The sequence below is a fragment of the Oryctolagus cuniculus genome, chromosome 6 (genome assembly GCF_964237555.1).
Source record: "Oryctolagus cuniculus chromosome 6, mOryCun1.1, whole genome shotgun sequence".
NCBI classification, from domain to species: Eukaryota; Metazoa; Chordata; class Mammalia; order Lagomorpha; family Leporidae; genus Oryctolagus; species Oryctolagus cuniculus.
This window is the reverse complement of record NC_091437.1, coordinates 14,312,421-14,384,509: the sequence shown is the minus strand read 5'-3', so window position 1 is coordinate 14,384,509 and position 72,089 is coordinate 14,312,421.

Sequence of the window (72,089 nt, the reverse complement as noted above, 5' to 3'; positions counted from 1 at the left end):
CAGTCTTTTTTTTTTTTTTTTTTTTTTTTGACAGGCAGAGTGGACAGTGAGAGAGAGAGACAGACAGAAAGGTCTTCCTTTTTTCCGTTGGTTCATCGCTCAATGGCCACTGCGGCCGGCGCACCGCGCTGATCCGATGGCAGGAGTCAGGTGCTTCTCCTGGTCTCCCATGGGGTGCAGGGCCCAAGCACTTGGGCCATCCTCCACTGCACTCCCTGGCCACAGCAGAGAGCTGGCCTGGAAGAGGGGCAACCAGGACAGAATCCGGCGCCCCAACTGGGACTAGAACCCGGTGTGCCAGCGCCGCAGGCAGAGGACTAGCCTATTGAGCCACGGCGCCGGCCAAGAAGCAGCCCTAAAAGAGATAGAAAGACTTCCAGCTCCAGGCACAGGCTGACCAGAGCTAGCATTCTGCCTCTGATTCCAACCGTGTGCTCTGCAGAGAAGTGGCAACAGCTCACAGGACTCCGTTTCTTCAACCAGAGGAGCTTGGGCAGGCTTCGGAGGCTTGGGCAACATCTACCCATAGCCCAAATAATCACCTAGCCTTATATACCTCATAGCACAGCCTTTGTTTAACATTCAAGCTTACAGGGCTGGAAGACGTGCACACACACACACACACACACAGAAACTTAAGTAAGCTATGGTGAAGACAGCCTAAAGGTCAAAATTGTAATATTAAATAAATCTTACAAGATTTTATAAACCCTAATTTATTGTCTATGTGCAACTGACATTTTAGCTCTTGGTTTAATACCAGACACTTCAAAGTGTGCTTGTAGAAGAATGGTTGATAACCCTCTTACACAGTATAATTGGAATTCTGCATGTTAGAACATTTGGTTTCTGAAAGATTTTTGTAAATGTTAATAGCTGTCTTTTAAAATGGTGTAAGTGTGAAATGCTATGAAAAGCAAAGGTTTAAATGTCACTCTGTCTATAATTTTCATATTGTAAAAACTAAGTAAGTTTTTAAAAATGGAAAACCTAAAAATCCACCAAGGGTTTGAGGATATCCACTCACTCAGTCTTTCTTTCGGAAATGGATACGACTTTTAACCAAATGAGCCAAATTTGGACCTACAGGTAAGGGTGTTTTTTTCCTACAATTTGCTCCTCCACATGTAGCCTAAACTGAAAAGCAATTGTATTTCCCCCGCTTCTCTGCTCCCTCCCGCGTTGTGTGAGATGCAATCAAGGATGATCTGTCTTCAAAGCAGGCACCTGAGTCGCTCCCATCCCGCTCTTCACTCTTGAGCCCAGGCAGTCCCGCGAGAAGTTCTCCAGCTCTCAGAGACGCTGCAGGGACTGACTGATCCGGTCATAATGGAAATCAAGTACTTTCTTCCCCCTTTACCTCTCTTCTGCTTCCTTTTCCTCTCCAGATGGCTTTCCCTTCTTGTTAAATATTCACGGTGCAGCCCCTTTACCTGGAGCTCTGAATTCTGTATCACCTCTAGCACTTAGCAGCCTGAGCATGTGCGCCAAGATGGAGCAGCCTGCAAACAAAGCAGTTAGTGCATGGGGCTCACCCAGACACTGTCTGGCCTCAGTACTGTTCCGGGCACTCTCGTGGTTCTCAACAGCAGTGCTGGTTATATGGGTGTTATTAGAAATTAGTTACTCTTGGCCGGCGCCGCGGCTCACTAGGCTAATCCTCCGCCTTGCGGCGCCGGCACACCGGGTTCTAGTCCCGGTCGGGGCGCCGGTTCTGTCGCGGTTGCCCCTCTTCCAGGCCAGCTCTCCACTGTGGCCAGGGAGTGCAGTGGAGGATGGCCCAGGTGCTTGGGCCCTGCTCCCGCATGGGAGACCAGGAGAAGTACCTGGCTCCTGCCATCGGATCAGCGTGGTGCGCCGGCTGCAGCGCGCCTGCCGTGGCGGCCATTGGAGGGTGAACCAACGGAAAAAAGGAAGACCTTTCTCTCTGTCTCTCTCTCTCTCACTGTCCACTCTGCCTGTCAAAATAAATAAATAAAATAAAATAAAAAGAAATTACTCTTCATAAAGTACCAGAGGCTGCAGAGGAATCAATTAGGAACATGTATGTGAGATGCCAATTAAAGATAATACATCGGACTCCAAGGTGGCTTTTCAACATGTTTTGCTGACCAGAAGAGAAAGGGAGCCAGTTGCAGCTCAGAGAGTATGGGGTGCCTGTCACTCACACGTCACTCACCTCTGCTCCTGTACGCACATGCATGGCCCAACAGCCACCTTGGGTGTCTCCTGCAGACAAGAGGAGGTCAGCTGAGTGCCGCTGGTTTAATACACATCAAGGCTATTTCTACAGAATCATTTGTAGCCTTTATTGAATCTCCTTTGGCCTTTAAGTCTTTGAGTAGAAACGGGTTTTTAAGCTAAGGCAGTTAATTAGAGGCAGGATCAGGAGGCTCGGTATTGGCCAAGTCCAACATTTTTTACTGGGGCAAATCAAGGATGGACGTAGTCTGCTTTTCTTTCTTCTTCGCTGTATCTGAATAGTCAGCCTCCCCTGGATCCAGAGAAGGGAAAAGCAAGCACCGTTCTCTAGGGAAATAGAATTTCTTTTTGGTCATATCCTGGGGAGTCTTGACAGGTGGTTGGCCAACACTGGGACGACTGCAAGCTTTGCTGGACCCAGACTGTGGAGCCCCATCCCCTGAACACGAGTCAGTGGATCTAGAACAGGCCTAAGAATGCCCATTTCTAGCAAATTCCCAGATGGTGTTCACGCCACCTTTTCCAAAGTTTGAAAACCACAGAAAGAGTGTGTTTTTCCAACATCAAAGGCAATGATTAACTGGTTTATAGCTAACCACCCTAAACAGCAAACTCACTAAATCACCTAGTGGCATATTTTTATACCCTCCTTTTCCTAGCTGGCTGAAAAAACAAATTACACAAAATTAGACATTAACCAGATGATTTACAAAGATCATTTGTAATAACATGGGTCACGTATAGGTAAAACTGCTTAAAATTTTCTCCGAGCTAAATTTTCCTGGACATGCTGTGTTTGGGACCTTTGTGAAATATTCTCTTTTTCCTGTGAAAAGCAGAAAAAAAAATCATAATAATAACTTCTAATTGCTTATTTCCTTTTATAGTATCACTGGCTCCACGTTGCATGGTTCAATGCCATCAAGGACGTGCGTCATCCTTCCTCGGGGACCAATCTGGGGACGTGGCACGGGGAGCTGGAAAGCACGTTGGGAAACAGGGCTTGCGACAATTCTCCAAGTCAACGCTGGGCTAAAGCAGCCTATCCCAGTGGGCTGGCACTCGCCATCGGGTTTCCTTGCACTCCAGTCAGCCGGATGGACAGCCCTACTCAGAGACAGCCCCACAGCCCCTGCTGCTCTCCAGCCAGGATGTCGTCACGGTACGATTCTGACTCCATCAAAACACATCTGATTCCTACTGGAACAAGTTCTCAGACCCAGACGCCGGGTCTGAGGTCACAGACACTCTAAGTCACACATGCAGGCAACACCCGCCTCCAGCAAATACATGGAACCCAGCTTCACTTGCATTTTAAATCTTCCAGCATCTCCATTCTATGTATGTTTCCATAATGAACATGACTGAGAAAATTGCAGGAAACCAGTGATGAATTCTGTCTGCTTACGTCAGCCTGCTTCCGGCAGGACGCTCTCAACAGGAGGTAGGAAAAAGACCAGGACAGAAACCAGTGTCCCTGGACGTGTGTTGCTGGAAAGGGCAAACTATTCCATTTGAACCCTCACTGCGCTCTTAGCAGCTGTGCGCTGTCTTCCTGACTTTGTTCCTGTTCCCAGTAGCAGGTCTTTGACATAGCTGTCACCCTCCTACAGAAACAACATGGGCTGCGCTGGTTCTCTGATTACTTTGTCGGCGAATAGTCAGCCCTGGGTTTTGGATAAGGTGGTAGGAGGGGAAAACATGCTTGACTCTGCACAAGGCTACACATCACAAAGCAAGGAATCATTAGAATCCAAATATGGTTAGGAAAGACGTCTTCCTAAACTAGCAAGTTGTATCTGGTCTCCTCTTCAAGTGTGAGAGAACAGCTTCCGGCACCTTGTAGTTCAACTGTACTTATCTTAGACCGATGGGAATTTTGTTTAAAAAAGGAGACCCTCCCCACAAGTTAGTTATTAATGACAAAGGGGAACACAAGGGATGTAGGAGTGGAGAACTTGGGGCTGGCGCTGAGGTGTAGTGGGTAAAGCTTCCGCCTGCAGTGCCAGCATCCCATATGAGCACCGGTTCAAGTCCCAGCTGCTCCACTTCTGATCCAGCTCTCTGCTGTGGCCTGGGAAAGCGGTGGAAGATGGCCCAAGTCCTTGGGCCCCTGCACCCACGTGGGAAGACCTGGAGGAAGCTCCTGGCTCCTGGCTTTGGATCGGCACAGCTCTGGCCATTGCAGCCAATTGGGGAGTGAACCAGTGGATGGAAGACCTCTCTCTCTCTCTCTCTCTCTCTCTCTCTCTCTTTCTCTCGCTCTGCTTCTCTTCTCTCTGTGTAACTCTTTCAAATAAATAAATAAATCTTTTTTTAAAAAAAGAGTGGAGAACTCTGGCTGGTATCACTTACTCAATTTAGTATCACCAACAGCAAGGTAAATGAGCACCACGTGCTTTCTGTGTGACACAGTGAAAAGGACATAAACACCGCTTACATTGCATCCGTGGAAAAGAAAAAAGGATATCTTGAATCTGATTATGACGAAACGCAGAAAACCCCAAATGAGGGATGTTCTTCAAAATTCATGGCCTACACCCTTCAAAACAACATCACAAAAGACAGAGAAAGGCTACGGTCAAATTCTTCTTTTTAATGTGATTTTTTGGTTAAGATTTATTTATTGATTTCAAAGTCATAGTTACACATAGAGAGAAGGAGAGTCAGAGAGAGAGAGAGGTCTTCCATCCTCTGGTTCACTCCCCAATTGGCCCCAACGGCCGATCTGAAGCCAGGAGCCAGAAGCTTCTTCTGGGTCTCCTACGTGGGTACAGGGGCCCAAGGACTTGGGCCATCTTCTCCTGCTTTCCAGGGCCACAGCAGAGAGCTGGATCAGAAGTGGAGCAGCCAGGACTCAAACCGGCACCCATACGGAATGCCAGCAATGCAGGCGGCGACCTCACCCCCCACACCACAGCATCGGTCCCTAAGGTCTCTCTAGGGAGACTAAAGATTCATAAAAGTTGGGGCTGGCGCTGTGGTGCACTAGGGTAATCCTCAGTCTCCAGTGCCCTATATGGGTGCCGGTTCTAGTCCCGGCTACTCCTCTTCTGATCCAGCTCTCTGCTCTGGCCTGGGAAAGCAGTAGAAGATGGCCCAAGTCCTTGAGCCCCTGCACCTATGTGAGAGACCCAGAAGAAGCTCCTGGCTCCTGGTTTTGGATGGGCGTAGCTCAGGCCATTGCGGCCATCTGCAGAATGAACCAGATAGAAGACCTCTCTCTCTATCTCTTCTTTTCGCTGTCTGTAACTCTACATCTTGAAAAAATAAAATTAAAAAAAAAATTCATAGAAAGTAAACATAGTGCATGATCCTGGACTGACTCTAAACCAGGGAAAATTGCTGTAGAGGAAATGACTGGGACCATTCGCAAGGTCTGGATGAAAGTTGGTGGGCTGGATGGATCACTGGTTGTATTCAATTCAACTCCCTCATTTTGATCACTGGACCATTGTCAGGGGAGTGAGTATCCACGTTCTTAGGAAACACACACTGAACTACTTAGGGGTGGCACTGTGCCTATAGTTTACCCTCAAATAGTTCAGAGGAATGCAATTATGTAATCATGTCCCTCTTGTGGCAACAATCCATGGAATGAATGGATGGGTGGATGGATGGGTGGATGGATCGACAGACAGACAAAGATATTAAAATGAATGAGGCAAAACTGTTAAAAACTGGTGGACCTGGGTGAAGGATATACAGTATTTCTCCTATTATTGCAAATGTTTCTGTCTATTTGAAATTCTCACACAACATAGAGCATTTTTTGAAGGGAGCAGGCACAGAGTTTTCTCCTAAACCAGAGCGGGTGAAACGCTGTGTAGGACGCGGCCCCAGCACACAGCCGCAGAACAAGGTCATCACATAACAGGCACCGTCAGCTGGAAAGCGTGAGGCTCCCTGAAAGCCACTTCCTTTCATGCATGCATTCAGCTGAGTCCTTTAAAAGTTTTTTTTGAAGCACGATAGAGTTTATTATGCACACCACAGAGGTCTCACGTGGTCGAATGTTACGCACGCCATCTTGAAAACAGGCTCAGACCTCAAAGAGCCTTTCCCAGCATCCTCAAAAAAAACATCAGAACCGGCCAGAGCGTGCACGGTACCAGCTGGAGTCATGCATTCTGCTTTCTCTGACAAGGGCAGCACCGAAATAATGTGGGAGGCCCACGTGAACGCGCAGCAAACATGCGCTCTGGTCTCTCCCATGGAGCACGGCAGAAAAGAACAGTCATCGCTTTTCATTCCTGGTGGTGACATTTCTCAATCTGTGGGTTTGGGTGTGTGCGGGTGTGTGTGTGTGTGTGTGTGTGTGTGTACCGCTTTCTTTTTCCTCAAAGAGATCATCCAGCGACCTTGAAATCTACACTGGCATTTTGTTGGCAGGAATGGAAGCTCTCTCTTCTCATTTGCAAAATGAATAACAATTTGATCATCCTTAAACTTCTAAAAGGTTAATTATGCTCTCTCCGTGAGTACTGAATAAAAAACCTGTTTTATCTCTGCCCAAATGAAACCCACAGGGCTCACCCTCCCTCTACCTCTGCCAGGAGACCGAGTCCTTCCGGCTGTCAATTAAGCACTATCAGCTCCTGGATCTGTGCGAGCCACAGTAGATTTTGTCATCCAGAAACTATGCCAGCCTTCATTTGCTGCAGCTGTGTAGTGACTGTAAAAATTTCTCAGCAGGAAAGTGTTATCTGGCTCCAAGCGGAAAGGAAAGAAAGAGAGAAGGAAGAGACTTGAGTTACAAAGAAAGAAAGCGAAAGAGAAAAAGGTGTTGGATCACCGAAACTTCACTTCACTGCAGATTGCCACCCCGAAACAAGCATGAAACAGCAAAACAAAAATGCAAATGCAAGGGCAAAGATAATAGAGATCACCGCCATGCAAACTGGAAGCAAAAGCGAGGTGCCCCAGGTCTACCACACTCAGATGCATGACAGCCAGGCCGACTCCTGGTTCTGCAAGATCTGCACCTGCTCACTCCACAAGGAGATCACATGTGGGTCACCAAAACTTGTCTGGGGAGGCCTGACATCTGCTCTTCCCTTTGTGGCCAAGATGGCCACAGCTGCGGCCAGCACTGTGGTATAGTGGGTTAAGCTGCTGCCTGCAGCACCAGTATCCCATACGGGCACCGGTTCAAGTCCTGGCTGCTCCACTTACTATCCAGCTCCCTGCTGAAGTGCCTGGGAAAGCAGCAGAAGGAGGTCTCCCATGAGGGAGCCCAGGAAGAAGCTTCTCTGACCTGGATTTGGCCTGGCTCAGCCCACACCATTGAGGCCACTTGGGGAATGCACAAATTTCACCCTCTCTCTGTTTCTCCCTCTCTCTGCAACTCTGTCAAGTAAATAAAATACCTTCTCAAAATAAATAAAATAAAATTTCTAATCTGCTACTATTTCTTAGCCATAAACACCCTTGTTAGTCATAGGCCAGAAACTGTATCTTAAAAAACCAAGTCTAAGAGAATGACATTTTATTTTTATTACAAGAAAACCTCATCTTTCAAAGGACAGCAATAGAAGAAAATAGCAGCCCAGGGTTGGGACTTCGGGCAGGGAATCTTGCTTTCTGTCTGATACTCATGGCTCCTTATTTTTACAACTTACACCAATTCACATAAGCCTACCAAACTATAAGTGAAACACAAACAGAAGCTAGAACAAGCAACACGTTTTCCCTAAAGGAAACATGTTAGTATGTGTAGCAGCCTCCATGTTTGAACAGTCACATAATTACCAAGACATTGTGCAGAGCCAGGTCTTTTGACCGCACTCTAGGGTGTTACCCTGGGTGTGTGAGAAAAGGACCCTGGGCGGCTTTATCCTACCCACTGTAACAGCAGAGTAAATACCGGGGGGATGGAACTCAGGTCTCTGTTTCTACAGCAACACTTCTGCAAGAATATCTAGTGCAGAATACAATGTTACAATGATTTCATGAAAAATGAGAAACCCCGAAGCCAAGTTTATGGATTCTGTTGTTCTTCCTGGATATTTTTTGTAACATATATACAAAAGCTCACCACTTTGACTATTTTCAAGTGCACAGTATAGCAGCATTAAGGACATTCACAGTATTGCCTAACTACAGCCACTATTCACTTCCAGAATGTTCTGTCGTCTCAAGTAGAAACTCTGCACACAACAGACACCGACTCCCAGTAGCCCTGATAATCTCTGTATGCCTTCTGCCTGTGAATTTGATGTTCTAGGAACCTCATAAAATGAGAGCATACATTTCATATCTGACGTAATCTCCCTTAACATATTTTTAAGATCCAGGTATGTTGTAGTGTATGTCACAATTGTGTTCATTGCATTTGTTGTTTAACACCAAATAATACTCCATGGTATGTGTCTTTCTCATGTTTTTATTCTCATCTGCAGATACACATTTGGATCGTTTCCACCTGTTGACACTTTTGAGTAATGCCCCCATGTTGGCCCACAAGTATCTGAGCGTCTCCTCTAAGTTTCTGGGTGTGTATACATAGCAGCAGAACTATAAAGTAAATCATTTTTATGTGTCAGAATTGTGTCAGCCAGGCCAACATGCATGTGTTGTTAACATGTGAAGTGAGAAATAGATGAGACATTTTGCTTAGCAAATATGGGACATCACTAGAGTTAGGTTCCAGTCCAAGATCTTTTTTGTGGATGTCATCCAATTATTTGAGTGTTTCAATGATTGCGAAACTTCAGAACATGGGGGAAGAAACTCAATCCACTCTCTTCAGAATTTTCTTCTGGCAAAAACACAGAGTGTAAGAGCAAACCACAGCGTTAACCCAGGCCTGAAGCTACAGGAGGAAAACCAGCTCAGACTCCAGGCTCAGCCTCCCCTTCAACCCTCTTACTACCACGTGACACAGGTGGTAGGATTTCCTTCCAGCTGCCACACAAGCAGCCAGGTCCCAGAGGGGACTGGGTCACATCCCACGGGCTGGGTGCTGTGTCCCCAACACTGTCCCAAGTCTGGGTGCCAGTCACAGCTCCTGGTTGTTCCACTCGTGCTTCTGACCGACAGGGCTATAAATCAGCACACCCACAACCGATCTTCGGATTCAACTGATTTGCTGGGGCAGCTCAGAGGAGCACGCTTACTGGTGGATCGTACGGGATGTCACAAAATTTACAGAGCAGCAGTACACCGGGCACAGTACAGGGGAGCAGTGAGTGCCCTCCAGGAACCTAGGCTCCCCAGCAGCTCCTGGAACCTGGTTCTCCTGGAGTTTTCTGGAGCTATCATTGCAGAGGGAAGAAAGCTCGCAGACTGGTGGCAAAGCCAAGGGAGGCCTCCCTGTTCAGAATCCCAGCATTCCTATCTCCCACACATGCAGCAGGAGCCCTGGCTGCCTTTTCATAGCCTGCCCTGGAGAGAGGATGATGAGCCAGGAACCGGAGACAAAAATTAAAGCGTACGTGTCTCATTTTTTTTTTTTTTTATTTTTTTTTTTTTTTTATTTTTTTTTTTTTGACAGGCAGAGTGGACAGTGAGAGAGAGAGACAGAGAGAAAGGTCTTCCTTTTGCCGTTGGTTCACCCTCCAATGGCTGCCGCGGTCGGCGCGCTGCGGCCGGCGCACCGCGCTGATCCGATGGCAGGAGCCAGGAGCCAGGTGCTTTTTCCTGGTCTCCCATGGGGTGCAGGGCCCAAGCACCTGGGCCATCCTCCACTGCACTCCCTGGCCACAGCAGAGGGCTGGCCTGGAAGAGGGGCAACCGGGACAGAATCCGGCGCCCCTACCGGGACTAGAACCCGGTGTGCCGGCGCCGCTAGGCGGAGGATTAGCCTAGTGAGCCGCGGCGCCGGCCAGCGTACGTGTCTCAGAACCACAGGCATACAGGCCCCAAGGGTTCTCCTGCCTGTCTGCAGTGCCGTTCGGTAAATCACCGCTCCCTCTTCCTTCTGCCCACCTCCAACCCACTGTGCCTCCCTGAGTCAGAGAAGCCCACTCCTGGGCACTCAGCTATGCTGATGTTTCTGGGGTGAGAGACGTAACCCAAGGACGGTGAGTCATAGACTGGCCAGCTCACCAGAGACCTGTCACCCCGGTGTGGGACTGCAAACATGAGCAGAGCTAACTGGATGCCTATCTCAGCAAATAAGAATCAGGAAGCCCAGAATGAAGCATGTGCCTCCAGATGCAAGGGGCGAATATCCGACAAACATGGCTATGACGCGAAGTCTGGAGGAAAAAGAGACATCCTCATCAAAGGGCAACGGGAGCAGACACACAGAGAGAAGTGGACCCATCAGGTGAGAACAAAGGAAGACGCAGAGCTGTGGAAACGGGCTGCCCTTGTTTCTGCGCTGGCCTTTGCCAGGCCTCCACACATGTGCCTTGACAATGGCCTTGGGTTGAGTAACTGGCGTGGGCCCCATTCCTTGAAGCTTATCAGCCCTGATTGAAAGATTCTCTACTGTTACCCATCCTCCTCTATCTCTTCCTTCCAATATCTGTTACTACCCTGCTAAGCCCCTTCTTTTTTTTTTTTCTTTTTCCTCCCACTGAGCTTTTGCCTCTGGTACCCTGCTAGAACTCATCTCTGTAGAAGATTCTTAAACTTCATAAAGACATCATACAATAGGTAGGGTTTTTCAATGGCTTTATTGAGATGTAATGCACATACTTTACAATTTGGTATTTTATAGTACACAATTCAGTGGTTTGTTTTACAGTTGTATAGTTATCACAGGTAGCTTTATTTTTAAAGATTTAATTAGTTGAAAGGCAGAATGACAGAGAGACACACTCAGAACAAGATCTTCCACCCACTGGTTCACCTGCCGAATGTCTACAACAGCCATGGCTGGGCCAGGCTGAAACCAGGAGCCAGGAACTCCACCCAGATTTTCCATGTGGGTGGCAGGGACCCACACACTTGAACCACCATCCTCTGCTTCTCACGCACATGGGCAGGAAGCTGAATTGGAAGTGGGATAGCCGGGACTCAAACCAGTGCTCCAATATGGGATAGCACCATCCTAAGGGGCGACTTAGCCCTATGCAATGCAGTACCTACTCTCTTCAGTTATCCCAGAAAGAAACTGTGTATCCATTTGCAATCATTCTCCACTTCTACTTCCTTTACTTTCTGGAAACTGCTCATCTACTTTGTATCTATGGAGTTGCATATCCTGGGCTACTTTTTATAAACAGGGTCTACAAAGCGCCAGCATCACTGGGGACTAGCTTCTTGCACTGAGCATAATGTCTGCAGGGTTCATTGTGTTGTTTCATGCATGAGTGCTTCACTCCACCTTACTGTTGGGAAATATCCCATTGTATGGATTTACCATACTGTGTTGATCCATTGGTCACTCGGTGGATACCCGGGTTAGTTCAGTTTGGGGTGGTTGTGAACACTTCTGTGCAGGTTCTTGTGTGGATGTGTATTGGCATCTCCTGGGTGTGCGCCCTGTGATGGCCTTGCTGGGTTCCAGCACAGAATGCAATGGATTAAGTTGTCCTTCTTTGCTTTCTCTTCCTGACCCTTGTTAGGACGTCCTGCAGGCTTCCCTGCTCCCAGGCTCTCCTTGTCTTCAGACTTGGTGCACCATTGCTTCACATGACTTTTGCCTTTATCTAATTATTTAAGTTCATGTCTTAAAAATGTCTTCCTTATACGATTTTTCCACGGTATTCCTTTGACAATGCCTGTCTTCCGTCTCCCTATTGCTGCAAACATTCGGCTAGAGCGTGCTTACCCTAGGAGAAGGCAAGGCTCACGCTGGGATATAATCACATGAAGTCACTTTATAGAGTAAAAGAGCTTTAGAAACAGAAGCCACATTCAACAGGGATACACAGATTTTATATAACAGCTTGCATTCCAATGACCACTGTAGTCAGATTTTCACTCTTGTGTTTGCCAAGTGTGGCCACAAAATGTGATGCGAGCTTGCAGTCCTTCCACCCATCCACCCATCCATCCAAACGGCCTGCAAATATAATGTGACTCCTAGGTAATTGCTAGGGCCGCTGCTGTAGGGGATGTCACCATCAGCAGCACTCACCCTTTGCCTCGGGCACCACATGGACAGTGACAGGTGAGTTACCCTGACGAAAGGAGAACTGTGCGGGGAACGAGGGGCCTTTGACTTGTCCCAGCCCCAGCGCTGCCCTGTCGGACTTGCCTCTTCTCATTCCCACTATAAACCCAGGTCTGAGCCGAGCGGCAGCAATGTCGCTCAGGGAGATGATTCCGTATTGTCCAAGTTTTTGACAGCTGACCAATTAAAACCCAGATGACACTGTTAACAAGCTCTAAATAAGCCGAGACTTCAAGCAACAGAGCACCTCCTGTCCACCACACTGCATGGGAGATTGAGAGAAATCTGAAGATAATTACAGCAAGAAGGACAAGACTGAAGCCCTTTGCCATGCCAAACAGAATTGCCATCATTAACTAGAAGACAGCCAAGTTTCTTAGAAATAGCTCCAGTGAGCCTGCTATTTACTCCATTTCAGTGTTTTTTTCTTGTCCTCAAACTCTGAAATTGTACCCAGTGTCAATGACTGCTATAAATCTTGCCCAGGATCCCTGAAGTCTCCATCATCCTCATCACTCAATGTTTGCCACGCTCATGCTGAGCATGGTCATGCATGAGACCAGTGGGGCTGATTTCCCAACTAACTTGAAAAGCACAGATTTGGAGCCAGTGTTGTGGCACAGTGGATAAAGCTTCTGCCTGTGGTGTCGGCATCCCATATGGGCTGCCCTCTTCTGATCCAGCTCTCTGCCAATGGCCTGGGAAGGCAGTGGAGATTGGCTCAAGTGCTTGGGCCCCTGCACCCAAGTGGGAGACCTGGAGGAAGCCCCTGGCTCCTGGCTTCAGATCAGCCCAGCTCCAGCTGTTGCAGCCATTTGGGGAGTGAACCAACAGGTGGAAGACCTCTCTGTCTCTCCCTCTCTGTGACTCTTCCTCTCAAGTAGATAAATAAATAAAATTCTTTAAAAAAGGGAAAAAAAGAAAAGCATAGATTAATGTTTAGTCCAACTGTCTAGTTAATGTATTACCACTAAAACACTTTTTGACATTTTATTCATTTATTTGAAAGGCGGACAGTGAGGGAGAGATGGAGTTTAAGCCAGGAGCCAGTGACTCCATCTGGGTCTCTCACATGTGTGGCAGGAACTCAAATACTTGAATCATTAATTGCTTCTTTCCAGGGTGGGCATAGGAGGAAGCCAGAACTAGTAATGGATCCCAGTCACTCTGACATGGGATGTGCACATCCCAGGTGGTCACTTGACCCACAGAGCCGGAAGGCTAGCCATTATTAAGGCACTTTTCAGCAAACCTTTTGCTAAGCCTGTCAGTTTCTGAACAAGGAAGCTGGGATATGGTTCAAAAAAGAAAGACACACAAGTACATCTTCGTAAAATTCACTAAGGTCGCTGGTTTGAAAATCAGAGATTTTTCAAGAATAAGAGGGACCTAGCCCTAAACTGCTTGGCACTGGCTGTCACACACAATTCTGATCAACATTCAGCGAGACAGGCAATGGGACTTTGGATGCGAACAATAATGAGTTTTGTTTTTAATTCTCTGTTGTCTAGTAGCCAATGCCAAAAAACTCCTTTTCAGATAAACAGCTGGAATCAAGAGCCTTCAGCAATGGTCTGCCGGGGCTGGCCTCTGCCCTCCGTGTGCGAGGCAGGTGTGAGAGACCCTGAGCAGGCACTATGGCACTCTGGAGCAGCATCGGTACAAACAGTGCTCATCAGAGGGGTGACGCCCACTGCAGCCCCACGTGACACCTACAGCTCCACGCCGATCACAGCAGAGCCATCTGCAGTGACGTCACCCATGTGATGATTTTGCCCGCCCTCAGGAAAACACAGCTGTTGGAACAGCAAGGCTGGTGGCACACCCAAGGACCCGGCAATGCACGCAGCAGGTAACAGAAACTCAGGAAGCAGTGGCAGGGGCTCGGAGTCTACTTTCTCAGATTTTCCAGGCAGCCCACAGCAGAAAGATGCAAGAGAAAACCCGAGACATTCGGAAGCAGTGAGGAAAAGGCGGCTTTGTGAGCAGCACTGCATTGTTGCCAGGTGAAGAACTCGCCAGAACAAGAGCTTTCCCAGGATTCATGCTAACAGCAAGATGACCCAGACGTCAGCAACAAAGGGCTACCCCTTCCATTTCCTTTGCCGAAAAATTCGTCCATTAACTCTTCTGCTCTCATTCCCAAGAGCTCGCAGCGTTGAAAAAGGGGAAGCCGCAGGCGTGACACATACCAGAGACCTGGACCAGACAACGTCTACGTCCCGCCAGACACTGGGACATCCCGTTGAGTGCTGACATTTTTACGAAGCTCTAGAAAGCCAGTGAAATTTGTTCTGATTCAATTTGCACTACCATCTGACTTTGGAGCCTCGTGTGAGTTTAATACTCAGTCAATATAGCTGGGGTCTTCAATGCAGGGTGAGATGGTGCCGGTCCATGCTCCAGGGGCCCCGATATCTCCTCATTCTCTTCATACCCCAAATCAGATCCTGCATCGCAATAGTCTTGACACTGCTTCCTGTCATCCACAAATATCTATTCTCTACTTCCTATGTGCTGGTTACTGGCTAGGAGCTGGAGATAAGATGGTTAATGAGGAACCGGCACTGTGGCACAGCAGGTAAAGCTGCCGCCTATACTGCCAGCATCCCATATGGGCGCCGGTTCGAGTCCCCGCTGCTCCATTTCTGATCCAACTCTCTGCTATGGCCTGGGAAAGCAGTAGAAGATGGTTGAAATCCTTAGGCCCCTGCACCTGTGTGAGAGACCAGAAGAAGCTCCTGGCTCCTGGCTTTGGATCAGCACAGCTCCAGACATTGTGGCCATTTGGGGAGTGAACCAGTGGATAGAAGACCTCTCTCTCTTTCTCTCTGCCTCTCTGTAACTCTGCCTTTCAAATACCTACATAAATCTTTTTTAAAAAAATGAATACAGAAGTAAATGTGAACTTATCCCCATGTCGATGCTGACGGGTAAGGGAAGAGTGGCAGACATCAACCCAGTGCTACGTGGAGATATGTTTATGAATAGGAAGCACTAGAATGAGGGCAAAGCAATCGTGGGGCTGTAAGCACTACAGAGACCATGTGCTTGGGCAGGGAAGACCACACTGGGATACATAACCAGATACCAACTGCCTTCTCCGTCTGTTCTGTTGACCACGGAGGCCGTGGCAAGAGGTGGGCTCCCTGATTCACGTCCATGGGACCTTCCTGGCCCGTGGCCAGAGAGCAGAGGAAGTGTCCAGAGAAGACAGAGTGAAGACCCGCGCCTGCCATTGTCTCTCTGCCTGCATCAGCCACACTGCAAGGCAGCCACACTCACCCCCTTGCAGCTCCTCCAAGTGTCAAGGGCGACCCTCACTCAGGGCCTTGCAATTGGCGGCCCCTCCTCCGAAAACCCTTCCTCCACACTTCCTTGCCTAAATGTCACCTTATTAGCTCAACACCCATGCCTGTCTGCATAAGCAAAGAGCCCCCGACCAGCGCACGCCTGTGTCTCTCCACTTTGTTCTTCCCTACAATGTATATTACTTCCTTTTGTTCCAGGTGTGGGGCTGTGCTGACTTATTTTCTGTCCACCCCCCTCCCTGGGCAAGCTCACCATAACTGGGAGCTGAGGAAAGGCTGAGTGGAGGACAAAGCATGAGGAGGGAAATCCTGAGACCAGAGAGTGGTGATCTGAGCCGGGGCGGCCATGCCACCGAGTCAGCGCCACCTGCCACGGAAGCCAAGTCCTACCCAGGGGCGTCTCTAACAGGTCCCAACTCTCACAGGTGTCATGGAGCAAGGGCTGCAGTGCCAGGAGCAAGAAGCCCACTAGAGCATCAAGTGGAGGGGGGATCCTTGGATTGGGTGCTTCAGGAACAGGCCAGGCTGGAGCTGTGATTGCTAAAACCAATGAAAACACAAGAACACCCCCAAATGCAAAACTATACACACCTCAAGCTTTTTAACACCTGCCTGCCACATTTTGGGATATGGAGCAATGCTCATGGAGCTGCACGCTGCTTTCTCTCATAAATCACATCCAAAAACCATCACCAGGATTTTTTTTTTCTGTATGAGTAATGTAAACCCATTCTGAAGCAACCCGAAATACCAAATGCTTCTACATTTTTCTAGAATTCTCTACCCCAATATTCAGCTATCTCCTCTCCTCTCTTAACCAGACGCATTTTCTTTACAGTGACACCAAGGTATCAAGTATAACCAATGTCCTCAACTTACTTCTCAATGAAGTAACAGGTTTCTTGTCAGTCTCGCATTCTCTGGGTTTACATACGTTTTAATTGAATCTTATAATTACAAGAGCAATTACAACTTGCATAAACAGGTTCAGGAACAAGCGCTACCGGCTTCATGGAGCACTTAACTTATCAGGCGGAGAAGAACAAGGGCCACACAGGAAGTAGGATTCAGCCCTAGATTAACAACAGGCTCTGCGGCCATCGCCCAAGTGCCAGGTGCACGGACCCATTCCTACCTAGAGCTGTGAACTATCTAACACCCTCTCATAGCTCAGTCAGCTCGCCCCCTATGAATTTTAAAAATACTTATTTTCATCTACTTGAAAGACACAATGAGAGAGAGAACGAGAGAGAGAGAGAGATTTTCCATTCACTGTCTTGCTCCTCAGGGCTGGGCAAGGTCAGAGCCTGGAGCCTGGCACTCCATCAGGGTCTCCCGCATGGCTGGCAGGACCTCATGTCCTTCAGCCGCCCTGGTAGGCCTCAAAGCATACAGCAGCAGGCAGCTGGATCGGAAGTGGAGAAGCCAGGACTCGCATCAGCACTCCCCTGGGGAATACACGCACCCCAAGCAGCAGTGTAAGCTTCGGCACCACAACCCCCACCCCTCACGTGTTTTACATCTACTACGTGCAAAGGTTTCCTGCAGATTCAACAGGAGGCACTAACAATAACTAGGAGGACAAAAACACATCACTGACCTTAATAGGCCTCTGATGTTATTGCACAAATAATTACCATTGTCCGGTCATTACAAATCACTGTTATTAGCTGACGCTCAGCTGATTCTCTCTTTAGTGCTAAGCATTATGTGAGATACCCTGCATGTGTTAACTCATTTCTACAGCATCTCTTTGAGATAAACCCTGTTTTACAGCCAGCTGCCTCAGGCCATGACAGCCATTTAGTGACTAGCAAAGCCAAAGTTTGACCTGGTGAGAGCTGTGGCCACTTTGCTCCACTGCCCTTCACTGTCACCAGCAACCAACCAGGGGCCCCAGGGAACCCTTCGCAGGGCTGGACTCTCAGACAGCTCAGACCTCATTTCTCAATCTTAACAAAGAATGGTTTTCTGAAACCACTCCCCACGTCTGAATTTACTACTAGAATAAATATGACCTAAAAATGTGTGAAGTATGTCAAGGATACATTGTGCTAGAACCTCAAACAGCGAATCACTCTGAGGTCTGACAGCTCCTGCGGTCTTGACGCACAACTGGGCCACAGCATGGCCCATGGACATTCGCCCCAATGTCACAGTGAGTGCACCCACTCCACACTTAAGAGTGGGACCCAAACATTACGACTTGTGTTACGCTAATCTCTTTTTTGATGGAGAGGGAGAGAGAGACAGACAGAAATGGAGTTCTCTTCCAAAGGCTCACTCCCCACATACCCACAACAATGGCAAAGGCTGTGCCACGGCGGAAGCCAGCATCCAGGAACCCAATTCAGGTCTTCCAGGTGGGTGGCAGGGACCCAAGTACTTGAGCCACCATGAGCTGCCTCCAAGTGTCTGCATTAGCAAGAAGCTGGAGCCAGGAGCCAGAGCCAGCGATCAAACCTGTGGGCATTCCAACTGGCCCCTTAACTGCTAGGTAAAAAGCTCACTCCTGCGCTGGCGCTGGGGCACAGCTGGTTAAAACCATGGCCTGCAGCACCAGCATCCCTTATGGGCACAAGTTCGAGTCCTGGCTACTCTACTTCCAATCCAGCTCTCTGCTGTGGACTGGGAGGGCAGTGGAAGATGGCCCAAGTGCTTGGGCCCCTGTCCCAACATGGGAGAAGCTCCTGGCTTCTGGCTTTGGATCAGCTCAGCTCTGGCTGTTTTGGCCATTTGGGGAGTGAACCAGCAGATGCAAGATCTCTCTCTCTCTCTCTCTCTGTCTAACTCTGTCTTTCAAATAAATAAATCTTAAAAAAATAGCTCACCCCTATTATGCTTATTTTAACAGGACTATTTTCCCAAATTTAAAACAAAAACTAGGTAGGATGATTTTTAAAAAATGAACAAATCAAAAAAAGTTTCCACGACATCATTCATTTAATTACCTAGATTCCTTTAACAACAATAAAAAGGTCATCTGCAGTATTATTAGCTTTATCATAGATAAATAATAAATATTTGATATAAATAAGCCCACTAATACAGAAAAGTAAAGGAGATAAATAAAAGCACTGCAATCACTAAACCCACTCTCAGTGACCACTAGTAGGAGCGAACATACGCTATTCCATGTGCGTAAATGAAATGCTGGTGCCAGGTTAACCGCCTTCGGTGTCAATAACCGGATCCTCAGATTTGCACCATGGTGAGGGAGCACTCACCTTCAAATTGGTTTCAGGGACTCCTCCACACAAACCCACTTAGCCGTAGAGACAAACAGCCTGGCCCTCACATATTAGCTGTGTTATGTGTTATATTTTTCTCCCCTATGCAAAGATGAGGGTACTTTAAAAAATTCAGAGGAGGGGCCAGCACTGTGGCATAAGCTGGTAAAGCCACCCCCTGCAGTGCCGCCATCCCATATGGGCGCCAGTTTGAGATCTGGCTGCTCCACTTCTGATCCAGCTCTCTGCTGTGGCCTGGGGAAGCAGCAGAAGATGGCCCAGGTCCTTGGGCCCCTGCACCCACGTGGGAGACCTGGAGGAAGCTCCTGGCTCCTGGTTTCAGCTCGGCTCAGCTTTGGCAGTTGCGGCCATTTCGGGAAGTGAATCATTGGATGAAAGACATCTCTCTCTTTGTCTCTCTCTCTCTCTCTCTGACTCTCTGTAGCTCTGCCTTTCACATAAAAAATAAATAAGTAAATAAAAAGTTCATGGGAAAGCAGAATGAAAAGACACATTTATTTTGATGCAAAAAATTGATAAGCATAATTTGTTCCTATTATGCATATCCATGAGCTTTAAAAAAGTCCTCTCATATCTGGAATCCCCAAGTGAAAATGGTGTCCTTTTGCACCTTTTCTGTAGAATTGATGTGTTTAATTACATTGAATTTCATTGATTGACTGCAATGGACTGAACCGAGTTGAACTAGAGAGTCATATGGGAACGGTTGGCCAGTTAACTCTCTCTCTCCCCTTGTGATGAGGTGGAACCTTCAGCCTCATGAATCCAACAAAATAAAGACATAATCCTTCAAGATCGCAGACTCTCCTAACATCTCCAGGAAGAACAAGTCCCCAAAATAAACAAATCACACCAGCTACTACCCTCTCATTAGCTGAATGAATCAGAGAAAATGTATTTATTCTGTACTTTCTTAAAAGCTATGTATATTATCTTAGCTCTCAGAATTACTACTTCCCATAACTTCCTCTGCTCCTGAAATCCTACCCCTTTGGAGAACAGAACAATAGCTAATAAACAGTGCAAATACTGCAATCTACTCTTAAGAGAAGCCAGGAAATCTACAACACACCAGCTTTGACTATGACCTTCCAAGGAAAGTCTCTGTGGGTCCCTGGACGTGCAGGAGCTCTGGGATTCTGGCTCCTTGGGAGAAGCAAAAGGAGCCAGTGCTCCTGGTGAAACAAAGCAGCCCCCTGTGACCTGCCACTAATAAGCCCTGTGTGGCGCCACCCGGGTAACCTTAGGAGGTGTGGCAGAACCCTTCCCTGCTTGGATTCGCGTGCATTCTTCATTCCCTCCCCAGAACCTTTCACGTGGTCAAGTGAGTGAAAGACAGCCCACAGAGCAGTCCACACTTACAGATGACCCGATAATCTGCAGCAGCAAGCAGGGGAAGAGAGCTGGATCCTATCTGAAAAGCAATTTCACTGAATGAAGTGGGGCCTGGAAGCAAAAAAGATAAATGGGAGATAAACCCCACAGAGAAAAGCAGAGGTGAAAACAGAGACCCAGGGGCCTGGAGCTGGCCACCATCTGGCTCTCATAAATCCCTTGGAAGCAGACAAGGCATCCCAGGTGCTAAGTGGGACAAGAGTTACAAGAGCCTATGCTCATTTAGTGCAACTCCAAACAGCCACGCCCTCAATCTCAGTTGTGTGCAAAGAGCAGCCGTACAGCAATCGCTCTCCTCGTACTAAATCACAGAATTCTTGACTTTATTTGAGAGCATCAGGGAGCCGGAGTCTCCCGGCCTGCCTTGAAGGTAGATATTGACCTTGTAGAGTTCTACTGTGGATGGAGGATTTATCAAAGGTTGACTTAAAAGGCAGGGAATGAGCCTCTGTTTTCTGACTTACCTTACCCAGTGTTACAGCACACGAAAATGTGGACACCCAGCTTCCCTGGGGAAGGTGGTGTAGAAACCTAGAAGGAAACAAGCCAGGCCTTAACTCAGTGCCTCGAGATTCTACTTTCTTTTAGATTTAGAGTTACAGAGAGAGGGAGAGACAGACAGACACACACACACACACACACACACACAGAGAGAGAGAGAGAGAGAGAGAGAGAGGTCTTCCATATGCTGGTTCACTCCCCAATTGGCCACAACTGCCAGAGCTGAGCCGATCCAAAGCTAGGAGCCAGAAGCTTCTTCTGGGTTTCCCACATGGGTGCAGGGGCCCAAGGACTTGGACCATCCTCCGCTGCTTTCCCAGGCACATCAGCAGGGAGCTGGATCGGAAGTGGAGCAGGCAGGAATTGAACTGATGCCTGTATGGGATGCCGGCACTGCAGGCTGGGACTTTAACCCGCTGCACCACAGTGCCAGCTCCCAGATGCACTTTCCTAACAGAGAAGTAAACTTCGATGGTGTTTAAGCCACTGATGTCTGAGTGATCTGGTGTTCTGGTGATTTGCATAAGTAGAGACCAATTCCTGTAATGCCCAGAGGCACTGCAGGGCTTCAGAACCTGCACAAGTGCGGGAATCAGCCAGAGGCTAAGGAGCAACACACCCAAAGGCCACTAAAACAACCACGGACTCGCCCACCACTAGCCTAACATAGCCTCATAGAACTTCCCAATTCAGCGAAGATTCACCTGCCGCAACCAGGACTTCAGACCCAACATCACCAAGAAAGACCTCCTGCACAAAGATCCCTAGCCACCCAGGTACTTACACAAAGCTCCAATTCCTAGCCCTTGAGATGATGACCCCTCCTAAGGGAGTGGGTCCCCAACTCCGCCCGCTCCAGTGCCTACCAGGAATAATCAGCTCTCTTCAGCTGCTTGGAGCCTGCTGCAGGTACTCATTAAGGGGTTGTGGTCTGTGTGTGTGAAGCAGTTGTCAACATTCTTTTCTGCTTCAAGAAACAGAACAGATGATGTCGGCAGTGGGAGGCACCCACGGGCATGCCCGCAGTGGGAAACAAATCCCAGCCTGCTCGCTGCACCTCCATCATTTGCCACCCCACTCGAATAGCACCCAGGAAACACAGCGAGCCCGACACTGTTATAAACGGTGTAATGATGGGATACCTTTGAATTTGCTTTAATATACAAAGATATCAAGGCATGCCAATTGCTCATCAATAACCAGCCTTACTTAAAGATTATTTGTCAGAAGCCTCGTGAGAACAGCTTCAACATGCTGCCACAGCCCTGAAAATGGCGCTCATTTGTAAAACTTCACTCAATAGTATTCCAAGCCTGAGCGAGTTTCCAGTGTGGGAAAGCACTCACCAGGTAAGCAGTGGAGCTGGCTTCCCCGTGCAAATGAGTTCGGAATAAAAATCTCTCTAATGATAATAATGAGGATGCTGATCAGAGCCAATTATTTCGAGCTTCGTAATTTGGATATCAACTAAACATCCTCGTAATTAAGCCAGTTAGCCCAGGGAGGCGCCATCCGTTTCAGGCTCTCGTGTATTCTGCTACTGCGTGTTCTGCTCTGCAATACTTCTGCGAGTAGGAAGAGGATCTGTCTAGAAGTCACAGGAACCTGACAGATGACACATTTGGGGTATCGTTGTTATTTTCATGCAACCAGAAGCCTGGGGGTGCGCTGATGCCATGGCTCCAAGAGGCTGCTGCAGGTCCAGGCTCTTTGATTTTTCTATGGAGCATCTCCTGAGGATCCCAAGACACTGCTCCCTCCAACTTCGAAACCTCATTTTGAACACGGATAAAGGAAACGGAGGAGTCCCAGTCGAGTCGAATTCCTTTCTAAAGGGCTTGCCTACAAGTGCTACCCAGCCACTTCCATGTAGGCGGGGAGAGAGGAGCCACGGGACTGAAGAGGATGAGGGTGGAAGACGGGGAGATGAGAAACATGTTCAGCAGGGCAAATCTCTTTCTCCAACCAAATCAGGATTCTCTTTGGAAGGAAGATGGTGCAAGTCGACTTCGGGTAAGCAACCAAGACAGGGTCTGACCACCTAGCAAAGCAAGACCTCCATGGGAAGCTTAGAAGCCTCTTGTTAAAACAGATCTGTGTCTAAGTCCTCCAACAGGCGTCCTCAAAGCCATTGGGAGAACAATTCGTAACACAGAGGCACCTGCTCTTATCACTTTGTCACCTTAACCTGGCAGAAATAGCCTGAAAACAAGCTGCCCTCACAGTCTAACCCGGGGCTGGAGGGGTGGTGGATGTTGTTTTTGTCTTTGTCAAAGACAGAAGAAGAGGGAGATGTAAACCTCTCCTTGTTTGTTGTTTGTCCCCCAAAGCCTGCTCCGTTGTATTTGAACTTGTTTCCTCGGATTCCTTTCTATGATTCAAAACACAGTTCTGAAAAGCTGCCATAATCGTGTTCTCCTTGTCTTGTTTTTTCCTGACCCACAGTGTTCTGATCACTCGTGCCTTCCTGGGGCAGCTGCGCTGTGCAGGTTTTGTGTCCGCTGGACACCTGACAATCAGCCGCAGTACTCTGGGCATCACACATCCACTGCGACTGACACCGTCCTGGAATTAGCACTCTGCTGTCAGCTTTGTTAATGGTGTTTGCGGCAAAGAGCAGCACAACCCGACTCCTCTGGGAATACCACCTACACTGACTGCGCAGGCTGACGCTGTACAACGCTGGTTTAATGCCAAATTTGCCTTGCAGATACGCCGTAAGTTCTAAGCATCTAAAAAAGAATGCATGTGGCTTCAACCTGCAGTAGCAAACTGTGAAAAGCTGAAGGCAAATGTTCACTTAATCAGATTTTTTAAAAAACATTAATGCTTAATCATTAGAAAATTTCCATTTCAGGTGAAAGCAACAACAGAAATACTTTTGTCCTTACTTAGTGATTTCTTATCCAAAATAACAAAGACAGTTTGGTAGTATTTACAATAATCCCTGAAATAAGCCTAGACAAAGAGGACTCTTTTTTTTAAAAAAGAAACTCATCTTGTGGCTGAAAATGTCAGCAAAAGTTACAGACTTCCCTCACCTTCTTGGAGAAGGATGAGTCAGCCCATGCTCTGTGGACGACAGGCCACGCTGGGCCACGTCAAGTGGACATCACAGTGGATGACGTTGCTGTTACCAGAGCACAGCTCCCAGAACGGGAACCCAGCCCCAGCCTTCTCCCTGGGATTTCTCACTGCGGCTCGGCTGGTTTTTCTCATAGGTCTTTTTTTAAACAATTGCGGTAAAATACACAAAATCTAAAGCCTGGCATCTTCATCATCACCAAACACGCAGCTCGAGGGTGTCAGGTGTGTTTGACTGCTGTGCCAGCATCACTAAGCACATCTCCAGAACCTTCCTTCTTCGTCAGCTGGAACTCGCCGCTCATTGAGCACCCATTCCCCTTAGGAGCCCCTCCCAGGTCCTGGCAGCCATTCTCCGTTCTGTCTCCAGGTCCCTCCCATAACTGGACGCATCAGCACTTATCCTTCTGAGACTGGCTTGTTTCACCCCACATGACATGCTCAAGGCTCATCCACATTGTGGCACTTGTTAGAATCTTCCTCTTTTTCAGGGCTGAGTAATACTCCACAGTGTATGTATAGTACACCTTGTTTATCCATGTGAACACTTGGATTGCTTCCGTCTTTCGTCGGCATAATGTTTCTTTGAACATGGGTGCACAAGAATCTCTTTCAGTCCTTGTTTTCAATTCTTCTGTTTCCCATGTACTTTAAAAATAAAGATTGATTGATTGATTATTGATTTGACAGAGGGAGAGGAAGAAAGATCTTTCTACTCCCAGTTCATGCCTCAAATGCCAGCAACAGCTAGGGCTAGGCTAGGCCAAAGCCAAGAGCTAGGAACTCCTACATGGGTGGCAGGGTCTCAAGTACTTGGGCCCTAATCTGCTGCCTCCCAGGTACGCCAGCAGGAAGCCAGATTGGAAGCAGAGTAGCTGGGACTGGAAGCACGCACTCTGATGTAGGATACAGGATTCCTGAGCGCTGGCACAAACTGCAGTGCCATACCACCTGCCACAGCCAGGGCTGGGCCTCCCTCGCCTGCTGCACTCTCGCTGGCGTCCACACGCCTCCAAGACCACCTGTCCCCGCCGACCCGACCTTGGCCACCGGGAGCTTTGGTCCTGATGAGCATCCCGCCTCTCATTTCCAGCTTGGCCTGGGGGGGGAGTCCGGCAGTGGCACACGTGGTCTAGATGTCGAAGGCTGTGCCACTGCGTTATCCCGGGAGAGCCAAGACTGCAGGGACCCTGCGCAAGCTGGCCCGATGGAGTGGGCTCCATCTCCTGCCTGAATCACACAGGATGTCAGGAAAGGAGCCAGAAACCAGGGCCAATCTCGGCTTTTTCCCATGGCTGCCTTCTACCCGCTCCATGCTAAGGCCAGGAAAAAAAAAAAAAAAAAAAACACACACACACCCACACAGACATTTCATCAACCTGTCTCCTCTGTCAAACTGCGTTATTCTCAAATTGTGTAAGCCTTATGTAAACAATATCGCTTCGCACACGGGGTTCCACAAGCATATTTGCCATGTGCTTCGCTCACAGCAGGTTTTCTGCCAGGGGTCTCTAAGAAGTGCCAAGGTTTCCAACTGCAGAAAACACTTCCAGGCCGTGGCCCGGCAGCAGCACGGTTAGAATGGGCCTGTGTGGCCGGGCCGTTCCGGGCGGTTCTCCCAGCCAGGCCTCAGCCTTGCACACCTGCTCTGCTATTTGACCACTGGCCCACACCACTGCCTTTTTTTAAAAGATGTACTTATTTATTCAAAATTTGGAATTACAAAGAGAGAGGAAGAGACAGAGACAGAGACAGAGACAGAGAGATCTTCCATTCACCTGTTCACTCCCCAAAGGACTCCAATAGCCAGGGCTGGGCCAGGCTGAAGCTAAGAGCTTCAAACACTTGAGCCATCTTCTGTTGCTTTCTTAAGCGCATTAGCAGGGAACGGGCTCAGACGTGGAGGAGCTGGGACTCGAACCGGAGCCCAAATGGAATGCCCATGTGTCGCAGGCAGCAGCTTTACCCACTACACCACAGCACCAGCCCCATCCTTACTTTTTTTTCTTTCATTTTAAAGATCTATTTTAATTTCTTTAAAAGCCAAAGTTACAGAGAGAAGAAATAGAGACAGAGAAAGATCTTCCACCTGCTGTTCTACTCCCTAAATGACTACAGTGGCAAGCCCGGGCCAGGCCAAAAGCAGGAGCTATGAGCTCCATCCTCATCTCCCATGTGGGTGGGGGTGGCCAAGTACCTGAGCCATCCTCTGCTTTCCCAGGCTCATCAGCAGGGAGCTGGATGGGAAGTGGAACAGCCGGGACTTGAACCGGTGCTCATACGGGGTGCCGAGATTGTAGGCAGCAGCTTGACTTGCTGTGCCACGACGCCGGCCGCACATTATTTCATACCTTCTGGTTCTATTTGCTCTCCCCCTCTTCTGCCCCTCATTCCGCAGAATCACCGTTCTCCGTCCTCTCCCTCCCGCCCCCTCCTTGCTCTGTGTCCACAGCACCGCGAGGACAGACTCTCTTAAAGCTCCCTGCAAACACCCTCATTCATCACATAAAATGCTCTCCTCTCCACCGGATGTGTATTTATAAGCTTGCTGAATTTTTATTGTGTTTTGTGCAAACGGTGGAGTTTCCTCCTACTCGTTACCAGCTCTAAGTCATTAAATTAGCGTTGCCTGTAATAAAACGGAAGCGTTCACTTGATTGTTAAATAATTTAAATCACTAAGGTATACTGCCACGACTTAATATGTCGAAGCATAAGACGAAGCCGCCAAAGCCCTGAGAAAGAACAGCGTTGGAAGCCAGCAGCAGGTGTTATAATTTATATGTATTACACCGATTAAGACATTATGGTAAAAAATAGACTTCCTGCCTCCAATCTCTTGTCTCTCCCATCTATCTAACCCACAGTTGCCACCTTCATCTTCCAGGAGCCTCATTTTCAGAAATCTTCCGTGGCATGCTGTAATTTAGGCCAAGCTTCTCCAGGGAGCATGAGAATCACCGGAGGGCTGATTCCAACACAGCGCTGCACCCCAGCTCAGAGCCTCAGGCTGGGGAGCCTGGGTGGGGCCTAACCCTTTACATAGAGCCCAGGTTCCCAGGTGAGGCTGGAGGTGTAGCTCACAGCCCACACGTTTCCAGTCACTGATAGGAAAATCCACACACTGAGCTTGACTCTCACGGCCTATTTCTTTAAGAAAAAAAAATTATTTATTTTCATTTTAATTGGAAAGGCAGAGAGACAGACAGAGGGATCTTATACACACTGGTTCATTCCTCAAATGTGCGCAACAAACCAGGCTGAGCCAGACCAAAACCAAGAGCCTGGAACTCAATCTGGGTGTCACACATGCATGTGTCACAGCCCAAGCACTTGAAGCCTCATCCGGCTGCCTCCCAGGCACACTAGCAGGAAGCTGGGTTGCAAGCCAAGCAGCCAGAAGTTAAAGCAGGCGCTCCGATATGGCATGCAGCTGTACCAGGCACCAGTTCAACCGGCTAGGCCACAAGGCCTGAGCCTACCTGTTTTTCTTAAAGAGGATCTCCAAAAGTGCATACAGATCAAACTGTACACGACCTGGATCTGGCTCTGGGGACAGTCCACTGACAGATCCAAAATGAACACAGCCACCAACCCTAAAGCCGAATTGGGGCCCCTGAACCAGCTGACCACCCTGCCCCTAGTTCTCTGTTTCTCTCTGAATCCATAAATATCACTACAGAGCTATGCAATCAAATGAAGACACATGTTGTCGTATTTGGTAATTGGCAACCATCTTATTCATTGGTGAAAAAGGACAATACAAATTTGCATTCTCATTGATTTTATGTGATTCATATTACAAATAACAGTATGTGCAATACAGGCAACTACAGTTTTAGCACCAGTTATCTTTTTTTTAATAAGTGAATATTCCCATTTCGTGCTAAGAAAAGGACAGCTGTTATCTTCGTAAATCAATGCAGATTCTGTTTGAGGAAAAGCTCTGTGCTTTATTTTAGCGATCACAATAGAACTCTGAGGATGGCGACACACGGACCACTCTGCATCTTCAAGGGGAGGAGCGAAGAGAGTAGAACCTCCCATTTTTATGGCCAGCTTGAACAACTGCAGAGCTGAAGTCAATCAACAGGATGCTGCGTGTTTGCACAAGGACGTGTGAAGCAGTGACGTCGCACCAGCAATGGTAGCACAGCCCTCGGCTCTGCTGTCGCCAAGAACAGAGGCAGCAACTTTACAAAGACCTGAAAGGCACAATCTAGCAAAGATAAAATCAGGCTTTGAAGTCTGTGGCCAGAGAATTGGATTTACAGATACTGGAAAATGTCTAATACTTACACAAATTTGTTTCAAAAACAAAAAGTAGTGTTTTCTTTCAAGGCAATTCACTGGGAACAATTTGTCATCGCATTGAGCTTCTGGCACGGGACCAGTTCTTTTCAGAGACTTTAAAACAAATGGCCATTAAAATCTTACAGTGTCACAATAGAAAATTCTGAGCATGATTCATTCCTAACGCAAAATTTGCTTCAATAACTGTATTCATTGAGAGAGACTGCCAAACTTCATTTCACAAACAAAGTCATTTTCCTAGGCAGTACATCATAACTCAGATTTCTGCCACTTTCATCAGATGCATTTTGACTTTCGCACGTGGCAGATTCTAATTGTTTGGCTTTAAGCAGAAAGTCATGTCTGAGAACAAAGATTTTCATTTTTTAACCCTTCGTGCCTTGAAGAAATGATGGAAATGAAGTGAAATGTACATCGTCTGCTACATTAAAAATTAGGCTTACGTTTGTAAAGCCAAAGAGACAAAATGTTAAAGCTGGGCACATCCAGCCCACTGTAATTTAAATTAAAGGAGCACTATGAAATATTAAATACCTGAACAGTCCTTGGCACAGAGAATTCACTCTACAAATGCTGTTTCAATGAATGACACATGAATGTGTAAGTTACCAAGGAGATAATAAGAAAATTTTGAGATGTTGGCCATATTAATAAAATCAAAAAGTTCCTAATGCATTAATAGCTGAAAGACAGTGCTTAAATCAGAATGTCCTGTGTAATCCCATTTCTGGAAAAATACCATCTTTCACAGTCATCCACTTACAACAGTAAAGACATAGATATACAGGTGGTTATCAACTTATGAGGTAGGTAGGTCCTGGCAAACCTATTATAAGCAGAAAATATTGAAAGTCACAAACGCATTGAAACCGTGGTGCCTGCAGAGCAGCTGGGCTGAGCATGGGATCAGGCTTCCCCTCTCAGGCCGGCACGGATAACTGGGAGCCGCCCAGCATGGCCAGAACACAGCACCGCAGGCGGCCAGCCCAGGGAGGAGCCAGCTCCAGCAACTGGGACGCCCAGACTGCCCACCGCGTCTGTACCCACGAGAAGTGAAGCCAAAATTAAGTCATCCGTTGGTGAGGACGGTCTAAATGGCTTCTCGTTTCTTCCTCTTGCTCATTTATAAAATGACTTTTAAATAAGAAAATATACGTAAAAATGGATCTTCAACAGCACACGATCTTCCGTTGCACAGATGTGTTTCCGTTTTGAGGAATCGGGCACGTCCTCCTCCCCATTTGGCATAATCTTTCACTGGAAAACGTGTGAGTGAACACGACAATCACCCACGCCTTCGACTTACCTATACTAAAGAACTAACGGGCCAGCGCTGGGGCACAAAGGGTTACGCTGCAGCAGGCGAGGCTGCCATCCCCTATCCCAGGGCCAGTCTGACTCCAGGCTGTTCTGTTGAAGCAGCCTCCTGCTAATGCCCCTGGGAAGCCAGAGGATGATGGGTCAAGTGCGTAGGCCACTGCCACCCAAGCTTCAGCCTGGCCCAGCTTGGGGAGTGAACCTGCAGAGATTATCTATAGGGGCCAGTGTGGTAGAGCAGTAGGTTAATCCTCCACCTGCGACACTGGCATCCCATATGAGCACCAGTTCTAGTCCCGGTTGCTCCACTTCCAATCCAGCTCTCTGCTATGGCCTGGGAAAGCAATAGAACACGGCCCATATGCTTAGACCCTTGCACTCCCGTGGGAGACCCGGGAGAAACTCCTGGCTCCTGGCTTCGGATTGGCCCAGCTCTGGCCGTTATGGCCATTTGGGGAGTGAACCAGCAAATGGAAGACCTTTCTCTGTGTCTTGCCCTCTCTCTGTCTGGAACTCTACCTCTCAAATAAATAAAATCTTTTTAAAAAAAGTATCTATCTACTATCTTGGTCTCTCTGTTGCTTTGTCTTTTTTCTAAGATTTATTTATTTATTTGAAAGGCAGAGTTACAGAGAGGCAGAGAGAGAGAGAGAGAGAGAGAGAGAGAGAGGTCTTCCAGCCGGTGCACATGGGTGCACATGGGTGCAGGGGCCCAAGGCCTTGGGTCCTCTTCTGCTGCTATGCCAGGCCATAGCAGAGAGCTGAATCGGAAGTGGAGCAGCCAGGTCTCGAACCTGCACTCATAAGGAATGCTGGCTCTTCAGGCCAGGGCTTTAACCCACTACTCTACAGCGCTGGCCCCTGATTTGTCTTTCAAATAAATTTGGCTTGGCGTAGCAAGCAGCAGCTTAACCCAGTGTCTAACAATACCCATAAACAAGTCACTAAAAAAAAATAAATAAATAATGGAGCCAATTTCAAAGAAATGAAAAGCTGAGCCAAGACGAGCCAGAGTGAAGGCCAAATCAGAGGACACATGTGCAGGACGACCGTGACCTGGAGATCGCCAGTCTCCAGTGACCTGTGCAGTTTTCCTTCAACAATGTAAACAATAAACACATTTTCCCACCCAGAAACACAGTCTGGTTAGTGCTTAGCTCCCTTGGGACTGATTTTGCACTTGCATTTCAAGCAGAAACCTGCAGGACTTAAGCAGGCCAACATCCCATTTGTCTGGGTTCCGGCAGGCATGCAAAATCAGCTACACACATGGTGGACGTGTACACTGTGTCCAAGTGTACCGGACCCTCGGGAGTCTGCCCGTGGAGCTGCCGCATGAGACATGGCTCCTGGTGCCTGCACGTGCACCTGCTCGCGGATGAGGCGTGGAGCTTCCTGGATGCGACACCCCTGGGACCTCACTAGAAACACGCACTGCTAGGCCCCCAGCCTGGATATGCAAAACCATAGACTGCATTGCAACAAGGCCTCCAGGTGAAGGCATGAACATTAAACTGGAGAAATGCCGCTAACAGGGAGCAGAACGCGCTGCCCAAGCTGAGCCACTGGAGCATGCCGGGGTGTTTTAGCTGAAGGTGACTGAGACACACCACAAAGTGTAAGTGATCACCAGCTACCTGTTTCTGCATAAACGTGAAATTCCCTGCACAAAGATGCTACCTTTTCCCCATCAGGAAGACATCATCTGAGTTTCTGCACAACCCCCTTACCCACAATGCATTTCCTTGTCACCATACCACAATTCCGCACCTAAAGGAGCCCAAACCACTGTTTTCTGTGTCTTGTCATTTCTGCACAATTTATCACTCATTGTTAAAGTGGGATGTAAGCGCTTCCAGTCACCGCTTTGAGTTTTCACTTCTTTCCTGGGAAGACTTCATGTGTGTGAAATATTTATAAAATTTCTATTCCCCGTTTTCCTGTGAATCTGTCCTTTCTGTGTTTAATTCCCAGGTCTCAGGCAACAGAGGAAAGGTGTTTCCTACAGCGCTTCCGGGGGAAGTTTACAGCTTGGAAAGAGGATTGGGGACAGGGAATACTTCTAGATAGCTCGTTTAATACTTTAAACCTGCGCCCCTTAGGAGAACAAAAAATGTTCAATTCTGATCCACTGCAGGATGAGCTGCTGTTTACTACAAATCCCTACCCCATCCCACACTGGAGTCCAGGGAGGACTTGGGCAGATACTTTGTGCTTAGCGTTTCAAATAAACTGAGACGAGGTCCAGAAGGCAGCAAAAGGGCAGTCTGGTCAGATCCTGTGTCCAGTCTCTGCTTTTGTGACTCCACCAACTACAGGTGTAAAGTACTCAAAGAAAAACAGCGAGGATCGGTGTGTGATACAGCAGGTTAAGTCACCGCTTGCAAGGCTACCATCCCATATTGGAGCACTGGTTCCAGCCCCCTACTAATGTGCCTGGGAAGGCAGCAGCAGATGGCCCAGGTGCTTGGACCCCTGCCAACCACGTGGGACACACAGGTGGCGTTCTGGGCTCCTGGTTTTGACCTGGACCAGCCCTTGGCCATTGAGGAGTGACTCTGCAGATTGCATATCTGTCTCTCTCATTCTAACAAATAAATCTTTTTTTTAGTATTTATTTTATTTTTATTGGAAGACAGAGTTATAGAGAGAGGGAGAGACATAGAGAGAGGTCTTCCATCCACTGGTTCACTCCCCAGATGGCCACAATGGCCGGAGCTGTGCTGATCTGAAGCCAGGAGCCAGGAGCTTCTTCTGGGTCTTCCCACGTGGGTGCAGGGGCTCAAGGACTTGGGCCATCCTCCACTGCTTTCCCAGACCATAGCAGAGAGCTGGATCAGAAGAGGAGTAGCTGGGACTCAAACTGGTGCCCATATGGGATGCTGGCGCTTCAGGCCAGGGCTTTAACCCGCTGCGCCACAGTGCCAGCCCCACAAATAAATCTTTTTTAAAAAATTCAACTGTACTGAACCTGTACAAATTTTTTTGTCATTATTCGCTAAACAATAAGACAATCATTTACTTAGCACCGACACTGTATTAAGTCTTCTAGGTGATTTAAAAGTGATTTAGTATACAGGAGGGAGGGGAGAGCATCACGGCACAGCGGGGAGAGCCTGCATCGCAGGTGGGTGCCAGTTCATGTCCAGGTTGTTCCTCTTCCAACCCAGCTCCCTGCCAATGTGCGAGGAAGGCAGCAGAAGATGGTCCAAGAGCTTAGGGCCCTGCCACCCACACGTAAGAACTAAATGAAGGCTGGCGCCACGGCTCACTAGGCTAATCTTCCGCCTTGCGGCGCTGGCATACTGGGTTCCAGTCCCGGCCGGGGCGCTGGATTCTGTCCCGGTTGCCCCTCTTCCAGGCCAGCTCTCTGCTGTGGCCAGGGAGTGCAGTGGAGGATGGCCCAGGTGCTTGGTCCCTGCACCCCATGGGAGACCAGGAGAAGCACCTGGCTCCTGCCATTGGATCAGCGTGGTGTGCAGCGGCCATTGGAGGGTGAACCAACGGCAAAGGAAGACCTTTCTCTCGGTCTGTCTCTCTCTCACTGTCCACACAGCCTGTCAAAAAAAAAAAAAAAAAAAAAAAAAAAGAACTAAATGAAGCTCCTGGCTTTGGCCTGGCTGAGCCCTGGTCATTGCAGCCATCTGGGGAGTGAAACAGTGGATGGAAGATCTCTCTCTCTCTCCCTCTCTCACTCTCTCGCTCTGTAACTCTTTCAAATAAATAAATATATTTTTTAAAATAAAATCAAAATTATACAGATATAAGCAAAAACGCCATCATTCTCTGTACCAGACTGAGCACCCTCGATTGGGGTGCCCTGGTAGGGACGCTGTGCGTGTGAGATGTCCTGGAACCAGCCCCGCAGGGACACCACGGAATGACTGCAGCTGAGGAGAGATCAAGCCTGAATTTAGATCAGAGGCTGTTGCCTTCCTGCTCTCTGAGACTTCCTGCTGGCTGCGAGTTTCCCTTGGCCTAGAGGTATTGATTAGAGCCAGAAATAAATCAGAGACTTCTGTGTCTGCTTCAGTTAAGAGAAACCAGACTTCACAGTCTTGACAGCTCTGCCCGGGTGAAGATCTGTGCCCAGCCAACACGAATCATTTATAAACGGCAGTGAGAAGGCCCTCTCCCAGCATGGCCACCGCCGCGGATGGTGGGGAGCTGGAGCGGAGGCGTGCTCCCGGAATTAGCAGCACCAGCCTTACCAGGCCACATCCAGGCCGACTGAAGCAGAAGCTTGAGGGATGGCTGCAGCAGTCAGATCTGGAACCAGCACCACAGACAATTCCAATGCAAGCTAATCACAGAGTCGGGGAGATTCTTCCCATACACAATGCACTCTTCCAGTGTACTGGGCACATTTCCAATCCTACTATCTCATTCCATCGTCATATCAGCCCTGAAGAGTGGATACCATTGTATCCGCTTTCACAGATGACACACGTGATGCCCTGAGCACATCTTTCATCATCTAACAAAATGGAAACCCGTCAAGGGTCTGGCGCTGTGCTATACTGGGCACTCAGACCAAACAAGGAATAAACATGCATGTCACTCTGTTCTAGTGGAGTCTACAGGCCAAGGGGTCACCTGCGGTTGTACTCAGAGAAATGAGAAGAATAGGCAGTGGTATCAGAGAAAGAGATGCTGATCCCTCAGAGTGGTGCCAAGTAGGTTGTCTCACACGGGCAGCTGGCTGCTGGTAGGAGGCCTCTGCCCCTCTCTGCGTGGGCTTAGCCACAGATTGTTCAAGTGTTATCCCAACATGATGAGCAACCTCAGAGAAGAACCTAGAAGCCCTTCATAGGGTTGCTGGTTTGGCAAATAAAAATACAGGATGCCCATGGACATGTGAAATTCAGATAAGCAACAATTTTAAGATTAAGTATGGCACATGCAATATTTGGGACATACTTAAACTAACATTTCTTCTGTCTAAAATTCAAAATCAGGGGCTGGTTCTGTGGCATAGTAGGCTAAGCCTCCACCAGTGGTGTCAGCATCCCATATGTTCCGCTTCCAATCCAGGTCTCTGCTATGGCCTGAGAAAGCAGACGAGGACGGCCTAAGTGCTTGGGCCCCTGCACCCACGTGGGAGACCAGGAAGAAGCTCCTGGCTCCTGGCTTTGAATCAGTGCAGCTCTGACCATCGCAGCCATTTGGGGAGTGAACCAGTGGATAGAAGACCTCTCGACCTTTCTCTCTTTCTTTCTCTCTGACTCAACCTCTCAAATAAATAAGAAAATCTTAAAAAATTTAAAATCGGCTAGGCATCCGCACTTTAGCTCACAGCCTTTCCGTCGCGACCCAGCTGCAACAATGACACACCGTCACTTTTGCCGCACTTTGTCAGCCACACAAACAGCTCTGATTCAGCGTGTGCAACTCCACAAGCTATGAAGACCGGTACGGGAAATGACCCAGCCCGGCTCCGATCTGCTCCCTTCTCACCCGAGGTCTCCTCCAAGGATCCGTTGGGTTCTCTCACATCCCCCCGCTCCCCGACAAGGATCTATTTTTCAGGGTTATTATCACAAAATGCAAAACACAAAAATGAGATCGTCACGGTTTGCAGATTCCCCAGAACCCGCGTGTATACTGGAAACTTGGTCCCCAGGGTGCCAGTACTGGGCGGAGGGGGAAGCTTCCGGAGGTGGACCTAGTGCAGGGGATTCGGATCCTTGGAGGGGATCAACGAAGAATTTCCCACAGGGACCCTGGAGGAGAGCCAAAGCCAGCCCCTCCCTCTTCCTCTGTGCTTGCTGGCTTAAGATGTGATGGGTCTCCCACGTGGGTACCACCGTCTGCCATTCACCACGAGGGGCTCCCCAGAACTGAGCTGGTGCAGGCAGCGTGGCCTTGAACTTCCAAAACCGAGAGCCAGGTGAAAGGCTCCTCTGTGTGGCTACAATCACGCAAAGCTGACTAATAAGAGGAGTCAGAGTCACTGGGCTGAGGTCAGGGCAGAGTCAACAATGTAACTCTTGAAGCCACTTCCTCAGCTGGCAGACAGATGTTTGCCATCTCGATCTGACTTCAGTCTCTATTCACAACTGGTCTTTACTTCCTATGCAAAAGACTTTCAAATAACAGTGGTGTGTTCCCGATACACTTTTTACGGTTTCACTGATGGTCTCTGCAGGTAGTTTAACCACCTTCTGTATGGACTTCTTCATCTTTCCAAAACAAAATATATAAAATGTATATATATATATTTTTTTTTCAAGTTCCCTAAATCATAATACACTGTTAGTTTTGGCCTAATACTACTGCTAACATTGAAAGATGTCAACATTTTCAGAACATCAGTAGCAGCGCTGATGTACATACTGTATTACCTATTCTGAGTTTGGAAAACAATTGAGCAAATGGAGCAATCAACAAGCATTTCTTACATATTTACTATCGTTTGGGAACTTGTAAGTCTCATTGAAAATCTGCAATGTAAGTTTTATGATTTGCTTCCCTTTTTCCTGTAGAATTTTATCCCACTGACATACAAGCTGACCAACACCACACTCAATTAAAGCTCTGTAGACATACCCGGTTCAATCTCCATCTCTAGGGACACCAAAAAAAAAAAAGAAAAAAAAAAAAAAAGAAAAAAAAAAAAAAGAGCAGGCTCTGTGCCAGCCGGAGCAGAAGTAGAAAATGGTAAGTTGGTTTTCAAGATACGGTTGGCAGCATTTGGAAAATCAGGATGTCCAATACCAGAAAACAATGCAACAGTATCAAAAGGCAACATGCAGCTTGGTACAATGAGATAAAGGCAGTTTGCATTCTGCAGATTCAAATCAAAGTTGGGCTCCTCCACAGATTCATTCTAAAACTTTCAGTTAGAAGTTACATCTCAACTCCTGCAACAGTGTTCTTTCGTATTTTGCTCTGTGGTGTATTGTGGATTTTGTCATGAGTAATAATAAAAGCTGCTATTCTTTAAGCACAATGCATGAGTGAGACACTGTCCTAACTGCCTACAAGGAGGCACCAGCCCATACAGGTGTCCACCCATCCAATTTCTCACAACCACCCTGAAAAACTCATCTTCTCTTCTCCATTGCACGCATGGAGAAACTAAAGTTCAAAAATGCAAAATGAAGTCTCCCAAGTTTTCAAAACTATTAGATCTGGTCATCGTGGCATGGCCAAGTATTCCAGTCTGCCTGAGGGAGGGTGGTTGGTCACCCTATCTTGTCCGGTTCAGAGGTCAGCTTCTTCCGGGTCCAACCTTACGATGCTGTCCACTGCTCAACATTGCCTGTGGATTTCTACAGTGTCCACTCTCACTACAGCAACAGCAGTGCTTGGCATAGACTTTGTGTCTAACACCAAGTACACATTTATTCAATAAATGAAGGGAGGGGTGGAGAGTTTCTGTAGGCACAGTTATAATGGTAACGCCTATGGTTTGAGTAGGACGGGGTCAAATCATGGTGTCCTACCTTTCTCAGTCCAGTGAGTATCAGGTCGAGAGCTGCTCACTATACTGGTGACTGTTTAATAGCCCTTGGGGCCAGGAAGAGACAGGTGTTTAGGGGCAAGAGTCCTGAATTGCAGCTGTTGATTTCCCATGAAGGCCAACTTCAAGCTGCCAAGGCAATGTCACGGAACACAGCATCACACAGTGTTTCCATTGGATACACAGCATACATGTCAAGAACCCAACAGATATGGAAAACAGGAAGTAATTAGGACATGCAGACTTTTGAAGTATTATCTTTGCTTGAATATCATTTACATCACGATGCAGTTACATAATTTAGTTTTTAAGAAAACAAATGGTTTTTTTATTTTTTCTTTTTTTTTGACAGGCAGAGTGGACAGTGAGAGAGAGAGACAGAGAGAAAGGTCTTCCTTTGCCGTTGGTTCACCCCTCAGTGGCAGCTGCGGCCAGCACGCTGCATCCAGCGCACTGAGCTGATCCAAAGCCAGGAGCCAGGTGTCTCTCCCAGTCACCCATGCGGGTGCAGGGCCCAAGCACTTGGGCCATCCTCCACTGCACTCCGGGCCACAGCAGAGAGCTGGACTGGAAGAGGAGCAACCAGGACAGAACCGGCGCCCCAACCAGGACTAGAACCCGGTGTGCCGGCACCGCAGGCGGAGGATTAGCCTAGTGAGCGCAGCGCCGGCCAGGAAAACAAATGTTTTTAACAGCCAGCTCGTCAAAATCGTAAAAACGGAGTGTGATCCTTCAGCTTTCTCCCCCTGGAGAAATCACTAGAAATTACTAGCAAATGATTGGTTCAGGCCAATCCCACCATCCTTCCTGGACTAAAAACCAGAAGAGAGGGGCAGGCATCGTGGCACAGTGGGCTCAGTCACCACTTTGTATACCCACATCCCATACTGGAGTGCCTGGTGGGCTCCTGGATCCCCTGCTTCCTATCCAGCTTCCTGAAAATTCGCAACAGATGACAACTCAAGTACTTTGGACTTTGCCACACATGTGGGAGATCCAATGGAGTCCCTGGCTCCTGGCTTGGGATAGGTACAGCTATGGCAGTAATAGGTATTTGGAGAGCAAACCACTGGGTCAAAGATCTTTCTCTCTCTCTAGCTCACCAGCTCGCTCTCGTTCTCTCTCTCTCTCTTGCTCTCTCACTCTCTCTTGCTCTGCCTTTCAAGCAGATGAGAATAAATGAACAAATTTTTTTCAAAGAAAAAAGAGGAAACGCAGAGCAGCTATCCCTCTACCAAATAGCAGGGCCTATCTTCCACAGGTAAGCCCTGAAATTCTTAAGGAGAGATGTGGGAATTTTCGCAATGTGATGGGCAATTAATATTTATGAAAGTATTGCTAAGGTTGGCCAAATTTTATAGAAGAGAGCAGTAACTCCACATGCTATGCACCTGTACTTTAACGGACTAATGAAAACAGACTTCAGCCAATTTCCTGGAGAAATGTGATGATGTAGCTTAACCTATTTATGTATCTGGTGCAAAGATTTAGTGATGGTATTATTAAATCTAAATAGCTGAAGGGATTCACAAGGTTTGAGATTTTCTGTTAGCTCTGTGCAACTCCTTTCCTCCGAGAGACATCACATAACAAAATACACTTACTATTAGGAATAGAGGTAATCAGGAAAGATGCTACGGGTGCTCCTTCGGCTCGGATGAGATGCACACATGCGCAGTGGCTCCCATCTCCAGGGATTCAGCCAACCACGGACTCAAAGTATTTGAGAAAGAAATTTCATCTGTGTTGAACTCGAGCAGACCTTGTTGTTACCTACACAGGGCAGCCGAACAACAAAACATTTATGCTACAGAAGATACTAAGAAACACACGGATTAAAGCTTAGAGGAGGACGTGCACAATGTTGTGTGAATGCTACATCATTTTGTATAAAGGGCTGGAACATTCTTGCATTTTGCTGTCTGTGGGGGAGGGAGGTTGAATGGGGCAGGAGGGTTGTTCTTGGAACCAATTCCCTGCAAACACCCAAGGATGACTGGACCACATTGTCACACAACGCTCCAGGTATAGTAAGGTTTTTTTTTTTTAAATTGTTGTTGAGAGGGTGAGGTTTATTTTGAAGGATAATTAACTCCCAAATTGTGTCTATTCAAGTAATGCAAAAAAGAATCCCCAAAGCAATTATCCACTCTAAGCAAAAGGAACAATCATTGAACAAATACGCTCTTTTCGGTAGATAAATTTCACTCTTATTTTTTGCAGGACAAGGTCAAGGTAGAAATGTTCCTGTGTTTGGTGAAGATTATGTCCCAACCCCCACACTGGCAAGAGGGCAGATCTGGACAATCTCCATGACTATTGTCAAGATGAAAGAAGATCTGCAAAGTCTGCAAGATTCAGGTGGCCCAGCTCCTGGAACCACCAACACATGACAATGCCACCGAAGCCCGCAAAGCTCTCTAGGACCTGAACATCAGCCAGGCTTGCAGGGTACTTGGGTTGAAGAATGACAGAGGGGCAACAGGGCCACTTGGAGCCAGCCTTAGTGGACAAAAGGGGCCCTTCACTTATAGCACAGCTAAGTGCCAATGAGCCCCAACTGCGTGCCCTGTCTTGTGCTAGGATCCCACGCTGAATGGGCCAGGGTACCCCTCACTGCAGCTCATGGAGACCAACAGATCCAGCCTTTCTTGAAAGGACCCACACCCAAACTTCTGGAAATATCATCTGATGAGGTTACACAGTCACAGAAACACACGACAAGGCGGCAATCATTTTTAAGAAGTCAGGTGTAACTTATTTGAAAAACTACAGTCCTCTGAGTATACAAGTTGATGAATTCTGACAAATACGTTCAATTCTGTGGCAACTCCATCATCTTAACTTTAAGCTTACGTCATATAACTGGACCACACCACCTGGACTATACTGTTGACAAAGATGTTTTTTAAAGGTTTATTTGGAAGACAGAGAGAGAAGGAGTGACAGACCAGCAGACACAGAGATGGAAACAGAGATCTTCCATCCACTGGTTTACTCCCCACGTGCCTGCAACTGCCAGGGTTGGGTCAGACCCAGCCAGGAGCCAGGAACTCCATTTGGGTCTCCCACATAGGAGGCAGGAACCTAAGAACTTGGGCCATCACCTGCTGCTTTCCAGAAGCATTAGAAGGAAGCTGGAATTGGAGGTGGGGTTTGACCACAGGCACTCCAATATGGGATTCAAGCATCCCACGAGGCAGCTCATCCCACCTCACCACACCCACCACCTTAATTAATGAAAACATTGGTCCTAAAATTATTTTATGACTGACATAAATATGCTGCATTTGATATTTTACAGGTAATAAGCATTGCATTTGTTCAAAATAAGTCTCCAAATATAATGTTTAAATGCCCATCTTAATCATTCTTGTTTTCCAATTATACTAGTGCAATGGAAGAAGTCAGGTGGTCTTTGTCTCTCTCCTGTGCGGAGAAGGCTTTCCTTATTATGTGGTGGGTTTCATTAAAAGACTCTGTCAAAAATAAAGAGGATGCGCACGACGCTTTTTTAGCAGAAAGTTGCCATGGCTTTCTCTTCCCCTACCTCATCAGATCCCCTCTCTCTCAACACCACCCTCCAAGTAACTGTCACAGGAAGCTAAGACGCATAAACACACACTCGAAAGCTGATGCATCTCTGGTCTCTCCAGATGGAGGTACTGAGAATGGCCTATCAGGTCCTCTTCTCCTCCCCTCTGCCCTGGTCCCGGTCTATCCTCCGAGGACGTGAGTGGGACCACACTGGCTGCATGTTCCTCAGGTCTCTGAGGCTTGCAAATGTCTACACCACAGCCGTATTCCACCTCAAACACACTCTCACAGCACAGCAGAGAAAATCAACCTCTTGTGCACACGGCTGGCAGAAGCTGTGCAAAGCATTTGAATACATTGAAACCATTAACAGGCTACCCAAATCACATTCAAATCAAAGAGTTGTTAAGAAGTCGGTCCGTGAGGCTGACCCTTAGCAGAAGTATCAGACTATCCGGAAAGCAGAGACCCCTTCTCTGTGGATTTTGTGCCACCTAGCTCCTCATTTCAAGTCCACAGGAGCTTTTCGTGGTAATCTGTCCCACGTGAGCCATGGAACGAATTGTTTTCAATCTGAAGCCAACAAGAAAGGGCTTAAGTGAAGGGAGTGCCTCTATGAATTCTAAACCACTTTCTCAGATAACAGCCATTAGGGTAGGCTGTGTACAAATTTGGCAATTTTTATTTCATTGCCTTTTGACAGCCTTTTAGAAGGGCTTATGAGAACAAGATCTGACTACAGCTTTCAAAAATTCATCACTGAATATTTGTTAACCTTGCTCCTTGTGATAGCTGAAGAACTAAGATAATGCCCTTCAAATGGAGATAAATTACAATCTTTCAAAAGATTATCACGGTCTTAATCGAGTTTGCTCCGGCAGCTGAACAGCCTGTGACCTTGTTCGTTACACAACAAACAGATCTGTGACTGTTTTTACAGAGAGTAGGGCAGAATCGTTAATCCAAATGTTTTCTGAATAAAGAGGATAAATTTACTTCGGTTAATGCTTTTGTATATAAAACAGAAGATTCAGCTCACTTAAGAGTGTACCAACATGGTTTAGACATACAGTGTAATTTAAAATAAAATATTTTGTGTTGGGGCCGGTGCTGTGGCGTAGCGGGTAAAGCTGCCGCCTGCAGTGCCGCTATCCCATATGGGTGCCAGTTCTAGTCCCTGCTATTCCTCTTCTGATCCAGCTCTCTGCTATGGCCTGGGAAAGCAGTAGAGGATGGCCCAAGTCCTTGGGTCCCTGCACCTGCCTGGGAGACCTGGAAGAAGCTCCTAACTCCTAGCTTGGGATGTGCCCAGCTGCGGCTGTTGCTGCCATTTGGGGAGCGAATTAGCAGAACGAAGACCTCTCTCTCTGTCTGCCTCTGCCCCTCTGTAACTCTGCCTTTCAAATAAATAATCTTTTAAAAAAAAAGAAAAGAAAAGATTGTTAGAAAAATATTTTGCGTTGATATAATTTCAGAATTAGAGAAAAGTTGAAAAAAATACTACAAAGACTAGCTGGAGACCTGGCCACCTGATTCCTCAGGTGTTACCATTTTATAAACGTGGACGGTAGAACCCATTATCTTCAGGCGGTGCGCCCCGAGACGCCTGAAGCTGGGGACAGTACTGAACCTTACCAGGATGCTGCACTTCTTCATATACACCCTGCCCTGTTGCCACGTAAGACCAGAATCCATCCGTCCCTTAGTATTGCAGGCCATGGTGCTTCTTTTGCAACACTGTCCTTGCCCTTAAGAGCCATTATTAAGCAAAATAAAGAAACCAGGGTTACTTGAGCACAATCACTGAATCTGACAATGGAGAATGTAATAAGCGATGAACAGGCAGGTAGAACACAGAGCGTGGATACAGGAAAACACACACGATCCCTAGCCTGGTGTAGGTGGAGCTGGAGGCTGTGAGATTTCATCATGCTACTCCGAGTGGTGCACAATTTTCTTTATTTTTGTTTATTTGAAAGGTAGAGCAGTAGAGGAAAACAGAGAAAGAGAGAGAAACTGCTCTTCAGTCTACTGGTTCATTCCCCAAATGTCCACAACAGCCAGAGTGGGGTCAGGCAAACGCAGGAGTCAGGTCTCCCTTGCAGGTGACAGGAACAAGCACTTGGACCATCCCCTACTGCAATGCACATTAGCAGGAAGCCGGTTCAGAAGCAGAGGAGCCAGGACCTGAACGGCGCTCTGATACGGGATGCCGGCGTCCCAAGTGGCAGCTTAATCCACACAATGCTCTCCCCAGTGATGCAGAACTTATGACTGGTTTATCCCTAGAATCTTCCACTTAATATTTTCAGGTCACAGATAACTGCAATCTCACAAACTGAAACCAAGGATGACTATTGTGGTTTGATTTTTAAAAAAGCAGGAAGATCATCAGGATCATTATTCCAGGTCTCATACAAATCTGGGGTAGTAGGAGAGCACACACAGGACAAAAGCATTGGATTTCACCATTAAAATGATTCGGGAGAGAACCCAGTCTTAATTTCTTTGAAAGAAATCACTTGCCAACCTTCATCTACATAAATGTAACTAACTGCAGGTATACGCGTGACTAGATCCCAACATATGGTTCAGCTTATGAAAACTGCACTTAATACATCTCGGGAAATTAAAGTCCTTTTTATCCTGGATGTAACGTGACAATAGCATGAGAATCAACACGTCAGCAGTTTTGCCATAGCGCCAGCTTCCAACAGAAGGAAGGGAGAGTATGAACGGTATTAACTATTAAACGGTAACATTTAAGCCTAGATTCTCATTATCTGTGCCAAGAGAAAACATCTGTGGGTACTTAGAACAGGCACATTTGGAGCATCCATGCAGATTCTTCTAGGCTTTCACAGAGCCTCCTGGGGAACACGGTGAGTTGTGAGCCAAGCATTTATTCCCCCACTAACACCCATCACCTAAGTGGCAGCAGATGACTCAGGGCTACCAGGAAGGACCTTAAGGATGCTTCCTCCCCACCTCTGCTTCGTCAGGGCTATCAGGGACAAATTCAGGGTCAAGTGAAGGATGCTCCGTATCCCTGCACGGGGCACGGGAGTCGTGGCCACCATCTATACCACAACATCCATTCATCCTGTTCCCCGCCACCCCGCGACGCTGTGTGTTAGTGTTCCTTTCTAAGTGTTCCTGACATTTTGTTTATCTTTCTTTTAAACACTCTGCCAAGATTATGTCTGAAAATGAGAAAAAACTCTCCATTTTTCACTCGCTAAATCTATTACAAGGGAAACAATTCAGTGACATTCTCAAAACACTTAAGAATTCTGCAAGACAAAGAAAATTCTCCAGCAAGTTGCTAGGCAAAGTCAGGGCTGGAGTACAAATCCCAAAGGGGTAAAATAAATACTCAGACATGATGTTACTTGGAAGAAATCAGACTTCTAAAGGGCATTATAGTCTCTCCATTGTTTCAATGGCAGACCGACTTGAGGAAAAAGACATTTTCCCTTTTAGCTCTGCAAGCAGAGAAGCATATAAATCTCTCGGATGCTTCTTGAAAGAAAGACCTTTTTGTGCAATCTGGAGGACTTTCAAATTTTATTATGAATGTTTTTTCTGATAGGCAAATCATAATTGTATGCATGTGTAGCATACAACGTGATGTTTCATGCACATAGACAACATGGGATGCTGAAATCAAGCTCATTAATATATCCCTCGTCCTGCTTAGCTATCACTTTTTTTATATTGAAATTTACCATCTTAGCCGTTTTGAAAAATGTAATTCATTATATTTAGCTATAGTCACCCTGCTGTTGAACAGATCTCAAAACCCACTCCCCTCCTGTTGATCAGAAATTTTGTCCTCTTTGATCAACAACTCCCCGTTTCCTCCTTCTCACCTCCCCGGGGTCTGGAAATCATTGATTTACTCTTTACTTTTTAAATTCAGCATTATATTTAACACATAAGTGAGATCACATGGGGTCTGTCTGAGCATCACGGCTTCTGAGTTGTGGCAAAGGCCAAGGTTTCCCCTTCTCACGGCTGAATAGTGTTCTGTTGTGTAAAGCGTCATCACTCATCCACTGTCGGGCACGTTCGTAGATTCTGAACCATGGCCTTGGTGAGTCGCGGTGCAGTGAGCTGCAGAGGGCAGATAGCCTTTCGACATCCCGGTGTCTGTTCCTTCAGAAACAGACCCACACATGGAATGGCTGGAGGTTAGGGTGCTTCTATTTTGAGTTCTTTAAAAAGCTTCTGAAAGACTTTTTTTATTTTTCGATACAATGTTTTAGGGCTTGGTAAATCCCATCTGTAGTTTCCTTGCCACAACGTGATTGGGTTGCAGACACATTATGAGGAAACACTTGCTGTCTCTGGTGCAGCCTGAAGACTCCTGGGGAGCTCCAGGCGCTGCAGCTGGGCCACGCATGCGTTCTGTTGGACTTGCACGAGGGACGCCCCCACCGTGGCGCTTGTCCATTCAATGTTGTCGCTTATCAGCTGAAGGAAGGCAAAGGAAAACACGCTTCACCAGCGGCTCTCAAGACTGCTTTTGAATTTCAGCCTTAACTCACCATTGTCAATCTGATTTCCATGTCATCGGGCTTCTTGTCTGGGCTTTTCATGAGGGAGATTGGTTGGGTGCCTTTCCTCTCTTCTCCCATTTCTGACCTTCCTTTGATCCCTCTCCTTCTAATATCTGAATCGTGGATCTTTTTTTCTCAGGATGTAGGCAGCACTTGGAAAGAAGATAGAAAACTTCCAACAGTTTGGGCACGCATTCTCACTAATTGCTCCATAACCTGTGTATGGTATCTTTAAGTGAATAATCAATATTAACAGATAAACACACACTCCTAATATGGCTGTCCCTCTCCAACATGTAGGGATGTTCAAGAATGTAGTGTCTATTAATTCACTTAAAATCTACTCTCATATTTATATCCTAAGCCTGTGAACCCTAGGGAGCCTCTCACTTCATTGCCACAATATTAACCCATCATTACAAAGTCTCATCATTACCCCCAATCCATCAGCCCTTTTTCCAGTAGAGTCCCCTAAGTAATGGAGGTTTGTGTTTCGTAGTCTACCAAAAATGGAGATGTGACTTTTGTCACTTCTTCACTGTTACACGTGTTAGGTAGGCAGCCTCACTTGGAACCACATTCATTCTAACAAACTGTTTCTCTAGGCTGTTGACAGGTCCCTGAGCCCCACACAAAGCCTGCCACTTTAGGCTGTGAATTTGCAAGGGATGCATCTGATGTTGTCATGAACAAGAGTTGGTAGCAAAGGAACACGGGTGTAGTAACGCCTCAGGCCACACAGCTGAGTGAGGTTCAGCAAGCTATTTCCCAACCTCCAGTACACTGAGTAGCATTCCCCAAAGTTCCTGTCTACCCTGAAGCTCAAAAGGTGAACTAATTTGAAAAAAGGGATCCTGGTCAATATAATGAAGGAAGTAATCCGAATGAGATCATACTGGGTTGGGACTGGCCTTAATCCAATGGAAATGCCCCAACAAAGACAAAGACACCCAGAGACACAGAAGAGAAGGCTGCACGAAGTCAGAGCAGACTGGGACGGAGAGATGCTACAGCGAGCCAAGGAACGCCAGGTGCCACCGAAAGCTGCAAACCAAGCAAGGATTCTTCCATGGGGCTTCTGAAGGGACTCCACCCTGCCGACGCTTCTTAGAATCCTGGCCATTAGAACAACAAGAGCACGTGCCTGTTTCAAGAAGGGGTTGTGGGTAGATGAACTGAGATAATACACATGCAGGGCCTGCAGACCCAGGCCAAGTTCAAGCACATTCTCAGTCGCTCACTGGTGATCCTCGAGAACATTACCGAAACTCTCTCGGCCTCTGTCACTTTAACTATGAACAACAGGGATAATAATTACGCTTGTTGCAGACAAGCGAAGTCACAGGCGCGAAAATTCCTAGCATCCCAGACCCGCTCAGGAGACACGGAACCCCGCGTGCTTCCTTCCCTCTGCCGTCATATCACTGCAGATGAAGGAGATGCAGGAGAAATCAAAGATCGCCAGAACAGCTTCCTCAGTAAGAAGAAGAATCTGCGGCCCCGTGCGACTCCAAAGAACTGCAGCGGTATCCTGGGGGTGACCTTGGCTCTTGTTAGGCAATTATCCTCTGAATATACTTCTCAGAAGTATGGATAGTGACATCATTAAGCAAAGCAATCTCTATGTAGACAGAAGTGGTAAAAATCCAATCAGCAGTCCTACTGGTTCAAGCCATGCAGATCTCCCCCTCCTCCTCCCCTCTTTCCTTCCGCCCATCCAGGCTTCTCCATATTATGACAGAACTCTGACTTCATGATGGGCAACACTCCTGATTGGGGAGCAGCCCCAGTGTGCTCCTGGGGGTTCATCACCTCTGGGCTTGACGTGTCCAAGAGGGCTACAACCATGTGCTCTGGGACACTGTGGCAGGTGTCACTGAGCGATGGCACAGGCGATCTGAGAGCACACAGAGAAAAGCATGCAGCACGGAAACAGGATGCTGGGTAGAGTGTGAACAATTCAATAAATCGCAATGATTCACAGAACGGGATGGCAGCTGCAACCAGGGCTATAATTTCGTATGTGGTGACCACAGACCATTCACGGACAGGAAGAGAATCAAAACGGAGAAATACGTGATAGGAGCCAGCCCTCTGCTGCCTGACTGTGTGTGTCGCAATCTCCTAGGGGATGCACAGCCAGGCAGGGTCATTGGTCTACGAGTATTGGAGGACTGGCACAGGAATTACTCAGACAGAGACACAAACAGCCCAAAGCCTTAGGCTGCCTGCTGACAACACCTGCCACCTCCCCAGCAAAGACACACTTAGCAGGGGGATAGATAAAGGGCTTGTGATGTTTGTGTTGCAGAGAAAACACGGCTCTGGGGTCATCCAGTCCTTGGGGTGAATCTGCTTCAGACATGCACTCGAGTGGCCTTGAGAAAATTACTTCTTTAAGCTTCAGTTGCCCCAACTGTAGAGCGGAGATAAAAATAACCCCGGTTGCAGGCTTGTTGTCAGACTGAACTGAAGTTACGTGCAAAAAGCTCCCTGGACAAAAGAACAGAACAAAATTGATTCCTTCCTTCCTTCCTTTCCCCGAGTCTTTACAAAATCTCTTTGCCAAGATAAAGAAACAAGCATAATATTCTATACAATATAACTTATTTCTTGTTACTTTAGCATCAAGATTCAAATAGGTCTTTTTTTAGTAGCAGCTAGAATGGAGACACTGCAATCTCTTTACAGACACCCCTATCTTTCTAAAATAAGGAGCTATCTGGGCGTACCCTCTCCACGCCACTCAGCCGTGTGTAAAGTTTCTCTTTCCTGTGAACAAGACCTAGGCTACAAATAATATATATGTTCTCTGACACTTCTAAATGCTTATTTGTGAGGCGCCAAGAACAGACAGAGAAGAAACAATAAAAATAGAGAATTAATAATCACTGAGTTATGGGGGGAGCAATAAAATTGGGGGAAAGACTAATAAACAGACAAGATCAATAGCCAAGAGGTTAATAAAAGATACCTGGAGTGAGGGATTTGGACTAAAGAAGATGGATTATTCAGGTAGACCTCAGCTTCAAGTAACAGAAAACTCAGCGCAGAAGTACTTCCATGATGGATTTATCGGCTTGGATGTCAGGAAGTCCAGACACAGCAAGAACTCAGCAGGGCTGGGTGCTCTGGCTCAGTCAGTCCCCAGGAGCCCGGGGCCACCTCGCCATTGCACTCTGCCATCAGAGCCCAGCCGGGTCAGTCACGGGGTGACCGGTGTGGGGGAGGGGGCAACTGGCTCTCACGGTTCAGAAGCTCCCCACCAATCTGCCAGCACCTTCTCCATCAACTGGAAACGGGTCATGTGCTCACTTCTCAGCCCAGACTCTTCTCCCACAGTCAATCTGCTCACCGTGGGCTCTGGGGAGCTCACCTTTCCCTGAGCTGCCTAGGCTGTGCTGGGGAGCTTAGGAACCTAAACAAAACCAGGTTTCCGTGGGAAGAATAAAGTGTGAGTGGATCCAGAGGAAGCCATCAACCTCTTAGGCTATGGAGTAGCAAAGAGGTGAAGGCTACAGTATCCTCGCCGTTCAACCCTCCAAGCTTTCAAATATGGGGCCGATGCCAGACAGCCAAGTCCTGGCAAAGTCAGATCTGCACATTTGTCAGAAGAACCGGATGAGAAGTCTGTGTTGTTGAGTTTTACACACTGCCTGGTAAGTCGTGCAAAAACCTCCTTGCCCTAACTGATGTATGTAACAAGGGTTTTCCAGTTCCCAAGCCTGTATAACCTGCACCAGGAGGTCCTGGGAGAATTGTCATGCCATCACCGTCAGTAGATCTTAAATAATATAATAATAATAATATAATAATAATAATAAGCCGGGGCAGCTTATTAAACACACATGGAGAAGGTACTGTAGGTATCAAGTGAGGGGCATGCACCTAGCTTCCAATTCCAGGCGACAGGGAGTTGGCCACTGGAAGACTGAAGCTTGGATGGGAGAGAGCATTCATTACTCTGCTGTCAACTTGGTTGCATGGTTTGAGTATTTTATTTTATTGTAGTCCATCCATTCTCCTCTCTCTGCTTCCATTCTCTTTTCTTTTCTTAGGCCCCTAATGTTTCTGAGCTGCAGTCAACGCGAAGAACTACTGTCCAGTGTGCTCAAACATCATGCTTCGGCTTGGATACTCCAGAGCCCAAAACTGGACTCACTGCTCAAGGTCAGGTGTGAGCATCCGGCCTCCTGGGGCCAACAGCTGACTCTGATTCTCAGACTCATTCTCTCTGGTTTCGGTGTGGACCAGACTTTCCAGTATGCCCCGTCTCTTGAAAAGAAGACGTGTAGATGAGTAGAACGTTTTGTTCAGCAAGAGACGAAGTCCACAGACAGGTGTTCAGCATCCCTTTGAAGGGAGTAGCAGTGGAATCCCCTGCGACTGGAGCCGGTTCTACTCACACTCGTGTCTCAGCGGCAGAGGCAGAGCGAGAGTGTGCGTTAGGGACGCCTTCATGGGTGGGTTCCCACAGTGTCTTCTAAGTGATCAGCTCGAAGAAGCAGGCATCACCAATGGGATGTTTAAAAGCCCTCTCACTAGCAATTTAAACAAATGAGAAGGCTGATGGAGAGAGCGAGATGTGTTGAGAAATCATGAAAATGGCAGGCACTGTTTTCAGAAGGGAACCTCTCTTGTTGACTCTTCGGCAGCTGCCTGTGATCTGGGCGAAATCAACCACAAAGGAAGCGCAGTGTAGTCTGGTGGTCACTTTCACAAAAACAGCCCAGGCTGCTACCAGCTCAGCAGCTACTGTCTCTTTCGCTTGTGCTGCACCCCGGTTATTTTTAAACCTGCCTGTCAGTTGTCTGACAAATCTGATGTGTACTCTATAAGGGGAACCATTCCACCCACAAGCCCCAAGTCATAGCTTGTCCTTAACAGCCCAAAAACCCACTGGGGTGCACGTTGCCCTCCCACCCCCCGCACATCCACACTATGCCTTCTTCCTGGAATAGGTGTTCCTGGGCCGCCCTAACTTCAGGAGAAAGCGCCTGTCTGTTCACAAGACACACATTCTGGGCAGTGGCCCAGGGGTCAGCTCAGATGTCAGGCCCAAAGAATTTACACAGTATCGTAAGTCACAGAGACGGAGTCCTTGCCACCCAGCTGCCTAGCTGTCCCCATAAGTGGCCCAGCCTCGGCCAGGGCCTATGGCTTGGCAGCTCATGGAGGATGAACACAAGATCCAGCGAAGTTCCAGGAGCTGATAAGGCGCGAAGAGAGGGACCAAGATTTTTCTCCAGCCATTTCCTTGCAAAGCACTGGTAGGAAGGGAGCCTATTTTTCTGTTCTCACCCACCCACCTAGTCCTTAAATTTCTACCCTTCACAGCAAACCAACTTGTACAGAGAGTACAAGTTTTTCTCAGATGAAAACTGACATGTAGTATTCTACACTGCCTTGAAGAATATTTTTTCTCTGGTTCAAAGAAGAGGACAGAGAACTAACAAGTGCTCCTATTATGATTCAAGTTCATTGTAGGACTTTTTTTTGTTGATATCTCATTTAATCCATTTGCCATCTCGCAAGACAGCTACATTATATAATCTACTATGAATCCCCAGGTAGAGTCCGCTGACCGCCTTCTGTGTTTCAGGGACTCTCCCAGGCTTTAGCGACTTGGTGATCTTGCTAGGAACCCAGCCTGGTGGGGAAGAGAACGTATGAATGACTAATTACCATAAAAACAGAAAAATGTCATAATAGATGAACATAAGGCTGTGAGAGCACACACTTTAAAATTCAGATGTATCTAATGTATGCACCAATTAAAATGCTAGACTTACCCCAAAGACAAATTCTGATGTTGTTGCAAAGGGTTCCAATATTTTGATACAATCAGCCACGGCAAGGAGGCAGAGAGCGAAGCCGTGACAGAAGCTCCTTTTCGTCTGCTTTTTCTTCTAAGGGAACTTTGGGGGAGGTTTCTGGATGTCCCCCCTTTTCCAAATAAAATAACGTAAACATTTCATGAAGACTTCATTTATTCATGCGTACCCCCACAGTGTTTCTAGAACACTCTAACATGGCTAACAAAAATGTATACCGCAGCACAGCGCAAATCAAAGTACTCAGGAGCAAAGCGCCTGTGTCTACTTTTATCAGCGTCCTCTGAAAGTCTACTTCCTGTTCTCCACAAGTAACTACTCCCTTCTCCCTGCTTCCAGCTGCTTGCCTTACATCACTGGGGCCATCCCAGCCAGTTTCCTCTGGCTCAGGACCCAGGGCAGCCCTGTTTGGTCTCCACAACGGCTCCGCGCTGCCTCTTCCACGCACACCACTAAGGGGCCAGAGCACCTGGCCAAGAGCTTTGGTCCCAAACCAATCTGCTTGTCAGACAGCAGCGGAACCTCGACACACAGGCTGTTCCATCTCACGTTTATGGCTCTTGGCGCACGCGAGAAGCCGTCCCAAGGAAGCCGGGGTTCTCAAGAGCCACGTGACCTGTCGCCAAGCACAGGCAGGAAGGACACGGGTGAGGGGTCCTCCGACCCACGCTTCCTGGTGGAAGCAGAGTTAGCGCCTTTTTTGAATATGTGCAACTTTTGGGTTAGTCATTTCAGGGCGGGAAATCATCAGTGTTCTCAACTGAAAGAGGAAATCTTTAGACAAGGAGTCTGCAGCTACAAATTTTCACCTGACTCTGAGATTGGATTTTTTTTCCTGCTTTTTGGGTTTTTTGAGCTTTTGAATTCGACTTAACATACTGACTGTCAGATTCCAGTGGTGAGCTGATGATGAAATTAGGAAAGATAGGGTTCACCGACTTAGCAGACCTATGCCATTAGTTATGGCTGCCCTGTGGCTCTGCAACCATCTCGATGCCCACTTAGTCACCTTGGCTTTGGTACTTGCCTCTGACCTCACACTTAAGAAAGCTCAGAAAAGGAGAGCAGGAGGCAGCGTGGAAAAAAAACATTACCAAAAACAAACAAACAAAAAAAGGCAGAGGTGCAAACCAATACTGCCATTAGCATTTAGGAGCAGCCCTTTGTAGTGCCTGTACGTGCAGCAGACAGTAACGCAATAACAAGGCCAGATCCTTTAAGGATCACAAACTGTGATTTCTTCTATCCATTGTTGAGGAATTTCACTAACAGAATTTAAAACTGAAAACACAACACAAAACACTCTGCTTAGCCCAAAGCACAGCAGGGTATCTGGGGGTCACAACAGTTTACTACAGGTGTTGTTGAGAACAGGGGTAGTAAGATGTGGGTGAGAGGCCCAGCTCCGACTCCCCATTACAGCTTCCTGCCAAGGCCGACTCTGGGAGGCAGCAGTGACGGCTCCAGGAACTGAGTGTCTGCCAACACGAGAGACCTGGATTGGATTTCCAGTTCTTGGCTCAGCCCCAGCCCAGCCCAAGCTGTTACAGTCGTTTGGGGTGTGAAACAGCAGATAGGAACTGTCATTCTGTCTGCTTCTCAAATAGATTTTTTTAAATTAAAAAAAAAAAACAACAACAACAACAACAAAAAAAAAACAACAACTAGAAGAGAGGAGTTTGGAGTTCCCCAGTACTAAAAAACAAAAAATGTTGAGCAAGGAAAGGCTAATTACCCCAATTTGATCATTACATATTGTATGCACATATCCGATTGTCACCCAGGACACCATAACTCATCTGTACAATTTTAAAAACTACACAAAATATTATGCCTCACAACAATATTCAAATAGAGGGTACTTTGGAAATTTCCTAAAAGATTTATTTGAAAGTCAGAGCTACAAAAAGAGATGGAGAGACCAAGAGAGGTCGGTCTTCCATCTGCCGGTTCAAACCCCAGTTGGCCACAATGGTCATGCACAATTTTAAAATGTATAATACACTGTGCCTAGCAAGGATATTCAAATAAAGGGTACTTTAAAAATTTTTATTTGTTTGAAAGTCAGAGTTCTGGGGCCAGTGCTATCGTGTAGGGGATAAAGCCGCCGTTTGCAGTGCTGGCGGCATCCCATATGGGTTCCAGTTCGTGTCCCGGCTGCTCTACTACTGATCCAGCTCTCTGCTATGGCCTGGGAAAGCAGTAAAGATGGCCCAAGTTTTTGGGTCCCTGCACCCACTTGGGAGACCTAGAAGAAGCTTCTGGCTCCTGGCTTCGGATTGGTGCAACTCCAGCTGTTGCAGCCATCTAGGAAGTGAACCAGCAAATGGAAGACCTCTCTCTCTCTCTGGCTCTGCCTATCTGGAACTCTGCCTTTTAAATAAAGAAACAAATCTTTAAAATACAAAGAGTTACCAAGAGAAGGGAAGAGACAGAGAGAGAAATCTTCCATCCACTGGTTCATACCCCAAATGGGTGCAACAGCCAAGGCTGGGCCAAGCCAAAGCCAGGAGCTTCCTCCAGGTCTCCCATATGGGTGCAGGAGCCCAAGCTCTTAGGCCATTTTCTTCTGCTTTCCCAGACAGATCAGCAGGCAGCTGAATGGGAAGTAGAGCAGCCAGGGCTCGAATAAGTGCCCATATAGGAAGCCAGAACTGCAGGCAGAGGCTTAACCTTCTACGCCACAGTGCCGACCCTGCAAGGGTGTCATGGCCAACAAAATAACTATTCTCTTGAATTTCCTTGTCCTTGGTCTTAGGCTGTGTGTGTATCTCCTTCCTACCGTCATTCCTTTTGTAATTCACATAACTGAGATGCCTGCCTTATGGATGCTTTCTGCTATTGTTTTGTTTTGCTTGTCATCCTAATTCTCATCCGCCAACACCCGTGTAACCCTTGGCTTATGCATCCCTTGATTCTGCAACCTCAAGAAGTCCACTTACGTCTCCTTCATGTCCAGTAGTGCTCAGCTTCTTCATGGGTCACCCTCGTGTTGAGAGGAGGGAATGGCGGGGATGTGCAAATGCCCAGCACAAATAGGTCTCCATCGCCACCTGCCCACCCGGCCCTTCCTTGGTTCCTGTTTCACCCATGTTGGTTCCCTCGTCTCATCTCCCACTCAGCACCTCCCGGGAATGCCTCTGGGCACAGGCGACCACAGAAGGTGGTGACATTCAGCTCGACCAGTGGCATTTGCTCTGGCGTGAGGAAGCTGGGTAATCTCTCTTGCGTCTCTGGCACTCTTAGCTACTGCCTGTGCAGAGCAGCCAGCGTGGCATGTGACAGCCCCCAGCACTTAGCTAAGTGGTGTAGGATTTGGGACACCTCTCACCTCAGGCAACAGAGAACCCTGGGGCAAGTAAAGATATGTCACCTGTCGCCTTGGACTTTGGAGGACATGGTTGCTCTCGACTTGATTCTGATCTTTAAGAGCAAGTGTGGAACAAAGCAGCAGCGAGAGCCCTAGGGAGGATGGGAAAAGTTCTTAAAATTCACGGGAACAGAGGACAGGAATGCCAGGCGCTATGTGATGTGTGTCCTTGACTATGGCAAAGCAAATTTTACAAAGTTCAAAGACAATGTGTTTGCTCCCAGAGTGGAGGGCTTTCTAAAAGACTACAGGAGAGGTCCAGAAGGAGGAGAAAAATAAATTCAAACCATACAAAAAAATGACCTGGATATGGAAGAAAAACTAAAGAAATCAATTTGGTGGCTTGGGGAACGCTCCCTTTTTTTGCTGAGATTTTTTTCAGAGCACGGTAGTAAGATCAAAGAACTTGCAGCCAAGAACAAAAGCAATGCAGCAGACCAAGCCTGGAAGACTGGCATCATAAAGTCAAAAATAAACTCAACTGTGCTGAAAAGAAAGGAGTGGCTTTTACTAGGGTGTACAGAGCGGGCAGATGAGCCCGAGGACTGAAGACAATGAGTGTTTTTTGTCAGACAGGGAGCCCCAGAGTGATTCCCGCATGGAAGATGTCTCCCTGGGTGGCTGCAGCAGAGTGGAGGTTTGGAGTCAGGTGACCAGAAGCCAGAGCTGGGCAGTTCCTGGGATAATCCACGGGAGAGCGGATGCCGCCCTGAGCCAGGCAGTGCAGAGGCCACAGAGAGACAAGCGTAGGGCAGGGAGGGACTGAGAATGGACCAGAGTCACCCATGGCAAAGGCTCTTGGAAAGCTTCCCATGTGTGCTGGACGCTGGCAAAGAGAACGAAAGGATTCTAACATCTTTTGTGGAGTGCACAGCAAACAGGATCCGAGATGGCCGTCTGGGGGCAGAACCACCCCAGGAGCGCCAGGAGTGGTGGAGACGGCAAGTCACACCGTGTTCCAGACCCCGTGTAATCCCAGGTTTGCCCAAAGCACGGGCTGCATCCTGGGAAATAGCTGGGCGTAGAGGGGCCATGGAGGAAGTTTTGACAAAGTCCAGGTGCACAGAGTTTACTGCCTGCCAGAACGTGTAGCACGAGGGTCCCACATCTGACGAGGACCTACAGATGAGTTAATGTTTTTAAGAGCCCTGTATCTGGGCCGGCGCTGCAGGGTAGCGGGTAAAGCCACCACCTGCAGTGCCAGCACCCCGTATGGCCACCAGTTCTAGTCCCGGCTGCTCCACTTCCGCTCCAGCTCCCTGGAGCCTGGGAAAGCAGTAGAAGATGGCCCAAGTCCTTGGGTCCCTGCACACATGTGGGAGACCTGGAAGAAACTCCTGGCTTTGGATCAGCGCAGCTCTAGCCTTTGCAGCCATGAGAGGAGAGAACCAGCAGATGCAAAACCTCTCTCTCTCTCTTTCTCTCTTTCTCTCTCTGCATCTCCTCTGTGTAACTCTGATTTTCAAATCAATAAATAAATCTTTAAAAAAAAAAACAGAGCCATGCATCTTCTCCTTTTGTGGTTACCGTGCACTGTACCCCCTCCCCTTAGCTACCGCTTCACTTTCCACAGCTTCAATTACCTACAGTCAGCTGCACTCTGAAGACACTACATGGAAAATTCCAGAAATAACCAACTCACGTCTTAAAGAACTTTTGTTACACTATACTCTTATAAGCAGCCTGTAATTGTTGTGTTGATCTCTTACTGCACCTGATTTCTCAATTAATCTGTATTTTAGGTATGGATGTGCAGGGAAAAATCGGACATATTTAGGATATTTAGGATTTGGGCAAAAACAGTATGCTAAGGGTTCCATGCCACAATTGGCTTCAGGCACCCACTGACGTCCTGAAGCATAGGCCCCTAGGGTAAGGGAGCTGTTGTAATTGCAAGTTCCAGTGGATGATCCTGAAGGAACTAACACTTTCGGGAACATCTTTGTATTTTGCATGAAATCGACCAGTTAACCTTGGGCTTTAGTGTCCCAGGCAGTGGACGCATTTAAGTTCTTTTCGCGGGCACAGAAATACAGAGCCGAGACTGGTTCCAGGTACAAACAGGAACAGCGTTTAGCTGACATTGAGGGAAGTCATGTACCCTGACCTGCGAGCAAGGCCGTTCCACCCAGAGAAATCCCATCCTGAGCGCACCAAAGACTTGCCCATAACCGAGAGAGAAAAGAAAAACCAAACACAGTACCTGTCATTAGGAAGATCCGTCCGAGTGCAGCCGAGAAGCAGAGCAGGAGAGATCCACCAGTGACCAGTTGACCAGTCCAGGGCGGAAAGAGAGAAAACAGAGCAAGATTTCCAAGCCTGGTCCATCGTGGAAGAGCTCTCTCCGCCTTCCACCTCCTTTTATAAGGAAGGGGGTGGGGGGTGGTACTCCAATCTGATATGCAAACAGGGTGGGGTCTGAGCCTGTGTCCTGGTCCCAGATGCACCAGAGGCATCCTGGGAAGGTGGTGAATCAGACCAACAGTTAAAGAGACAGCATCACGATGCATAGATGCAAGAGTTGCGGCTCACCTAAGCTAGCTTCATGTCTGTTTATTCCACCCTCCATCCCATACAGAAGCAAAGCACCTGGATTATTAGTGGCTTCGTTTGCAGGTGTTAATGCTAATACAGAAAGCAGTATGATGCTCCCAGAGCTGACTGGAGGTTACAAAGCCTTCCCAAGGAGCTCCTACACGGGGCTGAGAGTTTGGACCTCAGTAGAATTGCGGGTGAAGAAATACTGCCGACATTTGGAGTGGAAAGAGCATCCTCATTCCAGGTGCCTCACCGGAGAGACAGACGTTGCCAAAGTAAGGCGTGTGTGTGGGGAACCACAGGTAGTGGGCTGGGAGCTACTGGCAAAGCAAAAGGCCCGTTTGACCAACTCTTTATGACCTTAGAAGAAGAACTTGACCCAGTTCTGAAACAATCAAGCACGGAGGTCCGGCTCAGAGGTTCTGGATCCAAATACCAGGGCTGGAACCGTGATCCTCACAGGTACAAGAACATCACCGAGACTTGATGCAGGGCCAGGCGTTGTGGCACAGAGGGTTCAGCTGCTGCTTGGTATCCTATACAGGAGCACCTGGGTTCGAGTCTGAGCTACTCCACTTCCTGTTAATGGGCACCCTGGCAGGTAACGGCGGAAGCTTCAAGTACTCGGGTCCCTGCCATGCACACCACCTGGATGGAGTTGCGGGCTCCTAGCTTTGGCCTGTCCCAACCCCAGCTGTTTTAAGTGTTTGGGAAGTCAACCAGTGGATGGAACATCTCCCGCTCTGTGCGTCTGTCTCTTTCTGCTTTTCAAATAGATTTAAAACAGAGAAGAACCTGAAGGGCTCAGCCAGAAATGAGGTGGCCATCTGGAAGAAGCGAGGACAGGCTGTGCCTGCTGGGAGCTGCAGATGAACTGGGTGGATGGAGTCTTTCGACGTTGCACAGTTTCCTGTGGAAGGATGGGTATGCCACGTGAAATTCATTTTGGCTAATAGATGGATTCCTGGCAGCAAATTATTTATTAAACGTCCTGTGGAACATTCCTCACCAGGAGAAAAGATCTATTTTATAGATGCACAAGATCTTGGGTCTTGAGTTAGGATCTAGCTGTGTATTTCCATTTGTGCAGAGTCAAATCCTAGGGAAAGCTATGTGTTCCGTCTGCAAGTTGGAAACAAGAACATAGATTTTCTTTTAATAGGCTTTCATTGCAAGACGTGTAATGAGGGAGCTTTAATTTACTGCCAAAACTGCCACAACCATTTCTTAAACATTTCTTTGTCATTAGTGAACCATTTAGGAAACACAGACTTTCTTTTTCCTTTCAAGGGCTTGCCTCCAAATTCATAACCTCGATGGGAACACTGATAATCTGTGAAGTATAGGGCTTTTCAAAATGCAGAAAAGAATCAAAAAAGATTTACAAGGGAGCACTGGCCTGGTTTACCAAGAATTCAGAAAGCCGACTTGCTTGGTGCTTCAAGACTAACAGCGACTACATTAAACACCAGAATGGTCAGTGCAATTAATGCAATTAAAGTAATTAGTCCTGGCAGCTGTAAGGTCAACTAGAGGTAGCTTTGTAACAGCAATCTGCCATTGCAAAATTACTGACATTTCCAACTAAATTATATTCTCTAAATTGTTGCCTTACTGCTAAATAAATAAAGTTATGCTAATGTAGGGACTGATTACAGATTGAAATTAGCACAATTGCTTGTTATATAGTCTGCTAGGGTTAACATTTTTTAAAAACATAATTAATGGCCTTTGCTTACTGTCTCTGCTTATAGCTCCTGCGGCTCATTTGCAATTTGCTGACAGTGCTAAATGTCGAAGAAGAAAGATTTCATCTGCAGGCAGAAAATGTGTTTTTCGCGTCATCAAGCTAAAACTTGTTATGGTTTCAGGGCAGTGTTAATAACAAAGATGACCAGAAAGGGAACGGATAAGAACGGGGCTAGAATCCGTTTTGCTTTTCAGTCTTGTGATCCAAGCCTTTTCTGGAGTCAATGTGAAATGTAATTGCTCTTCTGACCTCTATCTTCTCTCTCCCCAGGTCTGAGGAAGAGCTGCACTGGCTGATTATTGCAGGAATGAAAGGCACTCTGACCTTGTCGACCGAACGCCTTGCCGCTTTCAATGTTGCCCATTATACTGCAGGCAGGCAACTCCTGGAGAGAGGCGCAATCTACAGGAGAGCCGCTCCCCGCACTCCACCCCGGGCAATCCGCCAGAAGAGCTCCATCAGCAGCGGCTCAGACCTGACCAAACAGCTCAGGCAGCGAAGGAAACAGCTAGGGGGAGAACATCAGAGTATATCAAAATATTGTTAGCACACGGCTGAAAGAGCTCTCGGGCATCTGCACTGTACGGCACCTTGGCTAATCTCGCCCTGTGTCATCCGCCCGCCAGTAGTAAAGATTGAGCTGGGAGTATTTTGCTGAGGTCGGAAGCAGGAACTAATACATATGCAACCACTGAAATCCTAAAATAGGCAGTGCTGGGGGCGCACCTGCGGTTCACTCCCACCTCCGGCTTTGTCCTGCCCGTGCAGGCCCTGGGAGACGGTGGTGATGCTTCAAGTAGCTGAATTCCTGGCCTGCTGAATTGAATTCCCGGCTCCTGGCTCCAGCCCCAGCCCAGCCTGAACCGTTGCAAACATTTGGGGAATGAACCAGCAGATGAGAGCATGCTCTCCTCCCGTTTCTCTCTGCCTCTCAAATTAAAAAAAAAAAAAAAAAAGTAAATTTGCAGTCGCTCCTTCAAAAGGGTTTGTGATAATATTCCTATGGGAACAGGAATGTAGAGTGATTTCTAAGGCAAAGTAGGTCCAGCTATTGAGTTGCAACAACTGATCTAGAAGGTAAACTAAACCCCATTGGGTTATGTTTGGAATTTCTGATTGCCAGAGAACTTGGAAACGACACCTTCTGTCTTGCAAACTCCACTGTTAAAGAAGCCCCTGCTTAAAATCAGCCCTGCTTCCGGTCATCAGTGCTAATCCCAGCCCAGACAATTCCATTCAACTCAATTTTATGGAGCATTTATGGCAAGTGTGTGCTTGTGCCTTGTGGGAATAAATGCTGACTGGCTCACCAATGGGACACAGCAGGGGTGTCATTCCCTCTGTCATCCATTCCATTCACTGAGGGAGACGAAGCCAGCCGCAGGGCCTGCTGGGAGTGACACAAGGTGTCATTTCTTAGCATAATTTTCAGGTCATATTCTTAGTTCCACTTCAGGAAGAGATTTATCATAGTGATAAAAGCTCTGGGGTCTGGAACTAACTAGACTCCAGTTCCTACCTGTCTTAGTCTCTTTTTCCATTGCTTCAATTTCTTTTCCTTTTCTTTTCTTTTCTTTCTTTCTTTTTTTTTTTTTTTTTTTTTTTTTTTTTTTTACAGGCAGAGTGGACAGTGAGAGAGAGACAGAGAGAAAGGTCTTCCTTTGCCATTGGTTCACCTCCAATGGCCGCTGCGGCCGGCGCGCTGCGGCCAGCGCACCGCGCTGATCCGAAGCCAGGAGCCAGGTGCTTCTCCTGGTCTCCCATGGGGTGCAGGGCCCAAGCACTTGGGCCATCCTCCACTGCACTCCCGGGCCACAGCAGAGAGCTGGCCCGGAAGAGGGGCAACCGGGACAGAATCCGGCACCCCGACCGGGACTAGAACCCGGTGTGCTGGCGCCGCAAGGCGGAGGATTAGCCTAGTGGGCCGGCCCACATTAGTAATTAAATTTCAACTTGAGTTTTGGCAGGGACAGATCATACCCAAACCTTAGGGCTATCCAGTTCCATTTCTACTCAAAGTCTGTGCAACCTCAAAATCTCTGCATTTCTCTGAGCTTTGGTGATGGAGAAGTCTGGATGAACTCCAGGGGTCTTCCGCCTTTTTTCCATCATCACTGTTTTCTGAGAAATACCGGAATACAATACTGGCTGAGGCATCCCAACTCCAAATATTACAGTTCATCTTGCATCTAAAACTAGGTAGGCTCATCAAATGCTGAATTCAAGAAACATTATCACCCCATCTGAAAATAAAAAGAACTATCCAAAGGCCTCGGATACAATGATGAGCAAAAATGTTAGGAGGAAGAATGATGTTAAAAGGTAATTTGCGAAAGACACGTGGAACCATGACCCTCATCCAGATATAAAAATGAGCACGTGTTAAAGAATGGATTGTAGTCATTAATCAAAGCGGGAACCCAGCAGATGTCATCACCAGTTTGAGAGACTCTGAAGAGACACATTTAAAGATCATGAATACTGAAATGAGTGTGCAAATGGAACAAAACTAGTATTTTCAGGGGTGGAGGGAAGTTGGCCGAACCTCTACCAGACAAGGCAGAATTTGCATGTCTAATAGTTGTAAAATAGCTCAAACACAATGACAGCCTCAAATCGGATAACAGGAAGGGGTGCTACTCCAGACAGGGCGTGATTTCCCGATGAGGCCAAATTTTTTTCTACAGTGCACACAGCTTTGAAGGGCTTCCCAACATGCTACCCCGAACTGTAGCACCTTGGCCCACTGCGTATTTTAAGCTACAGGAATTTGAGAAAATGACAGAGCAGGGAAGTCAGTCTCCGCTTTCCCAGTTCTTCTCCCTGGAAAAAGTTGAGAAAACCCAGAAAGGATTTAGTTTTTTTAATTATTATTATGTTAAAGATGTATTTATTTATTTGAATGTCAGAGTTACAGATTGACAGGGAGGGATAGAGAGAGACTGAGATCTTCTAACCACTACTAGTGCACTCCCCAAATGGCCACAACAGCCGGGGCTGAGCCTGGCTAAAGCCAGGAGCCAGGAGCTTCTTCTGGGTCTCCCACACTCAGGCCACCTTCCACTGCTTTTCCCAAGCTATTATCAGGGAACTGGATCAGAAGTGGAGTAGCTGGGACACAAGCCAGTGCCCTTATTAGATGCTGACATCTCAGGCAATGGTTTTACCTGCTACAGCACAACGCTAGCCATAAAATTATTATTTTTAAAGATCATTTGAGAGACAAAGGGAAAGCAACAAAGATAGAAAACTGCCATCCACCAGCTCACTCCCTACATGCCCAAACATCTTACAGGGGCTGAACCCAGGAGCCATGAACTCAATGCAGGCCTCCCACTTTGGGGGCAGGAACCCAGTTGCTTGAACAGTCACTGCTGCCTCCTAAGGTCTGCATTAGTAGGAAGCCGGACTCGGGAGAATGAGCCAAGTATTGAACCCAGGTACTCCGGCGTGGGATCCAGATGCCCCAAGCCATGACTTAACACCTGGGCCAAATGACTGCCACTAGAAAGGGTTTTCTGACCTTCCCCTGAAGCAGGTTGGAAGGCTCCCAGGTAAGAGGTGTCTCCCTGGACCTGGAGGAAAGAATTCTCCATCTCTGAACATACAAGGACACAGAAGAATCTGAAAGTGTAGGGCTTGTTCATTACCATCGCGTCCTCCAATTGTATTTCTCCACAATGCTACCATCTTCAAACCTAAGCAGAGACCTACACAAAGTCCTTGTTTTGTGGGTCTTATTTCCTTATGAAGGCTCCGTGTCCAGGTGTTGTGACACAGTGGGTTAAGCCGCTCCTGGGGTTGTCCACATCCCATATTGGAGGGCTTGGTTTGAGACCTGGGTACCCTAAATCTTCCAACGCAGCTTCCTGCTAACGTGTTGGGGTTCCTGCCACCCACCTCAGAGGCTAGATGGAGTTACAGGCTCCTGGCTTTGGTGTGGCCTAGCTCTGGCTGTTGTGGGCATTTGGGAATTGAACCAGCACATGGAAATCTATTTATCTGTCTTTCAAATAAATAAATCGATCTTTTAAAAAATAAAACATATCAAATAAATTTCTCATTAATTTTTAAAATATTTGTTTATTTATTTGAAAGGCAGAGTTACAGAGAAATAGAGGGAGTGACACACTGGTTCACTCCCCAAATGGCCACACTCCTCAAAGTTGGGCCGACAGAATACTTGCTTTCTTTTCATTGCTTTAACCTAAGGATGAAGAGAAATATATCAATGTCAGATTTCTCTGTTTTCTTTTTTTCAAGTACTCGGGTGTTGGCACTGTGGTGCTGGGTGTTAAGCCACTGCTTGTGATGGTATTCTTTATAGGAGTTCTGGTTCAAGTCTCAGTTGCTTTGCTTCAGATCCAGCTCCCTGCTAATGTGCCTGGGAAGACAGCAGAAGATGGCTCAAATACTTGGACCCCGACAACCCACATGTGAGACCAGGATGGACTTCCAGGCTCCTGGCTTTGGCCTGGCCCAGCCTTGGCTGCTGTGGCTATTTGGAGAGTGAACCAGTGGATGGAAGATCTCTCTGTCACTCTACCTTTCAAATCAACTACCATCTGCAATGCCAGCATCCCATATGGGCGTAGGGTTGAGTCCCACTGCTCCACTGCTGATCCAGCTCCCTGCTAATGTGTCTGGGAAGGCAGCAGAAGATGGCTGAAGTCCTTGGGCCTCGGCATCCACAGGCCACCTGGGGAGTGAACTAGAGGGCAGAAGAGATCTCTCTCTCTCTCTCTCTCTCTGTAATTCTGACTTTCAAATAAATAAAGTTTGTGGTTACTTGGTGCAATTCATTTATTTTAAAACTAATTAATTTGTTGGTGGGAAGAACAGAAAGCCAATAAAACTTCCGGAGGTTTCCTCTAACCTTGCTGCTGGGGCTCAAGACCAGGCCAACACGCCGCAGCTTGGCATCCTGAGTGATTCCGTGTGAAATCGGCCGAGAAAACACCGGAAGCCAGGGTTGGCTCCAACCTGGCCCAGCTCCTCCCTTCTGAATTAGGTCACCAAACCTGGAAGGGACTTCCCAATCCTGCTCTGAAGCAAGACCTCACATGGGAGAAGGAAGTGATAGCCTCGTCCCTAAGGAGGCTGGGGCCACAGAGAAGCCCCCAGCTTAGAGCTGTTGGGGCTCCCTGCCTCCCCGAGGCGTGTTTCTCCACAACCACGGATGGTTTCATCACACCTAGCGTGAAAGACAGGCCTCCTGTGCCCAAATCTTTGCGTCTTCATTCTCCTAAGGAAGCTGCTTGGGTCACGTAGAACTTACACTAAATGCATTTGGATGCTTTCTTTTTGTTCTTCGGACTTTTCTTCAAGGGGCTTCAACCACGAGCCTAGCTGTGGGTGAGGAAAAGATAGTTTTCCTCCCCTATACAACATGGCTTGAAGATTCATTAATTTGAAAGGCAGAGGAAAAGAGAGACCGAGAGATGTTCCATCCAATGACCCATTCCCCAGATGACCACAATGGCTGGGGCTGGGTCAGGCCGAAGACACGTGAGTGACACTGTTGCAGGAATCTGTGGTTCTCATGGTTTTGTTTTTTTTCCTCCACCGGGTTCGTGTTTTGTGTTCACAAAAATGAGGAGTATGGACAAAGAAGGGTGAGTAGCGTGAAGGTAGCTTATTTTAGGAAATTGAAGTGAAGGAAGAAGAAAACCTCAACAATACTAAGAAAAAATGCCAAAACAAAGCAAAAGCAAAACTAAACAGAAAAAAAAAAAAAAAAACACTCCCAGCAGCACTGAGAAAGATCCCTTTAGCAGGGAGCGGTTTGGAAAGCGGGTTGTCTAAAGTTTTACAGGCTGTCAAAGGGAACAGTCTCATGACTGCTCTGGGGAAGGGAGTTTTCATTGGTCATAGGGATGATGACTCAACAGAAAACACATGAAAGTTTCCTCCAACACTAACAGAACTGTCATTACCAGGGTCAGTTATAACAGCCCAGAAAACCTTGATGACACGGACTAGCACGTGACATCAGCATCGTTCATGGAAGCCGGCTGCCAGAATTTTCTTACCTCCAGGTAGTGGGGTGGGGCCTCCTGCTCCCTGTCCACCTACCCAGGAGTCTTTCTCTCTGCTTTCTCAGGTCCATTGCTGGGTTGGAAGCAAAGCAGCCAGGACTGGAAGAAGCATTCCAGGGTTAAGACGCCTGTGTTAGAAGTGAGAGCTTAGACATGGTGCTGTAAACCTGGTCCCCAACAACACACAGCTTAAAAACAAAAAACAAAAACACTCAGAGGTGCTATTCCCCTTCTGATCTTTCCCAAAAGCTGCAAAGTGCACAAAACATACCAAAATTGCACTGCTATCCCAATGTGTTTTAAACAGTGTCATACACGTACCTTCTAATTTTTAAAAGTCCCCCAGTCAATGTTTGAAACAAAAGACAAGCTAGCAGAAATGGGCAAAGAGCACAGCACTAAATATAGCAGCATAATTACTGTCACATAAATTATCTCCTCTGTGTAGTGTTAGAACAATGAGATAAAAGGTTTATCTCGACAGCGGAGGAAGAAGAGTGCAATGGATGGAGAATGTGAGATCTGCAACCCCAGGCGGGCGGGGGGGGGGGGGGGGGGGGACTGAAGGCTCCTTAACTTTCATTTGCCTCTGGGGACTTTTCCATGGTGCACTTGTTTGAGTGGGTCCTGCGTCCCGGAAGGATCAGGTAGGAGAACAGAATCCCTCGTGATGGAAGGAGGCAGCACACAAGGGCAGGATGCAAAGCGGCGCTTTCTCTTCTCGCCCGATCTGAATGGATCTGAGCTTCACCCATCTCCAGAGAGGTTTGTTTCTCATCACCCTGGGACCCATTTTCCAAAGCTGGGTTAGAATGTCACAAGTTGAGTTCTACCGTCTTTTATGTTTTGATGCCATTCAAAGAAGGCAAGCAGTGTGATGTCCCCGTGCTGACTGGCTGGCCTGTTCTACCTATTTATATACACATGTGAGCTAATCAATTGGGGCAGTTTGGTTCAGCTGACAGATAATAAGGCAGTCGTGAACAACAAAATGTTCTTACCTTTAACAAATATTTAGGGCCGGCGCAGCGACTCACTAGGCTAATCCTCCACCTTGTGGCGCCGGCACACCGGGTTCTAGTCCCGGTCGGGGGGCCGGATTCTGTCCCAGTTGCCCCTCTTCCAGGCCAGCTCTCTGCTGTGGCCAGGGAGTGCAGTGGAGGATGGCCCAAGTGCTTGGGCCCTGCACCCTATGGGAGACCAGGATAAGTACCTGGCTCCTGCCATGGGATCAGCGCGGTGTGCCGGCTACAGCGAGCCCACCGCGGCGGCCATTGGAGGGTGAACCAATGGCAAAGGAAGACCTTTCTCTCTGTCTCTCTCTCTCACTGTCCACTCTGCCTGTCAAAAACAAACAAACAAACAAATATTTAACTTAAAGGATTAGAAAGCTGTGACTCAGAGAAACATTTAAATTAATGATCACAGGGTCTGGCACAGTGGCTCACTGGGTTAATCCTCCGCCTGTGGCGCCGGCATCCCATATGGGCACCGGATTCTAGTCCTGGTTGCTCCTCTTCCAGTCCAGCTCTCTGCTGTGGCCTGGGAGAGCAGTAGAAGAAGGCCCAAGCACTCTCTCTCTCTCTCTATATATATATATGTATGTCTTCCTTCCGTTGGTTCACTCCCCTAATGGCCGTAGCACTGTGCCCATCTAAAGCCAGGATCCGGTTACTTCCTCCTGGTCTCCCATGCAGGCGCAGGGCCCAAGCACTTGGGCCATCCTCCACTGCACTCCCGGGCCACAGCAGAGAGCTGGACTGGAAGAGGAGCAACCAGGACTAGAATCCGGTGCCCATATGGGATGCCGGCGCCGCAGGCGGAGGATTAGCCAAGTGAGCCACGGCACCGTGCCCATCTTTTTAACTTTTAAATAACTGGTGATAGGGGTGGGCATTTAGCCTCATAGTTAAAGACACCACTTGGGAAACGGACAAGCCAGATCAGGGTGCTGGGTTCAAGTTCCGGCTTCACTTCCAGTTTCAGCTTCCTGCTAATGCACACCCTGGGAGGCAGCAAGTGATGACTTAAGGACTTGGGTCCCTGCCACCCATGTAGGAGGCCTGCATTGCATTCTGGGCTCCTAGTTCCACCCTTGCTGTTGTGGGCATGTGTGGAGTGAACCAGCAGACTGGAGATCTCTCTGTTTCTCTGGCTTGTTGCCTCACTTGCTCGGGCCTTTAAAACAAATAATTAAAATTTTAAATGTATGAGGATAGTGGGAATCAATCTATAAAAAGGCATGTGATAATTCACATTTCATTTTCTTCTTTCTTCCAGATTGATTGATTTGAAAGGCAGAACCAGAGCTACAGAGAGAGCAAGAGAGAGAGCGTTAAAGATCTTCCCTCCCCTGGTTCACTCCCCAAATGCTGCCAGCACCCAGGTCTGGACAGGCTAAAGCGAGGAGCCAGGAACTCCATCCAGGCCTCTCATATGAATAGCAGTTGCCCAAACACCTGGGCCATCTTTTTCTGCCTTCTCAGGTGTCTTAGTAATGAGCTAGATCAGAAGCAGAGCAGCCAGTGTGGAACCAGCGTTCCCAGAAGGGCTGCTGGCCTTGCAAGTTAACATGCTGCGTCACAACACCAACCCCTTTAGTTTCTTCTTGTTAAAAAGAAATTATGTATACCAAGAAATACCATGTATTTACGCCTTAAGAGGGTTTTAGGCGCTTCTCCAATACCAAAATGTTTAAGCAGTCTTTCCATATTGGCAGCCTTTCCTTCATTAAAACGCCTGGCTCTCGTTCCACAAGCTTGCTGACACCAGATTTCTTTTCACCCCATCCAAAGCATGTCAGCCACCTCTTGCAGCCTCCAGAGCGGATACACATGTGTTACAGCATCTTTGGAGAAAAGCTTGTAAATTGTTTTAAGTGTTTATGCTTAGCTCATTAACATGATTTCAATAGTGACACAACCGCTTTGATTTGCAAGCACTACCTCAGAAATATTTAAACATTATAATAACTTAGCTCCCTGTCCTAGTTTTATCTCTGGAATTAATGCTTTTAGACTCCATTTATGCCTGTCAACAAGTAACAAGCAGAGGTCTGCGCTGCTCAGAATCCAGAGGCACTAGGTTACAATGTGTTTCCATGGAAACCGTGTTTTATTGCATTTTCTCTTCTTGATTTAAGGCATTTGACAATCATAGCAACTGTTTGCCAGTCTTCCCACATCATAAAAAATTCAAAAACACAAACAACCAATAGGGGGAAAAAGAGGGGGGAGGAGGAAGGAGGAAAATCCTCTACTGTTCTTGGAGTTCACTGGAAACATAAAAAGGAAAGGACAACCCTGCAGTTAACATGCACCTTTTGTGAGTAGTTTCTCGCTCCCAAAGTCCAGCAGTGTAGGAAAATTCAATCAGTGGTTAGTCATGGGATGGAGCTGTCTGCCGATGGTTCATTTTGTTTATTGCATCATATATCTTTTATGACCACTGGGACTTTAGCCTGAAACAGCATTTTCTGTAACAAGCACCGTGTTTCCTTTAACATTGTTTATTGCATCTAAAACATTACTCTTTGAAAGCACGGTACATTTTCCATGGAGCAGAGGTCTACAACCAAATCCTGCATGAATGTGTTTATTCAGGATCTAAGGTTAAAAAAAAAAGAAAGAAAAAAAAAACAACCTCATCCAGTTCATGTAGCATTAATCACTTTGCCAGTGTTCGGCTGGGGTCATTGCCACATTCCTTGCAGTATTAAGGCGAGTCGAGATTAATCACGTGCATTAAACCTTGGAAAGAGGACACGTGAAAAGGATCTCAATTAGGCATTTCTTAAAAGGCTGAGAGGAGATGGTACCAAAACGGGCTCACCTTGCTGGGGTTTGTCTTGGAGCCAACTTTCTTACTTTTTTTTCGTGGGCTCATATGACTGCAGTCGATCTATAGGCCTCTTCCTGTTTCTAGGAGTTTACAAGTCAAATTTAAATTCGCCAAACATTTTTTAGTACATAGCAGGCAGCAGCCAGGAGCTGTCCAGGCAGAGACAAATGAGACACAGCTCTCCCGGTCCCTGCCTCCTCCTGAGAGTACCTGATCTGCCCAGGGAGACTAATCCAGGTAGGCACCATGGGAACAGGGTTCAGCGGAGGACACAAGGCCTGGGTGATGGGAAATGGGAAAAGAGTGAGGTTGACTTCGGAGGGGGAGAACGAGGATGCAGACCTCAGGAGCAGCACACAGCCGTGGAGGGTGACCTTGTGGGCGGCAGGCCACGAAGGGCATCGCTGAGGTTGCGATTAGGTAAATCTGAGCCATGACACAGAAATCTCTGAACACATACTTTATTTGAAAAACGCGATGGCTATGAAGAATCCTAAGGGGGAAAATTGGAATGCTCAGACTGTATTCAACAGCGGCTATAACGGGGGCAAGGTCAGATTGGGTGGCAGATTAGTCGGTGAGAAACCTGAATCATTGCAAGACGAGGCACCTGCTGTCATCCAGAGAAGCCGGGATAACAGCTCGAAGCTGCCCAGAGGATGCATGGAGGACTCAGAATGATGGGACAGGGCACCTGAGATGGCAAAGAAAGCCAGAATGTGGCTGATGGAGAATCTGCACAAGCTATGATGGCAAGGGATTTGCTTGGGTGGAATATGCAAATGGCAGTGCCCCTGAGTGAGGCATGTGAGGCCATGGGCACAGGTAAGGGGTCATTTGCATCAGCATGTTGGGCAGAGGGTTATGGCCCTATGAGTGACAGGCTGGATACATTGACTTAAACTATTTAATTACATCATTGTCAATGATGAGAAAGTCAAGGCAAGATAGCAGAAAAAGAAGGAATGAGAGTCTTTGGAACAGAGCGTATGGGAGAGAAACTATTTTCCATTTATGTGATTGTTGTTGCATCAAGGAAAACAAGCATTCAGGATGGATATCAAGGCAGATGGGGCAGGAGTCCGACTCCACTCCCATGCAACTTCCTGCTAATGCGTTTTGAGATGCAGCAGGTGATGGATGGCTCAAGTGAGTAGAGTTCCAGCCTCCTGGATGCCTCCTGTCCTACCCTCATTGTTGCGGGCATTTGGAGAGTGAACCAGGGGATGGAAGATCTCCTCTTTCTATCTCTCTCTGTTGCTTTGCCTTTCAAGAAAAATGAAAATAATTAAGTGAACATTTTTTAAAAGAGGGGAAAAAGCTTTAGAGACTTAAGAAATGTTTATGTTTTTCTCTGTATAAAAAATAAACTTGACACATAGAATAATAATCTCTAAAAGACAGAGGAAATTTAAGAATAAATATTAGATTTAAAATATTTTACACTGGCTGCTTTTATATAATTTAATCTGTATTTAAGATGCTAGTGGGCTCCTGTTTAGAGAGCAATGTTTCACATAAGAGGCTAAAATTACTGTGAACCATTACAGCTTTAAATATTCATAATATGCATATTTAAATATGTGCTTATATTGATTATGACAGTTACACATTTTCCATGTCAACCACCATACACTTCCCGTAAAGATTTATTTTTGAAAAATACATTTTATACTACCATAAAAAAGGGAAGTTCAATTGCAAAAACATACACAAAGTTAGTGTTTACTGTCAAACCGCAGCTCACAGAAGCCGGGGTTGTCTTTCCCACATCCAGTGTGGTGAGAAGGACCAGTGAGGAACTGAGTTCTTGCTCATGGGCTTTTGCATCCACTGAATTATCCTGCAGAGCTGATTTCACAAACGTGACCCAAATGTCACATTCTAAGAGAGCAGAAGACTGAAATTGTGTTTGCCTATGCTTGGCCTCACCTTCAATAATACTGAAACATTTAAGAACTGGTTATTATCCAAGAGCAAGATGCCACTGGAAAATGGGAACTATTTTTAGAGCACCTTTTTTACATACCCTCAGGTGGGAGGTTTAGGCTGTCCAAGCAGTGTTCTGTGAGCTTGTACAACAGTTGATCAATGAGTCAGAGTGTACTGAGCAGGTGCGATGGGCCAGAAGCTACAAGTAAGTGCTAAGATGGTAATACAGTTCTTATGCTCAAGGAGTTAATACTCTTGGTGAGGAATGAGAAATTCTCAAGTTGTTCTTATGATTGGCAGTGTTCTGTCCAGTCCCAAGGGATTCATTTACATAAAGCTATGATGTTGCCTTGGAGTGACCTTGACCCTGACTGAAGCCGACTGGCACACCCTTCCCCCTGGCCATGGTGAGTAGCTCACAGGTAGGCACATGACCCAGCCAGAGCCAATGACAGGTGAAGAGATGCTTGCTAGGACTTGTGGGAAAAGGAATTTCCTTTCTTGGGGCCAACACATGGCACAGTAGGTTAAGCCGCAACCTTCAGCACCTGCATTGATATGGCTCTGGTTCGAGTCCCAGCTGCTCCACTGCCAATCCAGGTCCCTCTTAATGCTCCTGGTAAGACAATGGGAGATGGCCTCAGTCCCTGAGCCCCTGCCACCCACATGAGAGACCCAGGTGGAGTTCCAGACTTCTGACTTCAGCTGGGATCATTCAGGGAGTGACCCAGAGGATGGACAATCTCTCCCTCCCCCTGTCTCTGCCTCCCTCTCTAAGTTGGCTTTTTAAATAAATAAATATCTTAGAAGAAGAAGAAGAGGTTCCTCTCTCTTCCTGAGAGCTACCAAAAAGAGCCCATCTGCTCTGTATCGGGCAGTGGGACAAATGTGAGGTTGGAAATTGCTTTGAGTTACACACCGCTAGAAGCTCTGAGCCTGGCATCGCTAAGGTCCGTCAAATGGAGACTGAAGAAGAAAGGAGAATGGAGGCTGGAAGAGAGGGGGGATGGAGCACCCAACTCATAAGTGACATCATGGCAGCTATGGCTCAAGGCTGCTCCAAAGTCGAAACTAACTCGTTAGCATAAAGCCATAAATTTCCTTTTCTGATTAAGCCTGATGCAGTGGCATTTCTTGTTACATTTACAAGAACTCTGGCATCGTCATCAACATCAACATTAACACCTCCCTTAGATCCAGTATTTGTGCCAACTCGGGTGTCCACTGGTCCAGGCTCTTCCAGATGTGCACTTCAGCTCAGAGTAGAATGGGTGGCAGTGGAGTCAACAGGATCCACTCATCCCCCTTTGCTAGCTCAGCCTAAGCACGGAAGTGCAACAAACTGTTCACAAATCTATCAGTTCTCTTGCAACTCAGTGTGGACCTGAATACAAAGAAACTGAACGGTCATTCAAAAAAAAAAAAATAGTATTTAGCATTCAAGGCTAGCTGCTCAAATTGACTTGACACTATTCTCCTATTTCTCCTATACTGGGAGTTCTTTCTTTCTTTTTTTTTAATATCCTCGATAACATATAGGAAAGCACTAGCATTTATGTGAATCTTAATAAGTATTTGCTTTACAAAGTGTTTTTTATTGTGACAAAATTATGCAAAATTTGCCATTTGATCGTTTTAAAGAATACCATTCAATGGCATTCAGTACATTCCCAGAGTTGTGTAACCCTCCACCCATCTCCAGAACTTTGTCATCATCCTGAACTAAAAGCCTCAACCCACGGAAGAATAAAGAATAAAGAATCATTCCCCATCCCCCTAC